General features: G+C 46.9%; 7 protein-coding genes and 1 long non-coding RNA gene across 8 annotated transcripts; 4 read left to right on the top strand and 4 right to left on the bottom strand.

Annotated features, from left to right (window-relative positions):
* Positions 1-27283: 27283 nt before the first annotated feature.
* Positions 27284-27821, bottom strand: LOC127309213 (uncharacterized). The gene is made up of 2 exons (XR_007857023.2): positions 27729-27821; positions 27284-27621 (listed from the first exon to the last, which is right to left on the bottom strand). It is a non-coding gene; the product is annotated as an uncharacterized lncRNA (long non-coding RNA).
* Positions 27822-27825: 4 nt separating this feature from the next.
* Positions 27826-28575, bottom strand: LOC127309879 (uncharacterized). The gene has a single exon (XM_051340591.2). The coding sequence runs from the start codon at positions 28573-28575 to the stop codon at positions 27826-27828; it is 750 nt and encodes a 249-aa protein (XP_051196551.2).
* A 2173-nt stretch (positions 28576-30748) lies between these two features.
* LOC127309212 (putative ripening-related protein 5) lies at positions 30749-31466 on the top strand. Its single transcript, XM_051340145.2, has one exon. It carries the CDS (start codon positions 30822-30824, stop codon positions 31386-31388), a length of 567 nt encoding a protein of 188 aa, XP_051196105.1. The 5' UTR covers positions 30749-30821; the 3' UTR covers positions 31389-31466.
* A 948-nt stretch (positions 31467-32414) lies between these two features.
* Positions 32415-34845, bottom strand: LOC127305530 (large ribosomal subunit protein bL9c). Its single transcript, XM_051336003.2, has 6 exons — positions 34638-34845; positions 33877-34007; positions 33329-33374; positions 32958-33055; positions 32823-32870; positions 32415-32735 (listed from the first exon to the last, which is right to left on the bottom strand). Exons 1-6 carry the CDS (start codon positions 34791-34793, stop codon positions 32615-32617), a joined length of 600 nt encoding a protein of 199 aa, XP_051191963.1. The 5' UTR covers positions 34794-34845; the 3' UTR covers positions 32415-32614.
* A 1758-nt stretch (positions 34846-36603) lies between these two features.
* Positions 36604-38265, top strand: LOC127309878 (putative 4-coumarate--CoA ligase-like 8). Its single transcript, XM_051340590.1, has 3 exons — positions 36604-37664; positions 37754-37808; positions 38140-38265. The coding sequence occupies exons 1-3, from the start codon at positions 36604-36606 to the stop codon at positions 38263-38265; spliced, it is 1242 nt and encodes a 413-aa protein (XP_051196550.1).
* Positions 37765-43926, bottom strand: LOC127305529 (acyl-CoA-binding domain-containing protein 4). Its single transcript, XM_051336002.2, has 14 exons — positions 43581-43926; positions 42932-43009; positions 42723-42842; positions 42573-42642; positions 42008-42069; positions 41798-41937; positions 41572-41698; positions 41011-41125; positions 40822-40910; positions 40166-40249; positions 39577-39906; positions 39415-39474; positions 39131-39309; positions 37765-38316 (listed from the first exon to the last, which is right to left on the bottom strand). Coding segments are annotated over exons 1-14 (1581 nt in total). The 5' UTR covers positions 43707-43926; the 3' UTR covers positions 37765-38315.
* Positions 43927-46741: 2815 nt separating this feature from the next.
* LOC127305528 (U-box domain-containing protein 33-like) lies at positions 46742-59218 on the top strand. The gene is made up of 8 exons (XM_051336001.2): positions 46742-47504; positions 53431-53552; positions 53704-53825; positions 54780-54884; positions 56880-57186; positions 57260-57403; positions 57521-58747; positions 58840-59218. The coding sequence occupies exons 1-8, from the start codon at positions 47267-47269 to the stop codon at positions 59050-59052; spliced, it is 2478 nt and encodes an 825-aa protein (XP_051191961.1). The 5' UTR covers positions 46742-47266; the 3' UTR covers positions 59053-59218.
* Positions 59219-63585: 4367 nt separating this feature from the next.
* LOC127309876 (U-box domain-containing protein 33-like) lies at positions 63586-67792 on the top strand. The gene is made up of 6 exons (XM_071821314.1): positions 63586-63935; positions 64432-64565; positions 64736-64857; positions 65033-65137; positions 65297-65609; positions 66471-67792. The coding sequence occupies exons 1-6, from the start codon at positions 63719-63721 to the stop codon at positions 67608-67610; spliced, it is 2031 nt and encodes a 676-aa protein (XP_071677415.1). The 5' UTR covers positions 63586-63718; the 3' UTR covers positions 67611-67792.
* Positions 67793-69671: the final 1879 nt, after the last annotated feature.

The raw sequence follows: 69671 nt of genomic DNA, 5'->3' as shown, positions 1-69671 counted from the left end.
TGCTTCAAGTTCATTTTAACATTTTAGACATCAAATTAATCTAAAACAGGACATCGGGTAGTGGTAAAATAAAATCTGGGAACAAATCTAAAACACATCGGGCCTAAAGTCGACGAGATCGAGCCTGCCCGCCGGCCCTACTTAGAGCCGCCGCTCGCCGGAGTTGCCTCGTTAGTCCCTACTTAGGGTTTAGGGTTTAGGGTTTAGGGTTTAGGGTTTAGGGTTTAGGGTTTAGGGTTTAGGGTTTAGGGTTTAGGGTTTAGGGTTTAGGGTTTAGGTCCCGAGCGCCGAAATTCTCGTAACGCCACTGCCTCGCTTGCGGCTGCCGCCCGCGGGCTGCGCGGCACCAGGCGAGTCGTGATGCCCGGGAGGCTCGCCGTCGTTCCCACAAGCCATCTTCGGAGCTTCGGGCGGCACCGGCTCGTCGGAACCAGAAGTTAGCACTCGAGTTCATTACAGAATGCATGAAAAAAACTTAGTACAAACTAAGCCTTTTGCAATCATCGCAAGAGGAAATTAGTATTCGTTGCCCATGGTAGCGAAAATTATGGTGCAGCACGCATACCTAATCATGGAAGCTTATCGTTAATCAACGAGCAAGATTAAAGGATAAAAGATCGCTTTTGGGTAATGTCGATCGCAAAGGAAGACATAAGAATATTAGATTTACCACAATCCCCGTCCCTACATGGATTAATTGATGCATTCATTAATCAGTACATACATGGTAGCTACTCCCTCCGTCCTCAAATAAGTGTATGTCAAGACATATCCTAACTCAAACTTTATTATCTTTGACCAATTTTATTAAAAAAGTACTAGCAATATTTATGACATTAAATTAATATCGCTAGATTCATCTTGACATGTAGTTTGATAATGTATTAATTTGATGTTACATATATTGGTATTTTGTGTATTATTTTAATCAGATCTGAAAATGTTTCACTTTCAGAAAAGGAAAACGTACAATTATCCGCGAACGGAGGGAGTATGCATGATGCATCGATAATCAACATTTGGAGTTGGACGATTTTGGAGCGGTTGTTCATCTGTCTCGATGACAATTTGTTTTGGTCCTTGTGTCCTATCTACCACTATGCACTAAATTAGGTATGCTTTGTACATCGGGAAAAATGATGGGGATAAAAAAGCACTCAATTTACTCAGAAATTCAATTCGGCACATGCGACATATGTTCCTATCACCGAAAAAATATTTTGAAATGTCAAAAAAATTTGAACTTTTTTTTGTGCTTACATATGGACATTCTACGTGCACACATCAAGTTTTGCGAAAAACTAGTTTTTTTGTGACTTGTCTGAAAAAAGATAAACAAAACATCACGTACACAACCTTGTTTACACCAAAATTTGTCTTTTTTACACACGACACTGAAAATGTCGGTTTTCCCTGGAACCACTTTGTGAACGTGTAGAATTTCAAAATGTACTACCATTAAATTTTGTGTCCGATTTTTTCAACATTTTAAAAGTGTATTTGAAACGAAATTTAAAAACCGGGAGATGGTGCCAAAACACCAGCCCCTTATTTACCCATGTCTTATAATGTGGGACGGAGGGAGTAGCAATGCCATCTTAAGGAGTACCTTATATTTGTGGGCAACATGGCACATTGGGTGGATATATTTTTCTGGTAGGAGTGTATATGCTTCTTGCCCTAGTATTATGTATATTACTTCAACCCAACATAATAGGGATATATCATTCTTATTTTTTTTCTGAAAAAAGGTTATTGCTTCTCATCACTAACTCTACCAACTCATCCGTCACAACGACGACATCAATTCCTCCCAATGGTTTAAATTCTCGATTGGCCAGTTTCCACTTGTTGTACATGTAGATAGTTAGTGCAAAGGATATCGTCTGTAAAAGATTGGTAATATATACAATGGCCGCATAGCTAACAACCACATATGACACCTGGTGGTTATTAAGGGATCGGTCCAATCAATTACTTGACAACATCTTGCCAAGGGAAATGATCAAGAAAAGAGGAATATGTTATGTATGTGATGCATTGGACAAAGCAACAAAATCTAAACAAGTGTACATAAACAAAACAAGTACGTACATACAGAACATACATATTCGTTTGTTATCTTGATACTACTTCTGATCCACATAACAATCAAGTTACTTAATTAAGGTTCTAATATGTTTGTTTACTTGTAGTGGTGATAGCACCTAGATTAATCAAATGCGTTGTTGGAAAGGGTGTGATGCAAAAGGCATCAATATCATCATACACCCTACGCTCAAGTTGCTCCATCCGGCCGGGAATGATGTCTAGTCTAGTATGTAAAGTTACGTAGGATACTAATTGTAAGCAAGAGGAGAATACTTTTCGTTTTCTTTTGTACTATACTGAAAGACGCTATCCGTTGGACTTGCGGAGAAAGATGGAAGATCGATATATTCTTAGGCTTGTCTCCATCGACCGTACTTTGTTCGTTTCATGGGCACTTTGCATCAATGTAGCTCCCACATGACACGTAGCTGGTGAACATATTCCAAAGCAACATATTCCAGAGCCTATGCATTGTGTGTAGTGCTATAGCTTGAACGTAATGGTTGGGTTTTGTATGCGAAGGACAACTCCCCATGGCAAGTAGTAGAGGGTAAAGAGTATATGTGTACATATATGTAGATTGTAGAGAGTGGAAACTTATTGGTGGAAGTAGGTTAGCAAGAGTAATTCCGTAGAGCTTGTGGTGGGTCGTCTCACCTTTGTCGCCGCATGTAGGGTCTCTCTTGTGGGTTCTCCTTTTTTTTGTTGCCTTTCTCTTTTCTTTTTCCTACTTTTCAAATGATCGGTAGGCTTCGCTGATTTTTCTACACAATTAAGTGCTTGTGCGTATGTGAAAGTTGCCGTCGTATGCATATAGTGAGCTAAAATCAACATTTTTTATCATAGTATTTTTTTCACTAAAGTGCGCTTATATGTTTTCGTATGTAGATAAGGTTGAGCAATTATTTTGGAACATATGAAGTATTTACGGTATGATGATCTACTCCACACCTTTCCTTTTGAAATAAAATTGCAAAGAGAATTTCTGATAAAGTCGTGCCGTGTAAGAATATCTAGCTTTTCCATTGAAAAAGATGGTCTCTAGCTAAGATAGCTAGCCAGTGCGCATGCCAGTGCAGTCACCTACACCTACACTGACTTATGTGAACATTTGTCACCGAAAACAACGGCAAAAGTAAAGCACCACTCCTGATGGTACGTGCCAAGCAATTAACCCAATGTGGATCACACGTGCCTATTTTGTCACTCTGGACTCAAAAGATAGGATCACCCATCCACTCATTTATCTTCGTTCTTTTCCGCATGGAAGGTTCTTCTGGTCGATCGTAAGAGCATCTCCAGCCGTTGGAGGCCCCGGGGTACAATCCGGATGAAAATTGTTCCGGATTGGATCTATTTTTTACATGGGGAGCAACAATTTTTCAGCCGTCTTTGGGCCAGTTTTTGGCTACTTTTCACTGTGTTATAGCCGGATTTTAGCCACATTGGGAGTTGGGCCGTGATTGAGATGGGATTAGAGGATATGCACATAAAGTGTTTCTGAATCGGCCTCCTGCGAGAGTTTGGGCTAGATTGCCCGTGTATCTGTACATTATGGTAGATTACGTTTCAGTTAGAATTAAGAGATAGAGTTTAGTTCGTACACAGTTAGGTTTATTCCAAAGATAGAAAGTACACGGACTATAAATATGTACCTAGGGTTATTGAGGAAGGAGGACGATCACGTTCACAACAAACACAATCTAGGCGCATCGCCACCCCTTGTTTCGAGGGTTTCTTCCGGGTAAGCGTCATGCTGCCCAGATCGCATCTTGCGATCTCAGCAGTATCAGTTTATTCGTTGTTTTGTGTTGCTCGTACTGAAGCCTTGTTGATGGCGAGTAACACCGTTATCATGGATGTGTTGGGGCTAACATCGATACTTTTTTTGATATGTTTGCTTAGTTAGGCTACCCCTACATATCTAGCTGCCTTTGCACCTATCTTAGGTGTAAAGGTAGCAACTTGCTTGGTCTTTATTTAGTAGATCTGATCTGTTATGGTTGTTCCTTGTTCTCCAAGGATTAGTTTGATATCCGCATGGTTAGGCCTTGCAAACGGGTTGAATGATCCAGTAGTGCGTAAGGTATGGTTTGCCGATCCTAGAGGAGTTGTTCCGAGAATCGACCCTATGTTGGTTTTTAGGCCTTTTCTAGGACTAGTTTTCTGTTATCTTTCGTATCTGCCAGGCTCAACTACGTGTAGGACGTTTCAATTACGCGGTGAAAACCCTAGACTGTCGTAGGTCGATTTAACTTGGTTTTGATAAAGCAGGACCCCCATGTTATCGTAGATCCAATACGAACCATGGGTCGATCGGCTCCTTGAGCCGATTCACAGGGTAACCTGAGAGCCGATCGAGGCTCGGATTTAATGTTTACGTGTCTGCCATGCAGAAAAATAATTGAAGCAATCCATCACCTTCCTGACCAGGTATAGGTCAGGTGGCACGCCCTCACAACAGCCAGGACGTGTGCCGGAGTTTTGCGGGCCGTTGCCCGAGGGACCAGGGCCCACCAGCAGTTCTGGGAGCCTCCCGGCTCTTCGTGTTGCTCGTCGCTGCTCGCCGGTGGGTTTTGGCAGGCAACACATTCTGGCACGCCCGGTGGGACATTCTACAGCAACTGCGTCGACATCTGCAGCTGAGATGCCGGAGGCACCAATCACGTACGAAGAACTGCCTGAGGAGCACAAGAAGAAATATGATGAGATTAAAGCTGTCTTCGAAGCCGATCTCATCGGCTCTTTCGAGAGGACCCGTAAACATGGCATTAGGTGGAAAGGGTTCTCACCTGAAGGCGTTCTCGATGAAGTGGATCTGTCTATCCCTTCAGAAGAACGCACTGCAGCTCGCGCCAGAAGTTAATTACATGGTGGCTCATTCTCTACACCGTCATTCTCGAGAGCCTCGGTAAACGCTTTCGAGCGCATTGCGGTTCGCGTGGTTCAGAAATCATGAAGCATCGCATTCTCCGTCGGGGCCTGCCCTAGGAACTCACCAGGAGAGATACCGTTCCAAACCAGACCGCAGTGCCATTCGCGCTTGTAGCTCCAGAGCCGCCGGGTTCACCGGCATACGTCGTCTACAAGATTGGAGGCGATCCCGGCGATTACCAGCCTCGCAAGAGCCACCTAAAGAGATCCCACATGGATACGTGTGCACATACGTGCGGACAATAACTTGGCGTGCACGAACCAGATTGCAACAGGAGGGATTGAGCGGACGCCGATAAACAAAGCGTGGCTAGCTAAATATGCCACCGGAACGAGTCATGAAAGCTCAGCCCCTGCAGCTAATACCGTGGAACAAATCAGTACAATCTTGAGAGACCAGTTCGGCATCCTGCCAAAGAGGAGAACAGTCAGCTATTCCAAGCCGTACCCCAACTAATACGATTTGATTCCACTGCCGCCCAAGTATCGGCTCCCTGAGTTCTCAAAGTTCAATGGATCAGAAGGGTCTAGCTCAATTGAGCATGTGAGCCGATATTTGGCACAGTTGGACATGATTTCAGCATCAGACCCGTTACGTGTAAGGTTTTTTGCGCAATCTCTCACAGGACCAGCTTTTGGGTGGTACACCTCGTTGCCACCAGATTCATCCGGACATGGAAGCAAATTGGAAGAGCAATTTCATATTCAATATCACTCGAAGCTACCGAGGCTGGCATTGCCGATCTCGGCGCAGTACGGCAGAAGCGTGGAGAAACGGTGTCGGAATATATCCGAGCGTTTCAGATTTGTCAAGAACCGATGTTATTCGGCTCGTTTAATCGAGAAAGAAGCGATCGATCCGGCAGTGTTGGGCCTCGCAGCCGCCGATCAAGGATCTGGCTTTCCAAGTGGAATACAATTCAACTGGCGCACATGGCTCAGAAATTAACATTGTATGAGCAGCGCCACCTTAATTGTACCAAGACAAGTTCAAACGCCGATAGGCCTGGTCGAGGCAGAAGAAGTTGGGGACTCGCAGAAGACCAGGAAGTAGCCGTGGCTGAATGGGCTCGGGGCAGATCCCGTGTCCTGCAAATGGGTGAAACAACAAGGGCCTGCAAAAGGGTTCGACTTCGATGTAAGCAAAGCTGAGCAAATATTTGACTTATTGCTTAAGGAAAAACAGCTGAAGTTACCCGAAGGCCATAAAATCCCTACGGCTCAAGAGATGAACGGGAGACCGTACTGCAAGTGGCATCACTCGTTCACCCATATCACCAATGACTGCAAAGAGTTGCGTCGGCAGATCCAAACGGCGATAGAACAAGGCCGTTTGATCTTTGGTCAGTTTGCCATGAAGGTGGACACGCAACCGTTTCCTGGCGTCAACATGGTGGAGCACAATCACTCCACGAGGCGTCAGCTAGATTTCTCATTCGGTGTTAACATGGCAGGGCCTGTATACCACCATAGCAGGGATAAAGAAGAAAGCGGTCACCCCCGTGGCAAGGAAAAGGAGGAGGCCGGCCCACGCGACCGGCCCCGATATGATGACAGACGGTACATCACCGAGGAACAAGTGAGAAACGTGCGGTATCAACGACCACTCTCCGAGCATCTCCTTAACAAATATGAGCGTCAGTACGATCGACGCCGGCGGTACGATATAGATGACGAAAGATATCGTCGGTCTGATGCAGACAATGGAAAATATCGTCGGTATGATAGAGACGACGAAGGGTATGAGCGTCGCGCTAAGGGGAAGTCAAGAGAGCAGGAAGACATGGACAGACACTGGGATTGTCCTTTCTTTAAGCACTGCTGGGATTCAGGTATGAGCCGATTGCCTACAATCGACAACTGCCCGAATGTAGACGGCAGAAGGAGGACACAGTGAGGTTTCGGTGTTCAAACGTCTAGGGCCTCTCCCATCTCGAAACGTACGAGCTGAGTCATCTCGAGTGGAAGATTTCGAGGAGTCGAAGATGAAGAAGAAGATAGATACCACCAGCCAAGGTGGTGCCCTGATGGACTCAGTCACTCCCAAAAGCGTAGGGTTCAGCGGCTACGTAGCTTGGAGGAAGCCGAGGCGCAATACCTGCACACGTTGAGGAAAGCGCGGCCCGATCTGGCCGTGAAAATTCAGCAAACCTTGGACACGGAGATGCGTCCACAGAAGAAAGAATGGCGCCCCAAACAAATAAAAACCGATGCGAAGGCATCGGCTGGCACAAATATGGTGTTCATTCTTCCGTCAGAGTTTTGTGCTCCAAGAATCGAAGAAGCGCCATGGCACAGCTTTGACTGCGGCCCACGGCCATTATCTTTGAAAAGCCACGAGAGAAGAGCTACAAACATTTGAAGGCCCTGTACCTAAGAGGTTATATCAACGGGCAGCTGTCAAAGAAGATGTTGGTTGACATGGGAGCGGCAGTCAATATAATGCCATACTCCATGCTACGGCGTTTGGGACGCTCTAACGCAGATCTGATCAAAACCAACGTCACACTAAGCGACTTCAACGGCCAAGCATCAGAAACGCAAGGCGTTCTGAACGTGGATCTAACCGTGGGCCGAAAAACCATCCCTACATCATTCTTCATCGTCGACAAAGAAAAGCACCTACGCTGTCCCGCTAGGGAGGGATTGGATTCACGCCAATCGCCGCATTCCATCCACAATGCACCAATGCTCGATACGCTGGGATGGAGATGAAGTGGAGGTCGTTCATGCAGATGACTCGCCGAGATCTCAATAGCTGGCATGAATATTTGGGACGCAGACGACCAAGAGCCGATCTCTGGAGTCAGTTTGGACGGCTGTGAGCGCATCGAAGCTACAAAAAACGGGGTGAGGCTGGTCTTATCCACCGGCCTGACAGAGTAGCAAGAGCAAAGTCAATGGACGTACGTGGCAAGGCCGATCCCTGCGATCGGCCCCAAAACATAAAAAGCAATGATCTCACCTCAAGCATGTCACGTAGTTGTAGTAGGGAGACTCCCTCCCGTAGTAGAGCACAAATAAGTTGTAAACCTTCATTGAGCAATACAATCAAAAGGGGGGCCGATTCCAGCAATCGGCCCAAATTATCCTCCCCATACGTTTTGTCTGTGTTCAGCATCGATCTAGCAGGCGACGGAAAGCTAGGGTATGGATTTACATCGGCTGATGAGCTAGAAGAGATTGACATTGGTCCTGGGGATAAGCCGCGACCAACATTTATCAGCAAAAAGCTAGATCCACATCTGAGGGGCCTGATGATAGCTCTGTTGAAAGAATACCCAGATTGCTTTGCCTGGGATTACACAGAGATGCCCGGGTTAGACAGGAACATCATTGAGCATCGGCTCCCTCTTAAGAAAGGATTTCGGCCGTTCCAACAGCGAGCACGACAAATGAAGGCCGAAATTTTAGAAGAAATCAAGAAAGAGATCGAGAAAATGTTGAACGCCGGGTTCATCAGGCCATGCAGGTACGCTGAGTGGATTTCTAGTATCGTGCCTGTACAGAAAAAGGACGGCCGATGGCGCGTCGCCATAGATTTTCGGGATCTCAATAGAGCCACTCCAAAGGATGAGTATCCAATGCCGGTAGCAGAGACATTGATCAATGCAGCTGCTGGTCATAAGGTTTTAAGTTTCATGGATGGCAATGCCGGTTACAACCAAATTTTTATGGCTCCAGAAGATATACACAAGACTGCATTCAGAGTACCAGGTTCAGTGGGCTTGTTTGAATATGTAGTCATGACATTTGGACTGAAAAATGCCGGCGCAACATACCAAAGAGCCGTGAATTACATCTTTCATGATCTGATCGGCAAGTTGGTGGAGATTTACATTGATGACGTGGTAGTCAAGTCTGTTTCAGTAAAAGGACACATGGAGGATCTGCGACGCATCCTGGACCGAACTAGAAAATTCGGGCTAAGAATGAATCCAAAGAAGTGTGCTTTTGGTGTAATGGCCGGTCAATTCTTGGGTTTCTTGGTTCATGAACGCGAAATTGAGATCGGCCTGAAAAGTCGGGAGGCAGTGCGAACAATGAAACCACCTACCACGAAGAAGGAACTCCAGTGTCTCATCGGCAAAATCAACTTCGTCAGAAGGTTCATCTCCAATCTGTCAGGGCGAATCGAGCCGTTCATGGGACTGGTAAAAATTAAATCTGATGAGGAGTTTCGCTGGGGGGCAGAGCAACAGCGAGCATTTGATGAGATTAAAGAGTATCTAACGAAGCCACCTGTGTTGGTTTCGCCCCAGCAAGACAGACCATTCTATATTTACTTTTCAGTAGCTGACACTTCCATCGCCTCAGTGGTGGTGCAACTTTATGATGGTCTGGAGAGAGTTGCTTTCTACCTCAGCAGAAGGATGTTGGATGCAGAAACTAGGTACCCTGAGATCGAGAAGTTGTGCCTCTGCCTATTTTTTACCTGCACCAAGCTTCGTCACATCTTGCTGTCAGCGGAAATTGTCATCATATGCAAATCAGATGTCATCAAACATATGCTGTCGGCTCCTGTGTTGAAAGGCCGACTCGGTAAGTGGATGTTTGCATTATCAGAATTTGATCTCCGGTATCAGCCTGCGAAAGCAGTCAAGGGACAAGCGTTGGCCGATGTTATTGCTGAACGAATCAACACTGATATAGCAGCACTGTCTGTGCGTGCATGGGCCATGTTTTTCGATGGATCGGCTTGTGATGATGGTTGCGGCATCGACATTCTACTCGTGTCGCCCCGGGGGGGAACATATTCCTTCTCCATCAGGCTACCTACCCCTTGCACCAACAATGTCGCTGAGTATGAGGCAATACGCAAGGGAATGGAGTTGCTTTTGGAGGCCGGGGCAGAAGCAGTGGAACTTTTTGGAGACTCAAAATTGGTGATTTCCCAGCTCACGGAAGAATACAAATGCGAGAGCGAGTCGCTCTTCCCATTATGGATGCAATGCCGTGAGCTGATGGCACAATTTAGGTACATAAACTTCAGTTGGATCCCGAGGTCGCAAAATACCGAGGCCAACGATCTCGCACAGATGGCGTCAGGCTACAAGGACGTAGCAGGTGGAGCCGATGTTCAGGTACAGTTCCTGGAACCGGATGACTGAAGAGCCGATATCTTCAATTACTTGAAAGATCCGGCTCGGGGGGCACCTAAACGGATAAGGTACAAGGCCATGAAATATGTCCTTATAGGAGATGACATGTTCTACAGGACTTTGGAAGGGTTACTTCTCAAATGTCTGGGACCAGCCGAGTCAAATCGGCTCTTACACAAGGTACACGAAGGTGCCTGTGGAACTCACCAATCGGCTCATAAGATGAAATGGTTGATCAGGCGATCGGGGTTTTATTGGCCCACCATGCTTGAGGATTGCTTTAAGTACTATAAAGGGTGTCAAGCGTGTCAGATGTTTGGGAAAATTCAGACGGTACCCGCATCAGCAATGAATCCCATCATCAAGCCTTGGCCATTTCGAGGTTGGGGTATGGATATGATCGGCAAAATCAATCCTCCATCGAGCAAAGGCCATAATTGGATTTTGGCCATTACAGATTATTTCACTAAATGGGTGGAAGCCGTCCCTATGAAGTCAGTGGCATCACAAGATGTTATCAATTTCGTGAAGGAACATGTCATTCATAGATTCGGGATTCCCCAGACGATCACGACCGATGGAGGTTCGGTCTTCATTTCTCGCGAGTTTAGAAAGTTCTGCGAGGACATGGGAATTAAGTTGATCCGATCATCTCCATACTATGCTCAAGCAAATGGGCAAGCTGAAGCGTCCAACCAGAGCCTTATCAAGCTGATTAAGAGGAAAGTCGACGAGCACCCTAGACGTTGGCACGAGGTATTGTCAGAGGCTTTGTGGGCTTATCGCATGTCATGTCATGGAGCGATAAAAACCTCGCCATACCATCTGGTCTATGGACAAGAAGCCGTATTGCCCTGGGAAATCACGGCTGGGTCGAGACGCGTTACGTTTCAGAATGATCTAACAACTGAAGAATATGCAACCCTGATGAGTGATAGTATTGAGGATCTAACGGAACTTAGACTTTGGTCGCTTGAGAAAATTAAAGAGAACAAAGCCAAGGTAACTCACGCATATAATAAGAAGGTGAGACCAAAGGAGTTCCACGTTGGTGATCTGGTATGGGAAGCTGTATTGCCATTGGGAACTAAGGATGCAGTGTATGGTAAATGGTCTCCAAATTGGCACGGGCCGTACAGGGTCGACCAAGTTTTAAAGGGTAACACATACATGCTTGAGGAGCTGAGCGGTGTGAAGTTCCCAGTGGCTGTCAATGGTCAGCATCTCAAGAAATATTTCCCAAGTATGTGGGATGACGGACAGTGAAATATGGGGGCCGATGCATGAAATCGGCCGGTAAAAAATATATATACAAAGCATAGCCGATGCACAGACGTCGACTTTAGAAAAAATATACAAAGCAACAGGACATAAAGTACAGCCGATTCACAGACATCGACTTTAGATTAAAAAAAGCCGATGCGCAGCCATCGACTCTAGAGGTACAAGCTGTTACGAGCAGTTATCAGGTTACATGGATAGGCTCTATGGAAGGAATGCCTCGAAGGCACGGAGGGCGTCAGCACGGACACGATCCACCTCGGCGATCTCGGCCTCATCATCTTCGTCCTTGCCCGTCACTAGCTGCTTGTGCAGGTCACGTATTTCTGCCAGATCAGTTTTCAGTTGAGCTTTGAGGCCTTCTGCTTCTTCTTGGGAGCGGGCAATAAGAGCGTCCTTATCAGAAATAAGCTGTTTGGTTGCCCGGACCCTCTCTTCAAGGTCCTCCAATTCCTTTCGCAAGGTCTCAAGTTCGGCGGTGCTGACAGAGGTGTCAGTTTTGGCATCTAAGGCCGCCTTTTTCTCGTTGAGCCGCTGGCATTTGTCTGCAATATCGGTTTTCAACGGAAGTTGGGTGTGGCGTAGATCGATTCTCTGACGAGCTAACTTCACCCTTGACCTGTAGGCGTACGCAGTCACAACCGCCGAGTTTCACCTGCAACATTACCGGGAGGTGGTGCTGGATTTCTTCAAGAACACTCTTCACTTCCTCGGGGTCTTCGACCAACGTCTCGATCGGGGAGGAAAGCAGGGCTTTGAGACGCTGGAATTGACGTTGGACGGCGCTGGGTCGTGGTTCATCGCATGCCGTAGAAGGAGCTGGTTCGATGGATTCAGGGTCGAACGTTAGCAAGCCCGAGAGGTCACAACCCTGACAAACATAAACAGCGTCAGTATGCAGCAAAAGGGAAGGGTAAGCCAAACGAAAGGAGTATACCTCTCCTGAGACCAGGGGACAGCCGATGATGAGGTAATCGGCTCTTGTGTTTCTGCTGGGGGCTTGGCCAAATTGGCGACCTTGTCAACAGCACCTATAGGGATTGCTAGATCCAGGTTTGCGGAGGACATCAATACTTCCTCGACTCCCCCACTAGAAGTGTCATCAGTCTGCAAAGGAGGTGATTAGCCGATGCGAGCAGCAATGGATTAGCATGAAAGATGAGCCGGGGAGAGTATGGAGGGTAATTACATTTGAGGCCTCTTGGTTTGATGAAGGGGCTTGCGGTTCCTTTCGAGCCCTCTTGATGCATCGGCTCTTTGTGCGTTGACCGCCCTGCCCCGCTCTGATTGGAGCTTGGGGGGCAACAGGTTCAGGAACTGGTCTTTTCCTGGAAGCCGATGGTGGCAAATCTGGCTGGCTCTGCGTGGTGATTTTCCCAGAGTTGCCCGAGCTCGAATCCCCTCGACTGGATTGTGTTTTCTCGCTGGAGTTGTCTTCGGTGGAGGCCTATAAAAGAAGAGTTAGTAAACAAAAGTATGCTTGCAGAAGCCCATAAGGATAGATGAAACCAGTCAGTGCATGGATCAACGTACGTGCAAGCTCTCTTGATCTGGAGAAGGGTTCCGGCGCTTCAAAGTTTTCCTGGCGGCTACTTTCCTCACTGCCGTTCTCGCCTTGATTGGGGCTCGGGGGGCAGCTGGCCCGGAAGAGACTTTGCTCTTGGAAGCCGATTCTGGTGAAATCGGCTGGCTCTGCATCACGACCTTTTTCAAGGGTGGCGAGCTTTTGCAGAAGAGGACCATCGGAGCCGGTGGGAGGAATTCAAAGGGGGAGCCGTCATCATGTGTAGGTTCTGGACCATCTTGTTGCTGCAAGGAGACAGAGCAAGGTTATAAAAATCATTGTAAGCCACTTCAAGAAAATTTGCGAGTGGTAGTACCTGTTCTGCGGGGATATCATATTCGGCATCGAGTTGTCTCAGCAACGGTCCCAGAGCTCTCCTGAAGACATGAGTTTTCCACATGGACCACCAGGTCTCAAAACCATCGGTTGATGAGGTGAAAGAGAGGTTATTGGGGATTGGGATGGCTAGAGCATCAAAGAAAGAGTAACACCTCTGACCGGTGAGGACATCGGGCAAATCAGCTCTGCTCTCTGTTAAGTGATGGAGGAAGAAGTGAGGAGACACCTGCCCAAGACCAAACTTCCGGGCTATTACGACCGGCTGATAGGACTCATAACCAGGTTTGATTATTCTGTTTGATGTGCTCATGCCAACTGGAAGGAAGCAGGGACGGATCATGGTGGAATACAACTGCCGGGTGCTGGTGTCATCGGCAAAGCTGTCTAGCCTGAAGGAGACTGGATTTTCAAAATTTTCAGATTCCGTGTAAGGGAAGAAGAGAGGATTGTCCAGGCCTTGGAAGAAAATCCTGAACCACTTTGATGCTTCCTTGGGGATCAGTTTACTACCTGGAAGGCTATACAAGGCTTGGCCGTAGCTAGTGCATCGGATCTGCTTCCCGTTAGCATCTGGAAAGGTGCAAGTGGCCAAAAGTGGGAAGTTTGGGATATGGTTCTGAAAATACAGCTGAGCCCATAGCTGAATAAACCACCAGGGACCTCCTGTTTTGACTGTCTGTTGGGAAGATAATTTGACAGACATTAGTTGGAGATATCGATAGACCTCTCCAAGGAACAGTTTGCCGATGCCAAGCTGGGTGCCTCTGGCAAGTTCATAGGCCAAGGGAAGATAATTCTTGGTCGGAGCAAGTGAAGGGCCACAGAATATAAAGTGTTCCAACCAGAAATTCAGGAAAGCCGTGTGTTCTTTCTCTGTTCTGGTGGCCTTTATTTTTCATGTGGCGTCGAAGGTAAGTACCCCAGTTTGTGCACTCTGTTTTGGAAGAGAGTTTGAAAGGAACCCTTGGCAGCATAAAAGCAGAGGGGCTGGGGGATGTGACGTCTAGGCCAGTGATCATTACCACATCTAGCAGAGTTGGTGTCATGGGGCCGTGGCCAAACATGAAGCAGTTCAGGGCGTCAGACCAGAAGTAGCCGATGGTTTTTAGAAGATTTTCATGCTTCTCAAGGGGAGACAATGATAAGGACAGAGCATCGGCTATTCCTGTGGTTTCCCATTTGGATTGGTGAGTTTTGGATACTCTAATCGTACTCAGAAACCCAATCTTCGGGAGGGTTAGGCCAGGCTCGTAAGCAAATCGGCCCAAGAAGTTAGATCTAAGTTACGGTTCACGAAGGGAATCCTATTGGCCTCGCAAGAAATCAGATGGGCGGGACTCTCGAGGTTCGGGTGCCAAGACAAAGAGAGTTTGGAAGAGAAGGATGCGGCAATGTAGAATGTCCGATACCTAAAATTAATGGTGAAATAAGGCATTAATTCAGATGTTTACTATTAATTCTAACACTATGCTCGGATGGCGAGGGCGTTAAAGATTACCTTCAAAGCCGTAGATGTTGCGTTGGCGTTGGACGATTCCGCCATCTGATTTGCTGGCGGATATGAATCTGCGCGGTTGGGGATCTAGGATTCGCGTCGCCGCGAGTTGAATCTGTTCGATGAGCAATTGGGGATCTGAGTTTGGTCCTTTAGACGAGGGTCGCAGGTTACCGTTTGAAGTCTAGCATTACTGGCGTTTTATGGTAAAAGACTGATGCGTTGCTATCGGCTCTTTGTGCGTTGACCTACTTTGACAATCGGAAAAATTAGACATAGAAGCATTCTTCATTGATGAAGAGGGTTTTTTTATATTTTTTTTACAAGAAGAGCCGATTGCTCACAAAAGGAAGATCTGCTACCTAATGTACTACTACTAGCCCTATTCTAGTAGTCCCTAGTCTAGGGGCCGACGCCGTCGTTGCCGTCGCTGCCCTCGTCGTCGCCGTCCTTGCTGCCATCGGCGCTGCTGCCGGCGATGTCCTCGTCGCTGCTGTTGAAGCCGCCGGCAGGGGCTTCTTCTTCTTCTTCTTCGTCGTCGTCGTCGTCCTCTGACCCGGCGCGGAAGCGCTTCGCCGGCGGGTACTCGTCGGAGGAGGTGTCGTCCTCCGCTTCGTCCTCTTCGTCGGAGGAGATGTCCTCGCCCCAGGAGAAGGCGTCATCGTCGCTCTCTTCCTCCAACTCCCCGTCGATGAGGAACTGGAGGTCATCTTCCTCGTCGGTCAAGGATTCGTCATCCTCTGACCAGATGGAGAAATCCCAATCCGCCTCGTCCCAATGCGGTGGGGCGAGGGCCTCGTACGCCGCTATCGGGTCGTACTCCGGCGTCGGCTCACGGGAGGAGGAAGATTGGAAGGAGAGACCCGAAGAGGCAGAGGAGGAGTCCATGGTTGCAGAGGAGGGGAGTTTCGATTGCTAATGTGGAGCAAGAGGATGAGGAGGCGAACTGCTCGGATGCGGTTAAATAAAGGGGATATAGTGGGAGATGATTCAATGCTGTGGCGGTTTCCGAGGGTGCGGTGCCAAAACTGTCAAATCGTGCAGTACGGAGAAGTTGATAAGGCAAGGCATCATGATGGAAGGGCACTGTAGCGGTTCTGCTCTGCAACGCGTAACCCGATGAAGAAAAACAGAGTGGTTTTGGAATTATTATTGCCAAAACCAGGGGGCATGTGTTATAGCCGGATTTTAGCCACATTGGGAGTTGGGCCGTGATTGAGATTGGCTTAGAGGATATGCACATAAAGTGTTTCTGAATCGGCCTCCTGCGAGAGTTTGGGCTAGATTGCCCGTGTATCTGTACATTATGGTAGATTACGTTTCAGTTAGAATTAAGAGATAGAGTTTAGTTCGTACACAGTTAGGTTTATTCCAAAGATAGAAAGTCCACGGACTATAACTATGTACCTAGGGTTATTGAGGAAGGAGGATGATCACGTTCACAACAAACACAATCTAGGCGCATCGCCACCCCTTGTTTCGAGGGTTTCTTCCGGGTAAGCGCCATGCTGCCCAGATCGCATCTTGCGATCTGAGCAGTATCAGTTTATTCGTTGTTTTGTGTTGCTCGTACTGAAGCCTTGTTGATGGCGAGTAACACCGTTATCATGGATGTGTTGGGGCTAACATCGATACTTTTTTTGATATGTTTGCTTAGTTAGGCTACCCCTACATATCTAGCTGCCTTTGCACCTATCTTAGGTGTAAAGGTAGCAACTTGCTTGGTCTTTATTTAGTAGATCTAATCTGTTATGGTTGTTCCTTGTTCTCCAAGGATTAGTTTGATATCCGCATGGTTAGGCCTTGCAAACGGGTTGAATGATCCAGTAGTGCGTAAGGTATGGTTTGCCGATCCTAGAGGAGTTGTTCCGAGAATCGACCCTATGTTGGTTTTTAGGCCTTTTCTAGGACTAGTTTTCTGTTATCTTTCGTATCTGCCAGGCTCAACTACGTGTAGGACGTTTCAATTAAGCGGTGAAAACCCTAGACTGTCGTAGGTCAATTTAACTTGGTTTTGATAAAGCAGGACCCCCATGTTATCGTAGATCCAATACGAACCATGGGTCGATCGGCTCCTTGAGCCGATTCACAGGGTAACCTGAGAGCCGATCGAGGCTCGGATTTAATGTTTACGTGTCTGCCATGCAGGAAAATAATTGAAGCAATCCATCACCTTCCTGACCAGGTATAGGTCAGGTGGCACGCCCTCGCAACAGCCAGGATGTGTGCCGGAGTTTTGCGGCCGTTGCCCGAGGGACCAGGGCCCACCAGCAGTTCTGGGAGCCTCCCGGCTCTTCGTGTTGCTCGTCGCTGCTCGCCGGTGGGTTTTGGCAGGCAACACACTGACACGTGGGCCAAAGCGCGGAATTTGCTTCATCCGGAGTCCTCGGCAGCACCCCGGGGAACCGATGATGGCCTGGGGAGTCCGGACGGATTTAGGCCTAAATCCGGACGAAAACGAGAAGCTGGAGGCCTGACTGGGCCGTTTTCGTCCATCTAGATAAAAAAACGAGATTCTGAGGCCTTTTCGGGGACATGGCTAGAGATGCTCTAACCACATCTGGCGTACGTCTGACAGCTCACATCCATGCGTTGAGCTGATGTACTGTATCACCAGCGTGACCGTCGGTAGTGGTTGATAGTGGGAGAGGGCTGTACATCGCATCAGGCTTTGTTCCACCGCGTGCCGCACGTGTGGCTAACCCTGACCCTGACAGCAGGCATGGATCCAGTAATGAGTTGACACCGTGATCGTGATAAGCTCTTGGTATGGAAATAGGAGATCCCCTATTTGCAATAGAGAGAAAAGGGGTATGTGTAAGGATTTGCACACTAAAGACGTTTTCAGCAGCGCTACTCAAACTGGTTGAACCTGCTCGTTTTAGTCTACGCAGGTAGGAGAACATAAGTTGGTCATCATCGCGTTGGATCGGGAGGCGCCATGGCGAGTGGGCTTGGCCATCCAGCTGCCGCGGCGCCGCTGACTCCACCGCAGTAACCTGCGCCTATGGCCTCACCGTCAGCGTCTCCATTGCCATGGACCCATCACCCATCCATGGCCAGCATCGTCAACCTAGCCACCGACGACTCCAGAGACATTGCCTCCTACGCCAAGGCCTCCATCGTCCGGAGATCCAACCCCACATAATGGTCCATCGATGTATCCATGGCTCACGCTTGAGTTCATTTGCCTGGTCACCGACGGCGAGGAATAGGCGGCATACCGTCACAAAACCTGGATAGGGTTTTTTTTTCCTTGCTATTTAATTCTTTTAATGCCCTTTTCACTATTCTTTGCTCTATGTAAATTAAAATTTAATATATCAAATATTATTGAAAAAAAATTGGCAGCTTGGATCATCTGACACGGCCTCATTTCTGTCAGTGAGTCGACCAAAATAGATCATGACAAACATATTATGTGTTGGAGATGGATCGGCCGCTCGAGATATATACTTAACCTTTTCTTTGGAGGTTGTTGTTAGGGCATGTACAATGGTTGATAAGACGATCTTATCTTATGCCTTTTGATATGACAATAAAACATGGTATACAATGGGTTATTTTTTAGTCTTATCTTTAGCCTCGTGTATTCCTAAAAATATGGTGAGACATATTGTGCTAAGAGATGATCTCTTAGTCAAGAGAAGGCAAAGATCTTTTTTTATTTCTCTCTCCTCCAACTTAGCAATTATCTTATGTGGCATTCCTAAAATAAGACTAAGATAAGACCATTGTACATGCCCTTACCGTGTACTCATGTAGAAAGGCTATGCTACGTGATAGCAGGGGCAACGAAATATCTGGCTTGCTTTCCGGAACAAAAAGAAGACATCGCCTACGGTTCGTCTACGGTTGGTACTCCAGCTAGTGCGCACGCCAGTGCTGTCACCTGCGCCTTGACGTGCGCGTATGCAAAAGCGGAGAGCACTTTTGCTGACGGTACGTGTCAAGCAATTGGCCCAAATGCGGCAAGGGCCTTTCTTCTGAGTCGATGGATAAGATATCGGCGGCACTTCTCCACGGTGGGTGGGGGTACGCTTGCTCTCTCTCCTCTCTGAAACATCCCCTTCTTCCACCTCCTTTTGAGAGTCGCCTGTGTAGAGCCGGGCCGATCTGATGTCCCTCTCGCCGGAGTAGCTGGCCGGAGATGGACTAGGAGAGGCGCCGGTTTTAGGCTTGTATATATTAGTTTAAATAAGAGTAGATCTTCGTGTGTTCGGCTGCTTGCCGGTCTTTGGCTACTTGCCGGTCTTCGGCTTCTTGCCGGGAGGGAGATGCTTGATCTGTCGGCCAAGATCTGGTGTCGCCTGCTGGTTCTGCTCTCCGATGCGGTGCTCCCATGGTCGGAGCCAGAAGCAACGGAGCGGGGAGCCACTAGAACCTCCACAAATAAGGTCTCTGGTGGAGTTCTTGATCTCGTTGGAAATCTTCGAGTTGCCTGTCGTGGTGGCAGGTTGAGGAGGCTTCCCACGAGATCTGGTGCTCTGGGGAAGATCGATGAAGCTGCTTCGAGGAGTTCATACACTGCGGCAAGATGCAGCCGTGGTGACCAGTGGTCGGCATGGCGACCGCTCCTCACGCCGGTGCAGTTTCTGCGCACGAGCGTCTTCAACCTCCTTCAGTGGAGGCCTACCAACCTCGACGTGACGATTCAAGCTCATCTCAGGCCAAGTGGTGTAGTCCCCGGCGCTGGAATGGGTCGCCGTGCTCGCAGGTTCATCAGCGCAGGCGGTGACGAAGAAGAAGGACCCGATGGCTTTTTGTCAGTTTTTTGTAGGGGCTTCTTCGAAAGAAGTTGGGACCTTGTTATTATTTCTTTCTTTGGGAAGGTCCTTTATGTAACTTGTAAGTCTACCGCTGATATTTAATGCAGTTTCATGGGCCTTTTGAGGCCCTTCCCCGTTCAAAAAAAAAAAAAAAGATAAGATATCGGCATGCATGGAAGGTTCTTCTTGTCGATCTGTGTACACGTCACCCGTCGGGTCTGCTTCATCGTCTGACAGCTAAAAGTCCACGTACGCCGCAGGATGATGCCATATGGCAAGGGACAGTATCGCCGGCTGACAGGCCGGATATGTATCCGGATCGCCGGCGAGCGTGACCGTCGACAGTTGCTAGTGGGAGAGGGCTGAACATCGCATCAGGTACTGTACCATCGCGTGCCGCACGTGTTGCTGGGTTGCTACTTATCGAGTGTTGATCCATAGCGTCCCTCTCACAACGAAATTGTGGAGATCGATCATCACCGATCGGCGCCTCCACGTCCACCTCTATCCGAGAAATTAGTTTGGAATAGGTGGTAGCTACATCGATGGATCGATCGATAACCACACTTTAAGAGCATCCCCACTGGCTGGCGCTCTTCACGCCCAAATCCGACGAAATTTTCGGATTGGACGAAAATTTGGCCTGGGGAGCAGTATATTTTCAATCGTGTGCTCCCCAAGCGGCGTTTCTCGGGAAAAAAGAGGATGGCCCGGAGAGTCCGGACGAAAGAGGAGACACGTGGGCGTGGGCGGTTGGTTTTGCTCCATCTGGAGTCCCCGGAAGACCCCGGGAAACCGAGGATGGCATGGGGAGTCCGGACGAAAATAGGCTCAAATCCGGACCAAAACGAGGAACCGGGGCCTAACTGGGACGTTTTTCGTCGTCCGGATGAAAAAAAGTGGTCGTGGGGGGCTTCTGTGGGAGACGAGTGGAGATGCTCTAACACCAAGTTATTATGATAGAACACTTGTTCTACAAATATTAGAGCTACCGAAAGAAAAACGGAAAATAAAATGACTGAAATAATGTTCGATCGATCGCCTGGACTGACCCTGCCAGACCTTGGGTTGGGACAAACCACCCTTGCGACGATGCGGACATGGCTCTTTTTCGCGCCTCGACGGTGATCACGCTTGGGGACGGGGCTAGGTGCCTTTTTTGGCACGACCAGTGGAGCCCGGGCGGTGCACTGCGCCACCATTTCCCTGATCTCTTCGCCATCTCTACTAGAAAGAGGAGAACGGTGCAAAAGGAGATCCACCAGCAAAATTGAATCAGGTCTCTTACACGCATTGTGACCATGGCGCAGTTGCATCAGTTCATTGCGCTTTGGACAATCATGCAAGGGGTGGTACTGCAGCCACACCCGGACTTGATTCGCTGGAGATGGACGGAATCAGGCGTTTACACGACGGCTTCTGCTTACCGCTACCAGTTCACGGGATCTTGTGCTCCTTTCCGCTCGGCCAAGTTCTGGAAGGGCCATGCCGAGGCCAAGTGCAGATTCTTCGCGTGGCTAGCTCTACATGGCAAGGTGCTCACGGCCGATAATCTGGCGCTTCGAGGTTGGCCACATGACCCGATCTGCAAGTTGTGCCATATCCACCAAGAGACGGTGTAGCACCTCACCCTTGACTGTCATTTCTCGACCACCGTGAGGGAACAAATCTTCGCTTGGAATGGGACCTTCGGCGTCCCACCGCCTTCAGGCGGGAGGTCGCTTAACGACTGGTGGGATGAGACGATCTCCCACCTCCCAAAGGAAAAGAAGCGAGAGGCGAGCGGTGCGATCATCTATTCCATGTGGGGAGTGTGGAAGGAGAGGAATAGGCGGGTGTTTCAAAACACAGCATTGCAACCGATGGCCGTGGCGGCTCTTGTCAAGGAGGACATTGCCCAGAGGGCGTATGCGCACACCCAGGATCCCGGGGACGGGAATTCTGCCTAGTGCTTTTGGTTTCCTTTTTGATCCTTTGTTTTCGGTCCGCAAGCGGATCTTTTGTAATTAAAACTCTTTTTTATCTAATCGGATGGCAGTTCGACTGCTCGTTCCTCAAAAAATAAAATAATAAAAATGTTATTCATGCGTGTTCGTTCAGATCTGGTTCACATCAGGTTTCGTTGATGTTATCAAAACAAGACCAGCCAGAACTAGCCTTTGGCGACATATCTTTATAGAAGAGTCAGGAAACTCAATTAACATTCACACCCGGCGGATGTTAGTACGAGCTGAGTTGAGCCTAGTCTAATTTGCAAGAACTCAACTCGTTCGCAGCCTAGACAAACCCTCCCGAATTATTCTAGTACGTGCTGTTGTCGATGCGCACCAACTGACCAAAAATTAGCATACCTAGCTTAACTATGGTATTCCGTCCAATCCATAATTAATTTTAGAGGTTAAATTCAAATTTGAGCTAATTAAAATTAAAATTTCGATACTTGTTATACATTCGAGGGAGTAATTGAACTCGTTTAATTATGCCGCATTTGCCGCTGCGAAGCACATATGCCACCTTTTTTTTTGCGAAGCACATATGCCACCTAACTGGCCGGCAGTCTTGATCAGTTGACCTCTTTGTCTACCCAAATGGAGTAAGAGAGTGGATTTGGTGTTCAGAGGGGTACGTGAGCACGGTCTAAACATCGTTGGATCAGCTTTGAGATTCGATTTCTGTCTCACTGAGACTACACGGCGTGAATAGCTTTTCTGCCTAAAAAGCCGGCCCGTCCTTGTGGTTCTCTAATCATGACCACTCTGTGACCACTCCGAACAGCTCCTCCGCTAGAGGAGATGGAGAAAAGGCGCCGGCCAATTCCTCTGCCGCCACTCCGACGAGCTCCTCCGCGTAGTAGCGATGCTCCTGGCTACATCCCTGCTACGTACATCTCACATCTCTCAAATCCTGGCTACATCCATCTCCCAAATCGAGTCAACCCAGGGGCATGAGTGTGACCATTGCAGCCAAAATCAGTCCGTGGAGGCTCGAGGGGGCAGCCAAAATCAGCGCAGCACTTCTCCCTCCTCGCTACTCTAGCGCGCGCGGCGCGCGCTCCACGACGGCGGAAGCGACCGACACGAATCAATTCAGCCAAGAATCACTGCAAACGGATCCTCTACCTCCTGCCAACAAATCCACTTCCGCTCCCGCTGCTACCGAGGTCGCCCGGGGCCGGCGATGGGGATGAGGGCAACCCTGGTGGCCCTCCATGCCTCGAGATCCTCCGCGCCGCCCTTCGTCGAGCCGGCAGCTGCTCGCGGCCCGGCCGCGCGACGCCCTCAACAACGGCGGCTGCGAGATGCAGCTCGCACCCCGACCGCCCGACGACCTCCGCGCCGTCGGCTGCTCGCATCCCAGCCGCCGGCCTGCGCGACGACCGCGACGCCGGCAGTTGCTCGCGACCCGGCGGCTGCGAGATGCAGCTCGCGTCCTGGCCGCCCGACGACCTCCGCGCCGCCGGCTGCTCGCGTCTTGGACGCGCGTCGACCTCAACGCCGGCTGCGAGCTGTAGCTGTGTCCCGGTCGCGCGACGTCCTCAACGCTGGCCGCTGCTCGCATCCCGGCTGTGCGACGACCTCGATGTCGGTGGCTGCGAGATGTAGGTCATGTCCCGGTTGCGCGTTCTCCAGATGGCGTGGACCACGACGACCTCAACGCCGGTGGCCGGCCTGCTTCTCGCCTCCGACGTCAAAAACCACGACCTGCTGCGCCGGTGCGTAGGACAGTGGGGATGATGGCGCGCGTGGATGTTCCTGTGTGCGTCCGTGGAAGAGGAAAGGGGATAAAAGCAGACCGCTTTATTTTAGATCATAGTCTCGTTCCCATCTAATGATTACGCACTAACGGCAAGACAAACAGCGTTAGACACGTGTCGGATAGAAACCGCGTGCTCACGTACCCATGTGATCACCGGCGTTCATCCGAATGGAGTAACATCACCATGTCATTTCAGATCAGGGTGTTGGATCCAGCAGGATCAACTAGCTCTAGTTTGAGCCACAAAAGAATAAGATCAGAAATACCTTGGTCTGAAGATGATGCCATGCCTCCTCTTGTTTAATTGCTCACACCAAAATGGAGCAACTTGTGCTTGATTCTTCCCAGTGCTTTAGTGCTAGCCTGATCGGTGGCTTAATTTGTGTGAGAGAGAGAGTGAGAGAGAGAACTGAGAGCAGCCGTGTATTCTCCACTCTTCTAGGGTCATTTGACCCCTTTATATATGTTTAGCACTATGCACTAGGGGAACCAGCACCGTTGGATCAAAATCGATGTCTCCGATCAAGACAACACATAAGGATAGGTGGCCGATGCCATCGTAGCACCGCCCTACTGTAGCACCGTCCTACTGTAGCAACCCAAAAAGATCTGACCTAGGAGAGCAGCCTAGATCACCAAAATATCCAACATTCTCCCCCTTGATCGTAAGGCTGATCATTATAAGCTCATTTTTTCAACAAAATAATGCACTAAGACGAAAAGATTATAATGGTCTGTTAGGTACCATTTAATCTAGTGACTATAGCACATTACTTCATATCAAAATGAACCTCTTTAATTTATGAGCTCCATAAACTTTATTCACATCATATATTAACTTAATTTACATAATTCTTTACATAAACATCATAAACATTACAGACTCATCTTTTGATAAAATGGTACACCAAGACAATAGGTTACAACAGTCAATTAAGTACTGCTAAACCAAGTGACTATGGTTCCCATCCGATCTCAAAATGAGCCCCTTTTTGGGAGATGGTGCCATAATAGTTCCAACTTCTCCAGGATTAAAAGCTTTCAACCAAACCCATGCCGGCAACATGCTCTCTAAATACGCTGGGTGGTAAGCCTTTCGTGAGCGGATCCGCTAACATAAATTTAGTACTAATGTACTTGATATCTATTGTTTGATCCTGGATTCTATCTTTCACAACAAGATACTTAAGGTCAATAAATTTGCCAGCTGCACTTGACTTGTTGTTACTCGCATATATCACTGCGGGTTGATTATCGCAAAGATAGAGTGAGAGGCCTGGAAATGCTGTCAATCACTCTTAGTGCCGGGATAAAATTCTTCAACCATACCGCCTGCCCGGTTGCCTCATAACATGCTACAAATTCTGCCTGCATTGTCGACGATGCAGTAACAGTTTGCTTTGAGCTTTTCCATGATATAGCTCCTTTTGCAAGGGTGAAGATATAACCTGATGTGGATTTCTTAGTATCAACACACCCCGCAAAATCAGCATCTGAATAACCCACTATTTCGAGGTTATCAGATTTCTCATAAGTAAGCATGAGGCCTTTAGTACCTTGCAAATAACGCAAGACCTTTTTAGCAGCCTTCCAGTGATCCAGACCTGGATTGGACTGATATCTGCCAAGCATCCCGGTCACAAAAGCTAAATCAGGGCGAGTGCACACTTGTGCATACATAATACTCCCAACAATTGAGGCATAAGGAATTGACTTCATCTGCGCAGATTCATAATTATTTCTTGGGCATTGGAAAGTCCCAAATTTATCGCCCTTAACACTAGGAGCAAAGTAGGCCGAGCACTTATACATATTGTACTTTTTCAGTACCTTTTCAATATATGCTCTCTGAGATAGCCCCAAGATCCCTCTGGATCTATCCCGGTGAATTTCAATTCCTAAAACATAAGTTGCTTCACCGAGATCTTTCATATCGAACTTTGAAGACAGGAATCTCTTGGTCTCCATCAACATATTTTTATCACTGCTGGCCAAGAGTATGTCATCAACATATAATATCAGGAAGATATAATTACTCCCCTTGAACTTAACATAAACACAATTGTCCTTCTTATTTTCCTTAAAACCAAATTTCTTTATGACTTGATCAAATTTGAGATACCACTCTCTTGATGCTTGTTTCAAACCATAGATGGATTTCTTCAGATGACATCCTAAATGTTTATTTTCTTCCATAACAAAACCTTCCGGTTGTGCCATGTATACATCTTCATGTAAGTCACCATTTAGAAATGCCGTTTTGACATCCATCTGATGTAGCTCTAAATCATAATGAGCCACGAGTGCCATAATTATTCTGAATGAATCCTTCGAAGAGACGGGTGAAAAAGTTTCATTATAATCAATCCCTTCTCTTTGAGTGAATCCTTTTGCCACAAGCCTTGCTTTAAACCTTTCGATATCACCCTTGGAGTCACGTTTGGTCTTATAGACCCATTTGCATCCAACTGTTTTGGCTCCTTCAGGGATTTCTACTAAGTCCCATACATCATTAGTGCTCATGGACTTCATTTCATCTTTCATAGCATCGAGCCATTTAGACGAATATTCACTTTCCATAGCCTCCTTAAATGAGGTGGGATCATTATCCAACACTGGCTCATTTGTATCCTCACTCATGTAGGTGAGATAATCATCAGGAATAGCAGGCTTTCTAGTCCGCTGTGACCTTCTAAGAGGCTCATTATTCGGCACATTAATAACAGTTTGAGACTGCTGATTATTTTCAATAAGAGCATCATTAGTTGTGACATCTGGAACAGTCGCCGGTGTATCAGCAGGTGTTGCATTAGCAGCACGTTGCCTTCTTGAATACACTCGTAATTGCTGTTCTTGGTCCTTTTGTTGTCCAGTTATGTGAGCACCATCAGCTACAGGAGCTGAAACTTGAGGTGCAATTTCAGTATGTACTGGAAACACTGGCTCTTGGATTACAGGCATCGGGACATATTCCTGTTTTTCTTCCAAGACTATTTCTCTGGGAGTCATGCTCCCCCTCATCATATCACTTTCCAAGAACACAGCGTGTCTTGTTTCAACAAATTTCGTTGTCTGATTTGGACAATAAAATCGATATGCTTTAGATTTGTCAGGATAACCAATAAAATGGCAACGACTGTCTTGGGGTCTAATTTTCCCATAACCGGATTAAAAATCCTTGCTTCAGCAGACAGCCCCATACATGAAAATAATTCAGGGTTGGCTTTTTCCCGATCCATAATTCATACGGTGTTTTGGGCACCGATTTATCGGGAACCCCGTTAAGAATATGTGTCTTGTTTTAAGGGCTTCCATCCATAAATTCACTGGTAAAGTGGAGTGGCTTAACATACTCCGCACCATATCCATAAGTGTGCGGTTTCTCCTTTCAGCCACCCCGTTTTGCTGAGGTTCACCCGGTGCTGAGTATTGGGCGGCAATGCCATTTTCCTGTAAGAATTTTGCAAATGGTCCAGGAATTTGACCATAAGTTGCATGTCTGCGTAGTATTCACCACCACGATCTGATCTTACAACTTTAATTCTTTTATTACATTGATTTTCAACCTCAGCTTTGAAAATCTTGAACTTGTCTAATGCCTACTGATTTTTCTTTGATTTGATAAATATATCCATAACGGGAGAAATCATCAGTGAACGTTATGAATGAATTATAACCGTCCACCGATCTCACATTAAACGGACCACATATATCCGTATGAATTAATTCCAAAACTCCCGTGCTTCGGTTTGCACCTTTCTTAATTTTCTTGGCATATTTTCCTTTGATGCAGTCGATACAATGATCAACATCCGCATTCGAAAAATCAAGAGAAGGAAGAACTTGATCTTTAATGAGACGCTCAATCCTCCCCCTCGAAATATGGCCTAAACGATAGTGCCATAATTTCGAAGAAGTCTCATTATTATTACGTTTGCGTTTGGTACCGACATTTATATTTGAGGTAGAACCCACATTATTTATATCATCACAAAGGGAAATTACATAAAGTTTGTCGTGTCGACAGGCAAGGCCAACATTATTATTGTCATACATAATTATACACTGCTTATTCCCAAAGTGACACTCATAACTATCATCATCTAAACATGAGACGGAAACTAAATTCCGTTTCATCGAGGGTACATAAAGAACATTATTTAGCTGAAGCTTAAAACCGCCATGAAGTGTAAGAGTGAAGTCTCCAATCGCCTCGGCATAAGCTTCAACACCATTAGCAACTCTAATTGTTCTTTCCCCTCTTTTTAGGGTCTTCCTCATATTGAATCCCTGCAACGAATTTACAACATGAATTGTTGCACCTGAATCAATCCACCAAGTATTGGTGGCATAATTAACATAAAGGGATTCTTCAACAACAGTAATAGTGTCGGTACCTCTTTCTTTGAGCCATCTCTTGAAGCCAAAACAATCCTTTCGCCTATGCCCACCTTTTCCACAAAAGTGGCAAGCATTGGAATTATTTCCTTGACATTAGGCGCTTTTTCTCGGCTTCTTTCTTTGTGAACCTTTTGAGGATTGGCCTTTTTCCTTGAACTTATAAGGCTTGGGCTTCACATATTCATTCACAAATTTTCTATACTTCTTCTTTTGTGAATGACCAAACTGATTAACATGATCAATTCTGTCAGCCTTAAGCCTTTCTTCTTCTTGCACACATCGCGCCATCATTTCATCAATCTCCCATTTAACATCCATCGCATTATAGTTGATCATAAATGGATCAAATTGTGGGGGCAAAGATGACATAATAAAATGGACGAGGAAACCATTAGAGATTTCCATCTCCATTGACTTTAGTTTGGCGGCCATGTTGCACTTTTTCATAATATGCTCTCGAAGACTTCCAGTGGGATCATATTTTTCATCAATTAGCCTTCTGATAAGACTTGTTGCATAAACTTTAGAAGACCCTTTAAATTGATGCTCAATTTTTGCAAAGTACCCTTTTGCTGTCTCACAATCAGGAAGGGCTCCCCTCATACTCTGTGTAATGGAGCCCTTTATCATCATAAGGCACTTGCGATTAGAGTCATCCCACTTAGCCTTAATAATGTCATATTCCTTCTTGAGGGCTTCATAATTTTCATTATTTTCTTTAGGCACCTCAGGAGGATCATTAAGGAGAGCATAATCAATATTGAGTAAGGCCATAGTGATCTCAAGCTTCTCCTTCCACGTGACATAATTGCTGCCATTTAGCTGTTCGATGCCATTTAGCATTCCAGCAATATTAGAGACATTAGTTGCTGCAAAAGAAAAATTTAAAATGCTTTAGTAAGCATCATCATAATCATCATTAAATTTTATTGATCAAATTCAAATCAGCTTTGGCCAGAGATGAAAATGAACAACAAAATTTTGTGGACAAATATTCATCAATTAGCTTTGGCCAAATTGATAAATAGAAGCCACACATTAATGATCCTCATTCATTATTTTCTTTTACCGACCGGTTCACATCAGCTTTGGCCAGAAGTGAAACAGACCAATAAAAGAATTTTGCAGTTAAAATGCCCGTCAAACAACTTTGGTCAGAATGACAAGGCATAAAACCACACTTTATTTGAGGATCCATAAACTTTATTTTGCAGCGGAAGCATTATCACATAATAATTATAGTGATAAATATCACCATAATTCATTAATCATAAATAAACTAAATAATAAAAGTAATATCAACATGTAAATTAACTAAGCATGACAATTAAAATTGTGGCCTAAAATAAACATAATAAGCATAATCAATTCATCCAGAAAAATAGCCCTGAAAAGATATTTATTTCAGCCCTAATAAATTTTTTTTTTATTATTAGCATAATAATCCTGCTGAACTGGGCCAAAATTGGCCCAGCCCAGTATTAGCTCCCCCTGATCCCCTCTTGGGCCACAGCCCATTTGCAACGCCAGGACCACCCGAGCCGTCGGATGCAATCCGATGGCCAGGAACGACCCCGGCTGGATCAAAACCAGCGCGTCGTTGCCGCCCGGCTCCCCACGAAACCCTAGCCCATTTACCTTTCTTTCCTGCTCTCCTCTCCCGACAGCAGTGGCGACGCCGCTGCAATAGCAAAAACGGCGAGCACCGCGCGACGGGGAAAAGGCTTCGGCGTCAACCAGGCCCTCTCGCCGGAGTTGCGTGCAGCTTTGGCCAGCGCGCAGCTCCGTCGAGCGGCTCTGGGCGGCGCCCCTGTGCGAGGCAAGCGTGCGCGTGTGGGCGTCCCCGCGACGGCGACAGCTTCCTTCGCCAGGAACCGGCACAGCAGCTGGTCTCCAACGGCGTCGAGCGCGCGGGGAGAGCAGCAGCCACCGGCCAGTTCAGCGGACAGCAAGGCTGCTCGGGTTCGAGTCCGAGCACACCTTCCAACACAGGGCAGCATTTTTATAGAGCTACAGACATCCAGAAAATCCACAAGTCAGTCAAACGATGTGGATTCGGTCCATCGGACGGCACCGGCCGCTCCCTGGAAACAAAATACCCAGCCAGCAACCACCGCAGCAGCACCGGGGAAAGAAAACGACGGCCACCCACATTATAACCACTCTTTCTGTGACGGCCGATCACAAGTCTAAATTACCCATAGATAACCACCACACGATCGAATTAATAAACCATCTACAATCTAGAGCACACTAGAGCAAGCTGGGCATCCATGAAAAATAATCTTGTCAAGATAGTAGACATTCAGAGCTCGCTTTACAGGTAAAATGTAACAACAGTTTTCCTAACGTATGCAGGACCATATCAACATTGCGAACTCCACCTCCATCGCAGTTATGCTGAAAATGCTCCAACCCACCAAAGGAACAGTTTACAAATTACAACCCAGAGGTTTCTTACACGGACCAGTCTTTTGCGGGGCATTTGATGATAACCCCCCCCCCCCCCCCCCAAGTTGGCGCGCCTTTGATCATAACCCCCCCCCTTGTGTGACTGACATGTGGGCCCGGACCCCACATGTCAGCGACACAAAGGGGGGTTATGATCAAAGGCGCGCCAACTGGGGGTTATCATCAAATGCCCCGTCTTTTGCAACGTTTTCTGCTGTGATCGACGTCAACTGGACTGAAGTTGTGAACTCGCCTTTCAGTGTGCTGCACTGGTGCTACGTATTGTCTGATATGAACTCGCTTAACCTGGTCAGCTGAATAGTTTAATTATAGTACGCTTCTATGTGTGTGAGAGGGAAACTATTTGAATTATACTTTAGCTCAATACCACTTTTTTTGACTTCCTTTTTTCCGTGTTCTCTAATGAAAAAAGCAGATCACCTGCTGTTACCGTAGGAAAAAAAGTGTCATGGACTGCATCCAGTGGCGTTTCGAGCCTGTATGCCTGAATTATCATATGAGCTCGTCTGAGGCGCCATTTGGGGCTTGCGTGTGAAGTGTCATTTCTGGTCATTTCCCGTTCTGGGAAGACAACTGCATAAAGCTCAGTAGTCAGGTCAGGGCGCTTGGTTCTTCAGATGGCGACTGCGAGTGCTCGAGCCACCATGGCGATCCTCCTCCTCCTCGCCGCGCTCACCGCATCCCACATTGCGTCCTCTCTCGCCGACTGCCAGTACAGCGGCTACCTCCCGGGAAGGTCCGGCGCCTGCGACCAAACCAACAGCCCGGACTGCTGCGTGGACGGCCAGCAGTACCAGCGCTTCCTCTGCTCGCCGCCGGTAACCGCCCCCGCTACGTGGGCCGCCCTCACCGTCAACAGCTTCAGGGAGGGCGGGGACGGCGGGTTCCCGTCGGAGTGCGACATGGCGTACCACGACGACTCGGAGATGGTCGTCGCGCTCTCCACCGGCTGGTACAGCGGCATGTCCCGCTGCGGCCGGAGCATCAGGATCACGGCCAAAGGCGGCGCCGTCGTGTACGCCACGGTGGTGGACGAGTGCGACTCCGTGAACGGCTGCGACGCCGAGCACAACTTCGAGCAGCCGTGTGGCAATAACGTGGTCGACGCCTCGCCGGCGGTGTGGGTCGCCCTGGGTCTCGACCAGGATGTTGGTCTAGAGGCCGTTACCTGGTCTGACGCGTAAACAGCTTGACAATACATGATGAATGTTTAACAACTTGGTGTATACAGATTCTTTCATTCCTTCTGAGATTGAATACAATAATGCCAGTATGTTGACCAAGGGTTTCTGCTTCTAAATAAATAAAATTTCACAAATAGAATGGCTTGGAAGATTTGGGCACGTGAAAGGGAACGGCCGTGAGTAAGACAACAGCAGGAGTATCAGGGGTAGAAAGATGATTAGTAAAGGAAGAACACACAAGAAATGACTGAAGTTAAAAAGGACGGGACAACTAGTTAGTAGACAACCCCCACCAAATTAATCTACTCTCTCCGTCTATAAAAATATATTTCAACTTGTTAAAATTTAGATGTATCTAGACCTATTTTAATATCTAGATATATCTAAATTTGTTCACTGTTAAGACATCCTTTTATGGAAGAGTGAATGCTCATTAACTAACCTAGCTTACCTCAAGTAGTTAAACTATCCATGCCCCTGTCGCTACTGCGTATGCATGCCAATCAACTCTGATGGCCGGCAGCTGACCTCTGCCTACCCAAATGGAGTGCCATCAGCTTGTCAATTTCAAATCAGGGCAGCATTTTTACACAGTAGTACTCCAGAACAACGGACAGACAGACAGAGAGAACCACACGTGTGAATGAAATAAAATGCTGTGGATTCGATCCATCGGACGGCACCGCCGCTCCCTGAAAAGTGAAAACAAAATAAGCTAAGCAACCACCGCTCTGCCGGCGAAAACGACGGCCACCCACATAGCCAGTGCTGCTGTGACGGCCAAAAATCACGATTCTAAATTAACCACAGAGACAACAACAACCACTCAAATGAACTAATAAACAGATGCTCTGGAGCTCAAGCCAGCTGCAGACAGTTTACAGCATCCACACAATGACACAAAGAATCTTGTCAAGATAGTACACACTCTGAGCTGGATTTACAGTACAGGTAGGATCATGATACCGACAGTGCCAATCAGTGGATGAAAATCTTGCAAATCCAGCGAAATCTCTGGAACAAAAGTGACACAAAGAAGGATTCCACATATTCACTTGGTAAGAATCAAGAGCTCTTTCAACAGTTTTCCTAAGAGTATACAACGACATTTCAAAACTCATCTTCGGTCGCATAACAATTACAAGATTTTCAGAACATATGCCATGTCTGATAAGACCAGACTTCACCATCCAATGTTGCTTCTGTCTGCACCAGGCAGGCCGGGCTCACTTGGCATACACAGTCAGCCTCACCTTTGCGGTGACATCAGGGTGGAGCTTGATCTCCGCGACGTACTCCCCGACCTCCCGGATCTCAGGAACCTCCACCAGGCGCTTGTCGACATCCCTGCGTGAAAATAGATGGTTTGCCGGTAAGCAATCCAATAATGATGCGAGTGTTGTTTTGTTTTACCAGCTCGAAAGGATTTACTACCTGTTAAGCTGGGACTTTATGATCTCAACGAGATCTTGCGACGTGACGCTGAAGAGAGTACATGGAACTTTGTCAGAAGATGTGAATAGGGGAAAAGAAAGACATATAGAGAATTGTTCGACTAGGACGACTTGCCTTCCAAAGATCTGCTTTCCTTTTCCACCTTTACGTGGCACCTTGAATGCCCCGATAGTCTCGAATACTCGTGCAAGTTGCTGTGCCTCTTCTTTTACCTAGTTAAGCATGGAAATTGAAGAGCTTAAATAAACAATCAGTACAGGATTCAGAGGAATGCAGCATGCCCAAGACTTGGTGCTTTAAGTCTGTCAAGGATATATGAGGTTAAACTGCTAGTCTGCAACTATTCACATTAAATAATGATGCTAGGATCAATATGCGATGCATAGATTTTAAGACATAGAAACTACAAAGTGTAAACTAGAATATTATTATTTTTGTTAGGGAAACTTTATTTTACATCGAGCATTAAAAAGCTCTTTTCTTACCCGCTTCTTTTCAGCCTCTATCCTAACCTGCTCCAGCTCCATTTCCCTGAAAAGCGGAGCAGCGGAAAGTGACACATTAACATTACTTGTGCTTATAATACAAAATGAACATTGCCCAGTGAGGTTGAACACTTTCGTGTGTGTTAGTTATAGAATGCATCAAAATGTTTATTTGAAAATATGGGAAAATGTACATGTCAATCCAAGCTACAGACAACCCAACTCAGCCTTCAGAAAATAATCTGCAAGACAAACTACATAACATCTCATGCGCAAATAGGAGCCATCGTCCCTAAAAAAAAGCATGAGACGAAGAACCTCGCAAGGATCCTACACGCTAAGAATCATAAAGGACAACTAAATTATTCAATGCATACTCTGGAATTACCAGGAAAAGTAAGATGCTGTGAGACCCAACAAAGAACAGACATAAGCAAACAACAATCAGATCTTGACGTGCCTGCCTATATGTAAGAACTAGACTAACCTATACAGTTACCGAGGAATGCAAGATACGGCACGCAAACGGTTGCAAGGCAGGAAGTTACTTGAGGACGTCCGGAGTGAGCAGAGTGGCTTTCCCCTTGGGGAGGAGGAAGTTGCGGTAGAAGCCGGCCCGCACCTTCATCGTGTCCCCCTTTTTACCACCCACCTCCTCAATGTCATCCATCAATATGACCTACACAGAACCAACAAACTGAGGAAAAAAGCATCCAGACAAAACACATGATGCTACAATGTGCAGAAAGCCGTAGTCAGTCAGGCCAAGATGATGGCACAGTCGTTGCGCATCGTCAGTCATTTGGTTTTAATTGGCAGATGCAAACGTATTCTATCCTAATACCATTGTGCAATCATCCAATTTCTAGACCATCTAATAAACCCCGTTTGCATCTTCCAATGGCTAAAATGTGCAGACTTACTTTCCATTTCGTTGTACAAGTATGAAAAATGGCTAGAATTTCAATGCCAAGAGGTGGCTAAAATGTGCAGATTTACTTCCCATTTCGTTGTACAAGTATGAAAATGGTTAGAACTTCAATTTCTCGTGACCACTTGAACCGTTTCCAGATGAGCTGGAGCATGGACAGTGCACTACATTGCTACTGTTTTTTTTCAGTGTCAAACATCACCGTGAACATTTCCTAACGCAAACAGTATCACCTGGAAGGAAAAACTAATTCGAGCGTGTGTGGAGTATCGCCACTACAGTTCACAGTCCAATGTCCAATCAGTCGTCCAATTCTTTCAGCCTATACAGGCGAATGTCTGTAGAAAAGAATGCGGAGAGCAAGCCTGACAGACTGACCTGGCGATACTTCTTGACCTTGCCCTGGGCGACGATGACCAGCGACGGGGCTCGGCGCGTCTGGATTCCGCGCGGCGAGGCGGCGGAGGCGGAGGAGGAGGATGGAGCGAAGGCGGCGGTCCAGGGCAGCGTGGATGCACACGACGGCGACGCCATTGCGCAGGCGGTGTGTTTTTCCTGCTCTTTCTGAGCTCGCCTCGCAGGCACACAGTGTCTCTTATCCAATCTCCAACCCGAACAAAGGTGAACGGATTTGGTACTGTTTGGGCCTGAGCAGCGGGCTCTGTATGGGCTACAAGTTCTGATGGCCTGCGAGATTCTTATGGGCTGTCAGCTTTGCCTCTCTTCCTATTTTTTAAAAACTTTTTTTACATGAATAGTTCCTCTGTTTCAATGAATAAGGCTTTTTTAAAAAAAGTCAAGCTAAATAAACTTTGATCAAACTTTTAGAAAAACTATTGGAAAATATAATATTATATGGATATTATCTAATGATAGTAAATTTTATATTATGCATGTTAATAATTTATTATAAAAACTTGGTTAAACTTTACATAGTTTGATTTTTCACAAAAAAGATAAGCCTTATTCATTGAAACGGAGGTAATATTTTTATATTTTTCTCAGAAAAGATGAATATTATTTTCTTGCCATCATAAGATCAAACTGGTTTTACTCATACCATATTTCCTGCTCTTTCTTATGGGCCGTCAGCTTTGGCTCTCTTCCGCTTTTTAAAAAAACTTTTTTAATGAATACTTCCTCCATTCAATGAATGAAGCTTTTTAAAAAGTCAAGCTTAATAAATTTTGATAAGAAAAAAGTTGTTAAAAAGTTAATATTATATATTATCTAAAGATATTAATTTTATATTATTATACATGTTAACAATTTATTCTAAAAACTTGATCAAACCTTACGTAATTTGACTTTTCAAAAAAATATAAGCGTTATTAATTGGAACGGAGGTAGCATTTTCTTTTTTCTCAATAACTACTAAAGGCTTGATTTTAACTAAAAATCAGATTATCCAGTTTAAAATATTCGGATTGTCCTAATTATTTTTCCTATAATCTATTTGTGCATCCTATCTACCATACTGTATCCCTACTCCCACATCCGATGCGATACTTTGAAATTGGATATCCTTATCCATCCAGAATTTTTTGACCCGGTATAAATACTTTAAAATGGATTCTGAGGTAGATTCGCTGCGAAAATTATCTTACCCCTAATCATGATGGTTTTTTTTATCTTCTTATAGAACTTTTTCATGAATATGTGGTTCATCTGCCACATGTACTCTCTCCTTCTTTTCCTCTTCACGAGTCAGGGCCACTAGGCTCAAAACCTCAAAGATGGTGCAACACGATGACCGTTTTTGTGGTACGGTGTACCCCATTCTTCGGTAGTGTATGATACTTCCCACTGTGACTAGTTTTATAAAACTTTTTCATCAACCCGTGGTTCATCTGCCATATGTGCTTAGTCCTTCTTTTCCTCTTCACGAGGCGGCGCTAGTAAGCCATTATCGGCTAGCTCATCTTTTACATCATCAACATGCTGATTGTCACCTTCTTCAATGTCATCATCAGCTTATTGTCCACTTATAATTCTTGTTCTTGTTTCTCTAGCCACAATTACCTTGCTATACTTGTACTGCCTTTTCTAAGAGTAGTTCCAGAAGATATTATCCTCTCAACAGAAGAATGTCACTGACTGTCATTCATAAAACCATTGTGTGGGAGAAACCAAGGTTTATTTTAACAAGAAAGTACAAGAATGTACATGCCAAAATGGAGTCGGACCTGCCGGATAGTAGCAACCGCTGCCGTCCGTGGCGGATGCCACCGGACAAAACCTCCCCGCGGACTCCACGAGGCTTCCCCGACCCAACCGCCTTTTAAAACTCCCCAAAACCCTTCCCGCGTCACGCCCAGACAGACACACACACACAGAGCGCGACATGGAGGCCGAGACCTTCGAGTGCGCCGGCGACGCGGCGGCGTTCCTGCTGTCCCGCCTCCCGCACTCGGACAGCGCGGCGGACGCCGGCCGCGCGGCCTTCGTCGACGCCGCCACGGGCCGCGCGCTCTCCTTCGCCGCCCTCCGCCGCGCCGCGCTCTCGCTCGCCTCCGCGCTGCGCCTCGGGCTCGGGCTCCGCCGCGGCGACGCCGTGCTCCTGCTCCTCTCGCCCGAAGACGACCCGCTCCTCCTCCCGCCGATACTCCTCGGCGTCCTCGCGGCCGGCTGCGTGGTGGTCGCCGCCCACCCGGACGCCGCGGCCCACGCGTCCGGCGCGGCGATCGTGGTCGCCGGGCCGGAGGCGGCGAAGAAGGTGGCCGGCGTCATCGCAGCGCCGCTGCTGCTCACGTCTCGGTCGCTGGACCCGCGGAGGCTTTCGGCGGAGGAGCTCATGGACGGCGGCGACCCGGCATCGGCGCTCGACGCCCTTGCCGCGGACCAGCCTGGCCCGTGGGACGCGGCGATCGTGGTGTACTCGTCGGCGGGCGGGAAGCCAGTGATGACGACGCACGCCGACCTCGTAGCTGCCGTGGCTGCCGCCGGTGCGAGTTCACAGGACGAGGGCCGGGTCTGCCTGGCATCTCTCCCGGCTTGGGGCGCCGGCGTCCACGGTGGCTTGCCGCTGCTCGCCCTCGGGCTCCCTGCTGCGGGAGTGACCACGGTGCTTCTGCCGCCGTCTGCCGACCTGCGAGACGCGGTGGCCACCCACGGCGCCACTGACCTTGTCGTGACGCCCGAGGCAGCAGCAGTGCTCGCAGCTTCCATGGCGCCACAGGGGAAGCTCGCCGGACTGAGGAGGGTGACGGTGGTGGCACCGGCACCGCTCGCGGATGACGCCAGGCAGGAGTTCCGCCGGAGGCTGCCGTGGGTGGAGCTGACGGTGTTGTCCGACGCGCCAGAGACGGAGACGGCTGCCGAGCAGGTGCAGGTTGCTCCGGCAGAGCTGGGAGCTCTCCTGCTCGGGCAGCCTGAAACTGCAAGCCCACTAGCCATTCAGATTCAGTAAGAACCCGCTTTACATTGCCACAGAATTTGACGATCACAGAGAAATTGCAACACATGACCAATTTTCCACGTTCAAATCTTTCCAGGCACAAGGGCAAAATGGCAGATCAAATGTCAGCCACAAACGAGGCTACATCTCTGGTAAGACTACACTCATTCATACACTCAACAAACCAAATTAAACGAGAGGAAAATGGGACCTGCTCATCACATAGCATGTTTTAACACCTCAATAAAGGACTGTAAATTTACTCTATAAACAAATGTATTTCATCCAGTCGACGCAACCAGTGAATGAACATCTTTTTACCACAACCAATGAACATATTTGTATTGCTGTATGGCTAAAAACAAAGCTAATAACCCCAATTATATTTCCAATGCGGTACAGCCTTCGGTATACTTGTATGTGTATAATGCCATGCTTTCACTGTGCAATTGTCTAAACTGGCCTATGCAAAATTTCTACCAGGTGGCGCCACTCCAGAAGAAGATCCAAAAGACTGTTATGGCAGACATTTTGGCAAAATCCATCGCGGGCAAGTTCTTGAGGAAGCACCCAGTAGCCAGTGACAAGCAGGCCGTCTCAAAACTGTAGCAGCTTCGCTTGCTGTCATTCGCTGTAGGGTTGCTGCTTGTCTTGATGGACCTGGCATAGAGTGCTTAAACAGTTACAGATACTCTCAGAAGTTCTACCGTAAAAAGTTGAGCTATGTGACAAATTCAACAGGTAGCCAAAAAAAATTGAGAACTGAAAGCTTGTATGGACTACTTTTGGGAAATCAAGCTTGTCTTGGTGGACCTGACATCGAATGCTTGAAGATTTACAGACACTCTCAAATGTTGAAGTATGAAATATTTAGTTAAACATATGGCAAGTTGAGCAGGTGCTGTCTCTACTGTGCAGCATAAATACCAGTTTAGTACATCAAACAGACTTCAGCTTTATCATACATTCAATTTCTCGACCTCCAGGACTTCTAGTGACAGTTTTTGCTGTTCTTGGTTCTGTAAGCATACAAGAAATTGTTTCGAAAAATATGTGGAAATAAATGTCCTTATCAAATTAGGCCGCGAGATTTTCATCCAACATGAGTTTCATATATATGCAGTAATGTTTTACTGACAAATGATATTTTTAGATTATCTTCTCATAAAGCAACGTAGATGCGATTTTTAAAGATATCTGAACTTCAATATTCATTTGACAGATCATTCTACATTACATAGATGCAAATTTTCCTCAATATTCCCACACAAAATTGCTTCAATATTCCTACCATAAAAAATCTTTCAACACTACAATATGGTCTAGAACCATCGACACACAATCTCTTAAACCCAGGGTCACATCAACCTCCATACAAAAAGCTGTGCAAAATGATAATCACAAAGCTTTTGGTAATAACATAACACAAGGACATCAGACTTGTTCCATTCAAGCATATTGCACATAGACTTACTATTCATTATCGGAGACCTCTGCACTTCCTGCCACCCACTTCCATACACCCCCAGATTTCCGTCTTTGAGAAGATGTCATGGTTTGTTCCACCTGAGATATTTGTTGCTGCAATACTTCCAGTTCATTTTCCAAAGAACCAGCAGATTCCAACCTTTTGTGTGCAGCAGCAATTTGGGACTGGATTGAGCAAAGAGGAGAGGTAAGCAATCAGAAGCATAAAACAGAGTGCTCAAAATATGCATGTTCGTGCTCAGAAGTTATTGCAGTGTGCAAGTTCAGAACCTCCAGTTTCTGGCATCTTGAACCCTCAGCGGCTAGCTGATTTTCAACAGATTGAAGTTCCTACAAAAGAAAAGGAGAAAAAGGTGGGAATTTATTATGGTGAATCAAGAATTTTCTTTGCACTTTTCTCCTTCAAAGAAACAAATGGAAAGATAGTTTTACCTTTGTTAATTCACCGTAGGACAACTTCACCATATCTAGTTTATCCTTTAGCTTTGTGTTTTCAGCACGAACTTCTGTCAGCCGAGACTCTAGTTCTACTTTCTCCCCGTTAAGTGCATCAATTTCAGCAACAATTTGTTTGGAAGAACTTCCAGGTTCAGCTCTCTTCACATCTAAATCATCAGTAGCAACAATATCTTTAGTTTTCTCATCAGCAGCAGTTATAACAGCATAGGCAGCTGTCACAGAAGCAGCAGCGGCGGCAGCAGCTGGAGATTGGAGAAGCCGAGGTTGCACAAAATTTCTTGGCTTGGGTTTCATCACAAAGACCTGCACATTGCCATCATTTTCCTCAGACATTGAAGAAAATTGTTAATCGAAACAAAGAACACTAAGAAACTGCTAAGGGAAACAGAGAGCACTAAAAAGGGAAAACAGAGGATATGCAACTTCACCATGACAATGTCAAGCACTAGAGGCACCACACATAAAGACAAGCTGAGACACCACACCAGTTTTTGCATGTCAAGCACAGGATTATTTTGAACAAAATCCTATGCATAGTAGTTACTTTTATCAAAGTGAATACCTCATTGTTATATTTCCCATTATAACCGCCAAAGGCAATTAGAACCTTTTCACCATCAACTGTGGTCGAGCAAAGAGTTAGACCCTGGAAAAAGAAAGAAAAAGTTGGACAGAAAGTCAATATTCACCAGATTATAAAAACTTGAGCTCTCGGTGTCTTGTTTGACAGGAAAACTGATTAAGCGTATTGATAACATCTTTTTGTGTTGGCCTTGGCATTGGGAGGTGGGATTTTAAGTCACTATTAACATTTAACAGTATTGCATCTGAAAGTAACACAAGTTGCATGTATGTTTTGCCTCTGAGTTCATATGGAACTTCCTTTCACCTAGAATTTAAGTACCCTAACATTTATTAGAAATCAATGTAAACAAATGAAGCCAACTGGTATATGTAGAAATGCTCCATGAATAATCATTCTATTTCACAACTTCTGGAGCATTATTAGAAATCAATGTAACCAAATGAAGTCAACTGGTATATGTAGAAATGCTCCATGAATAATCATCTTATTTCACAACTTCTGGAGCATTATTTTTTTCAAAAAAACATGCAAGGATTCTATCTGATATGATTAAGATTCTGGAATAATAATTTGTGTGAAAAATCTTTGTGATTGAAGACAGCACAGTTGTGCAAATACTGCTTAGTGCATACCTCACAAGCGAGTGGATCTCGGACTGTCACACTGGTGACCACAGACCAGACAAACTTGGCAGCATTCATTACAATCGTATCAGTGGAACCTGCAACATGTGCATTTCCGTAGATACTTGAGCTCAAAGAAAAGCGCAAAACAAATTTAATAAAAAAAGGTAAATATAGCATCCGGCGTTCAGGCATTACCACTTGCATTATCTCCACCACCAACTATGTACCAGTTTTCATCAATCATTGTACCAGCATGGCCACTCCTAGGAGTTATATTTGCACCTTGAGTGTCAGGTTGAGACCACTCCAGCTGTTAAAGATAAACATTTTTACACAAGCTTCAGTTGAGTCCTAAAGTAAAGTGTTAAACCTGGCTCAAGAGGAAAATCCCTCAAGACCCATCTGTGTAGAGTACAATATTATTTGATAAACATATCTGTATGCGCTTATGATGTGTACTAGTTATTGCTAGTGATAGTGGAATAGAGTTGGATCCTAGTCATTTGATGGGAACAAATTCAACCCTGAAGTTACTATTAGCTTGATATAGTTTTGAAGTTACAAGTCCTACTACAAAGTAGAACTATGAATGCATGTGGAGACTTCGACAATCTTCAATAAGCTTTCAAGGAACGACTAAATATAGATGAATTTATCAAGTAAACTTTGGCTTAGCAGACTTATGGAATGTGACATTGTGACTTAATGCACAAGTGTACTTGTATAGCGTGGTACATAAGAACATTCAGTGCTTACACTTTGCAAGTCAAGCAAGTACAGATCACTGAAGCATGTGGAGTGAGAGGAACCGCCAAAGATTAGAAGATAATTATCCGCATAAACAGCAGCCGAATGATCATACCTAGGAGCTGGGCCCCCTTTCCTGTTTCACAATAACAAAGAGAACGATAAATTTGAAATCCTGAAAAAAACTAGAAATACATAAAGCAATATTTAGCATAACTAATAAGTAAACCCTTACTCTGTTGTAACCTCTTCCCACATCATTGTCTCCAAGTCAAGTACATGAAGATCACTCAGAAGTCTCCTCTTGTTATCCTCTCCACCAAACATTACTAATCTAGAACCAACTAGTGATACAGATTGCCCGACTCGGGCTATCTGATGGAAGGAGGGTTCAGCATGATCTCCAGTAAATTAATGTACAATTGCAGGAGAAAAAAAATCTTACTGGAACTTTTCCATGTGTATCAACAGCAGACCAGCTATTTGTTTCCACATCGATAAGCCAAACTGCATGCAGAAATTCAGCGCAATCATTTACATTCAGTTCTAGTACTTGTAAAGTTTGGGAGATCGCTCCAGAAAATGAAGAAATCAGGGAAGCTGTAACTTGTCAAGTTGAAATGAAGCATATTGATTCACCACAAGTTCAGAACGTGATAAATCTGTGTAGGCAGCATAAGTGAAACATGTGTACACATAAGTTCATCTACAGCACCTCTATGATAATGGAACTTATAATATTTAGGGGCATAAACAAGTATGTCATGGTCTTTGGTGGTGGTACAGAACCATAAGGCGGTAGTATAGTTATTCTCATTTTCATTTTTTTTAACCGGCAGGAGCGCTTCCTTTTGATTAAGAAAGTAAAAAAGGTATTTACAAACAGGTGGTCATGTTTTAGGCAGAACATGACGAAAACTACTATGTATGTCTAATCATACCCATAGCCCAACATGTTGCTGCTAGATGTTCTAGTATGAACTGAAGAAAAAGGAAATCCATAGAAGCACCTGAAACCTTATTCGATGCTGTTGCTCTCGAGCTCCCAGCTACAACTAGAAGATTATTCTTCCACTTGACCTGAGTGAGAACACTAGTCAGCATAGAAAATAAGGCTCTTCTGATCGAAAGGTTTACCGAGGTTAAGATGATAGCATTACCAAACTGTGTCCTACTAATGGTGGAAATGGCTGGTTCCCAGCATTATTTTCAATATTGAATTGACTTGAATCTCGACTGGGATTCAACACTGACCACTTGGATGTCTTAAAATCAAAAACCTGCCAAAAAAATACCGATGTTAGGACATAGGCATAGAAGGAGCAGAGGCATGCGAGACACGACCGGTTAGCATGCATGAGTGGCGAACCTGAACATCGGACAGAGAACGGCCATTTCGACTTCCCCCAACCACATAAAGCCTGTCTTGAACCACTTCCGCAGCATGCTACAGAATAAACAAAAACACAGTCTAAGGCAATTGCGCGGTATATGGTGGAGCAGCATATTCCGCGTGTTATCTTTAGATTGTGTATTGTCCGTTAAAGTTTGCTAAACATGATTCGTGGCGCTAGATTTAGAGCAATGCAACAGCAACTCCACTAGAGTAATTTCTTATCCAGTACCAACCCTGCAGTTTCGCTCGGCAAACCCGTGGCAGCAGGGCAGGATGCAAATTTCAAAATCCGCAGCACGCTGCCATGAATTAGCACCTAAGCAGTCATCATAGAAACCGTTGTCTGTTAACGTTTGCTAAACAGGTTTCTGCGCGTTGAAAGAGCGCAATGCAGCAGCAGCAGCAATAACAGTAACAAGTTGGGTACAGCTAATTCCTAACCATGTCTGCAGGTTGGATCAGCTATCTGTGGCAACAGGGCGGGATGGAAATGACCAACCGGCTACAGTATGACATCCCTGTGATCAAACCACTACCTCTACCGGTCTACGGATGAGAACAGATCAGAATTCGGACACGGCAGCCCAACCCGAGCGGGAAATCGCTGGCGTGGCGTGCGCACCTTGTAGCGGGCGGAGGGGCGGGAGGAGCCCTCGGCGGGGCGGAGCAGGACCCAGCGGTCGTACGGCGCGTCGGCGAGGCCGGCCCGCTCCTCGCCGCCGTTGATGGCGCCCTCCTCCTGCCCCATTCCCCCGCGCCCCTGATCCGAGATCGCCGCGCGGACCGGGCGGCGGGGAAGGGGGAAATCTGCTGGGGTCCGGTGGAAGCTTGGCCGCCTCGGCGTCGGTGGGCGGCGCGTTGCTGGATCTGACCGACGACGACGAGGCTTCTTCGCTCGCGGTTTAAACCCGGAAAGTGATCTGATGAGCGGCGAGTGCAGTGGTGGTGGTGGACTCGTCGTCGCTGCCTCGTTGTCGTTGCTTTGGTTACCTTTGCGTAAACACATCCCGTACGTGAACGGGCTTTTGGACGCGTATTCCAGTAGTTGTGAGGTTTTGTGGGTGTTATTCCCACCAAACACTAAGTCCTTACTTATTACTAATAACATGTTCAGTTCTAGTATACTGGACTAATATTAATCATCACTTTTTTCCCTTTTTCAAATACTAGTGTATTTTTATCAATCCCACTAAACTAGCTCTACTAGTCACCTGAGACTTAGCAAAACCGATTAAGGATTGGGTGAGGTAGGGGTTTCACCTAATCCCTATCAAAATTATTCCCACTAATCCACATAAAAACTCTATTACCAAGCAATATTTAAATGGGACACGCTCTACAATTACTATTGACTGGTTTCTCGCGCAATCGTAGCAATGTTTGCTTAGAAGCCATAACAAAAGTGTTCTGCTATCTCCATGGCAAAACTTTTTGAATTTTGCGATCTCCATGAGAAAAATTCTGCTATCTCCATGTCAAAACTTTTTCCTCTAATATTTTTTTGTATATCCATGAGAAAAATTTCGACTACCTAACCCAGCGCCATGCTCGTTGAGTGTTCATGCATCGACGTTAGGATTGTGTGCTCTCTAATTTGATCCAACGGTTGAATTTGTATGCGTATCTTTGCCTTAGGTAGCCAGCTATTTTTGTGGTTTCTACAACCTTAGATTTTCAAAAAGAGAAAGCAAAGAAAGCTAAAGGCGTAGAAGTTCGTTCAAGTCATGCCTCCTCTTTCATAATGGATAGCAAGGGATATAAACGCTCTTAAGCGGCCTCGTGGGTGTAGTGAAGACCATATCATCGTGCCTTATGTATTATTATTTTTTCCAAATAAGGTATCCTCCAATGCATAATAAGTATTTATGGTTTAGTACAACTTTAGTACGAAGTTCTACTAAACCACCAACAATTATTATGGATCGAAGAGAGTAAACGCATGTGTAATAAAATCGTTATAAACCAGCTTAGATTAGGAGCGTGATGGATCATGGATGAAATAATTCAGTTAATTAAGTCTTAAGAGACAACACATCATCGCTTACATCATCTCCCAAGTTTTGTATTCGGTTCTCCGTGCAATGTATGTGGGAACCAATCTCTGCTGCCAACTGGACATTTGTCGTCTTAGCTTAATGTGAATTGATTTTCATATAAAAAATAAACATGCATGAAAATGGTTTTCTAAACAAATAGCATGGTATATACCAAAAATTCACTTACGATCGCGAGCTACATGGAACTCTTATTTGTCAAAATTCGAGAACAGCATTTTAAAGTTTTAAAGAATCAAAAAATGCCTAGATGTATATAATGATTTACTCTACCATCATACGAAATCGCAACCTGAAACACTTTATATTTTCGGATTAACAGACAAAATCTAACAAAATTTGGACGACTGACTTTTTTTATTTACCATCAACTACTTTAGATGTCATATATTATGTCATTTCTATGCAGCACAATATACATGATATTTCAAATAGAGATTTTTTCACGTTGGTAGAATAAATTATTTTCTAGCTATAGAATTTATTTTCAGATTTTTTAAAACTTGAATTTTTTTAAAATTGTTCACAGGACGCTCTGTATAGCTGGTGATCCAAAACGCTGCACTCGGTATATATACTTCCCCTTCCCTCGATCACTCTATTGTTACTTAATTTTTAAATGCTAAGTTCCACATTCCACATTTCTACGATGACATATCTTAGTTTCTAAAGGGGGATGTATTTAAGTTGGTCAATTTGATGTAATCGATCATTGAGCTCCATAATGTACGGCTCATTTGAAACTACATGGTCAGCATTCCTTTTTAGTTATTAAATTGTACTCAACTTCATCAGTACAGTAGTATATACCAAAGCTTAGTATATATCTCACTCTTAGTATATCACAATCATGCAGGGAGACATGTCATTAAGAAAACGTCCTACTGGCTGGAAGCTTTAATTGCTATAGTATTGTATCCATTGAGTCCAAGCATATTCACACGGGTCCGTAGGATATTCCTAGTACGGCTTGAAGCATCGAGATGGTCAACGGGGAGCTTGCATCTCCATGAAAGCGGCATGTAAGCTTAACATCGTGCACTTGTTTGATTCTCATTGAGCTGGTATTTAGGTATGTAGGTTGACAGCAATCTGCATCTTGCTTGGGAACGTGAGAATGTTTATATGTTCGTGTGAAATGTAGCAGTATGTTTGAAATGAAATTCCAAATAGACCTTAAATTTAGTTAACGAGTATTATTTTGCGTTAGAGCGGATTTTCGAAAATTGTTCTAAAAATCTCAGCCGATCGAGAAAGTTCTTTTTTCGGGTGCTCAGGCGGTCGTCAAGTTCACGGTTCGGGTGAGCAGATTCTAGAAATCTAAGTACTAGTTCGACTTCGAAACTTAGATTGCTACATGGTATACATGGATAAGTTTTAACTCGATAGGCATGTGTGTGATGTTATTTTCAAGAGTTTGCAGTATGTCGTTTGCTAATATATTTCGAAGAGTATGACATGGATATCCAAAGAGGATTGGACTAACACGGTTCCAAAGAGTACTATTTTTTTTCTTCCTTTTTGGCCTGATTCATTTCTTGGTGATAGAATGGCCGAATGATGCTGGAGAGACTAGGTGTAATTGATAATTGATTGATATTAACAATAAACAGTCCAACTTTGTTTCACATTAAATTAACAAAAATAATCCAGGCATTTGTAACAAACAAATCAAACACTGTGATTTAGTAGTATTACAATATGCGATGGTTAGAGAAAATTCACATATCACCGGTGTCCTGTGTACAGTTTTTGAACCCAATATCAGGTCAAACCTACTTGGGACGCTGACGTGGCCGGAGCAGGTCAACAGAACCATGATCCAGCTGCCCCAAAGCCTCCGAGCAAAAAGGTGCCAGGAATATCCCTGCCCATGGGCCCACCGCCCAGCTTCCCAATTGCCCAGTTCACAAACCTCGTGTGTATGTGTCTCCTCCCGCGACCCGCAGCTGCAGCTACTCCTACCAGTCGCGCTCGCGGAAGAAGAAGAAGGAGGCAAGAAAAGCCTCACCTCCCCCGTGGCCTGGCCTCCTTCGCGAGCTGAACTTCTACCTCCCTAATCGCTCGGCCATTCTCGCCGCATCGATCACATCCCACCGGAGACCAATAAGCAAGAGATCGATCGCCAGTGCTGCTATCCATCCTAATCAGCCGCAGATCAAGGAGTGATCGATTGGAGCAAGCTAAGTAAGCAGACAGGAGGGATCGAGAAGCTACTGATCCGTCGAAGGCGATAGGCGCGCGTATACAGTGCATGGAGGAAGGAGGCGGCGCTGGTCGCCGCGGCGGCGAGGAGGAGGATGAAGACGACTGCAGAGACCAAGACCAAGAGACGGCGGCGGCGGCGGAGGTGGAGGTGTACTGCGCGGTGGGGAAGGATGCGGGGAAGGAATGGAGGGCGAACCTGCGGTGGGTGCTGGGCAACTTCCCCTGGAGCCGCCACCGGCTCGTTCTCGTCCACGTCCACCGCCCGCCGCGCCTCATCAACATGAGTACGTTTGTTTAACTGCTCCACCACCTCTATCTAGCTACCCCGATTATTGATTGAAATAAGAATGTTATCTTCGTTGGTTGCTCCGTCCAAGTTAGCTAGCGTAGCAATGTGCAATGCCAAGCTACAGTATCAGAACATCGATTCCTCATCAAATAAAGGAGCATAGTATACATTGCATCTGGTCCAAATTAGTTATTGCCGGTTAATGGAACCTAGACTGATTCAGGCGGCATTTTAGCTGAACCTAAACCTGCCGATTGATTTAGATTGAGGAGTAGCAGTTCAGAATTTATGTTGTTGAAATGTTGATTTTAGCGGTGTCTTGGTCGATACTCGATAGTCTTTGTTACCTTTTTTTTTTTTTGCTTAGAATCTCAGGGCTTTATTAACCTTCATCAACAGCACTTACAATGTCTGCCTGAAGGCTGGCAACAATAAAACTAGGGGGATGATCCATCCAAGCATCCGTCGACACCAAAGTGCAAGCGTGCTTGGCACAGAGGTGAGCGACAGTATTGGACGATCTTATTACATGACGAATAACAAACGAAACAAAAGAACTAGAGTGCCCTTCGATATCCTGTAGAATCGGCGCAACAACTGCGCGAGAACCAGCGCGCGAGTTCCAGAGATTCACAATCTCTAAGCAATCAACTTCAATAATCACTCGCGGAAAACCCCTGAGCTTGGCGAAGAAAACCCCCTCCCGAAGGGCCATAGCCTCAGCAATCAGCGGATTTGTAATCCCTGGGAGTGGCTTACTCCAAGCTGCCACGAAGCCGGATGGGTTACGAACAATGCCCCCCGCTCCACTCTTCCTATCTTCAACAGATACTCCTGCATCCGTATTTATTTTCACCCAGGTGTCATCTGGTGGTCGCCACCCATAACCTGGTAGTATAAGAGCCTGGTGCCTCAGAATCTCTAGCAAAGCCAAATCATCCCTCATCCTCTTCATCGACTGAACAGGATTCAAACCAGCCCGATCATGTGTGATATTATTCCTGGACGTCCATATCGCCCACATTATAGTAATCACCTTTGATCTATCCTCCTCTGGAACAATCGGATCAATCAGAACATCCTTTGCCCAAGTAACAGGATGCAAGTCTGGAATTTTGACATCGAGTAAAACTCTCGCCTCGCTCCAGAACCTCATCGCATGTGTACATCTTAATAAAGCATGTCTCATATCTTCGTCTGCAGCTAAGCAAACTTTGCATCTTGCAAGTGTGGTTATGTGACGGTACTGCAGCGTTTGTTCCACTGGCAAGATACCACGTAAAACTCGCCACCAAAAAACCCTCACTTTAGGCACCACCTTCAACTTCCAAAGTCGATCCCACAACTGTTTTTCACATACTGAAGATCCCGTAATCATCCCTTCCGCTAGAGCTGACTGCTCGTTCCGCGTCATCAGAGCACGATACGAAGTTTTAACAGTGTAGTTTCCCGACTTTTCTAAATTCCACGCCCAGAAATCTTCTCCACCACCTAAGCGCAAAGGGATATTCATTATAGCATCCGCTTCAGGGGCAATAAAATTATTTCTGATCACCGTATCCTTCCATGTCCAGTTTTCAGAGTCAATCAGCTCTGAGACAGTATTCAACGGTGTATTGCCAATGTGCACCGACGGTGTCATCGAACGCACTCCCGGTATCCACTTATCGGTCCATATCGACACTGATGTGCCATCCCCGATACGCTTAATCAAGCCCAAAGATAAAGCCTCGCGCCCAGCCACAATAGCACGCCAGGTAGCAGACGCACTCCGAGGGACTGACGCTTGCATAAAATCAGAATCTGGAATATATTTTGTTTTCAAAATCCGGCCACACAGAGACTCCGGATCAGTCATAAGCCTCCATCCATGCTTTCCAAGTAAAGCCAAATTAAAGAGCTCCAAATCTCTAAAGCCCATGCCCCCCTGGCTCTTTGTTTTGACCAATTGATCCCATGCAATCCAGTGTATAGATCGCCGATCAATCGAGCTGCTCCACCAATACCTTGCCATATAAGAAATAATAGTTTTGCACACTTTTTTGGTCAGCTTAAAACAACCCATGCTAAAAGTAGGAATCGCCTGAATCACAGCTTTTAGAAAGATCTCCCGGCCGGCGCAGGACACCATGCGCTCAGACCCGCCATTTAGCTTGCTCCGTATACGCTCACCAATATGATCGAACGTACCACTCGTGATGCGACCAACAGCACTAGGAAGGCCCAAATATCTTTCAGTAAAAGCTTCCACTGCAATGCCCAATAAGTTCTTCACATGTTGCCGATCAGTGAGAGGGGTATTAGGAGAGAAATAAACTGAACTCTTCTCCCTATTCACTCGCTGGCCAGAACCATCCTCATAGATTCTTAAAATATCATTGAGTCTCCGAACACTTCCTTCCTTTGCTTTCAAGAAGATTAGACTGTCGTCCGCAAAAAGAAGATGATTCACCCATGGTGATCGAGTACTCACTCTAATGCCTCTATCAATATTTGCACCACCAAAAAAATTCAAGAGAGAGGTGAAACCTTCCCCACATAGTAGGAACAAGTACGGGGACATGGGGTCGCCTTGACGAAGTCCCCTGGTTGGTACAAAGAATGGCAACAGTTCACCGTTCACCCTCACTGAAAATCTGACCGAAGTTACACATTTCATCACCAATCTCACAAAGTTGGTACTAAACCCAAGTTTAATCATGATTGCCTGAAGATAATGCCATTCCACTCGGTCATAGGCCTTCATCATGTCTAATTTTACTGCACAAACACAATTCTTCCCTTTCTTCCTTTTCTTCATCGCATGTACACTCTCATAAGCAATTAGTACATTGTCAGTTATCAAGCGACCTGGAACAAAAGCACTTTGCTCCTCTCCAATAATCTCACCCATTAAACCTCGTGCTCGGTTAGCAATACATTTAGCAGCAATTTTGTATAGAACTGAACAGAGAGAAATAGGTCGATATTGAGAAATCTTTTGTGGATGTTGTACCTTAGGGATCAGAGTGATGCACGTGTCATTCAACCTTGGAGGCAGCTCACCACCATTTAGAAAACCCAGAATAGCCGGAACAATATCATCCTTCACAACCAACCAATGCCTTTGGAAAAAACCTGCAGTAAATCCATCAATCCCGGGAGCTTTTGATGGCGCCATTTGGAAAAGAGCACATCTCACTTCCTCCTCTGTATAGGTCTTATCCAGCCCCTCATTCATGGCATCAGATACCCTTACAGGGACTAAATCAATTAGATCATTCATCTGCCTGTAACCTTGAGACATGTACAGATTTTGGTAGAAACCTTGAACCTCCATACAATTATCTTCCCAAGTTACACAACTCGAACCATCATCACGCTGTAGGTTCTCAATCTTGTTAATACGTTTACGATGAGCAGCTTGAGCGTGAAAATAAGCAGTGTTACGGTCACCGTCCCGTAGCCATTGCACTCTAGATCTCTGTCGGATCCAAATTTCCTCCTGCCTAAGAGCCTCACGGAGCTGTTTAACAATTGCTTTCTCCTCCTCATTCGGCCCACGTCCCACTGAGCGACGACGTAAATTGTTCAATCGCTCTCGAAGTTTTCTCACTTTACGTGACAAATCTCCAAACTCCTTGGATCCCCAAACACTAAGTTTTTCTTGGACAGATTTTAGCGCTTGTACCACACCCTCCAACCCTTGCATCCCTGCTCCTTTTTGCCAGGAATCAAGAATCAACCGATCATACTCGACATGAGTTTGCCAAACATCTTCATATCTGAATTGTTTTCTCCCTCTTGCTCTCTCCTCAACCCCATCCTCTCTGAACTGAACAAGAACAAAGCAATGATCGGATTCCGTCGAGACAATGTGTCGAACTCTATAATGGGGAAATTTGTTTACAAACGCCTCATCACCAAAGGCTCTGTCCAACCGGGCTTTAACATTCGCCTCACCCGCTTGACCATTATCCCATGTATACTCTACACCTGACCATCCCAGGTCATTGAAAGAGCAATCCTCTACTACCTCCCTAAATGCTCTCATTTGCCACTCCGGTCTTGCTGCCCTGGAGAAGTGCTCAGTCGCATACAATGTTTCATTGAAATCGCCAACACACAACCATGCCGGGTGCTCAACAGCATTCAGATTCCGCAAGGCTCTCCAACTATGATGCCGATCGCCAGCCTTCGGAGCTCCATAGAAGCAAGTTAATCTCCATATAAGATCACTTCTATTATTCCTCTTCACCATAGCATCAATATGGCAAGGACTAAAGTTTTTAACGTCAACATCCATCTCTGCTGACCAATAGAGAGCTATCCCTCCACTCAAACCATCACTATCAACCGCGAAGCAACCTCCAAACCCCAAAGAGACTTGCAGATCCTCCATTCTCTTCGCCGAAATTTTTGTCTCCATAATAAATAGGAGACAGGGCCCTTCCTGCTTCAGCACATTGCGAAGCTCACGAACGGACATGGGGTTCCCAAGCCCCCTGCCGTTCCAAGATAAGCAACTCATTGTCCCGGGCAGGGCTGCATTGCAGCCGCTGCCGAGTTATCAGAATTAGGTGGGGTAGGCTTATTCTTTTTTGCACTCCTCTCCCCCTCTTTACCATCCTCCTCAGCTGTGGGAACACCCTCAGCAGGATCTGAGAAAAGAACCAGTGCTCTATTGTTCTCTTCCTCCCTTACAGCCTCTAAGCATGGCCCTTCCACTCTCCTATAAACCAGCTTCGCATTTGCAGCTTTTCTCTTATTTACACTATTTTTCAGAGGTGAAGTCGCCTCTGGACCCTTCTCTGCTGCATTACTCGAGCTTCGTGTTTCAGCTTTGTAATTCTTGAAAGATCCCTGACCAGAGGAACCTTCACTATAAGTCGTTTTCTTCCACACATCTGGTGCCCTCAAATCCTTCCCAAAGGGAAGATCACCATTCTGATCACGAGTGCCAGGTGTCGGACATACCAAGTCCGAATGTCCAAATCTGCCACAGGAGAAGCAAAAATGCGGGGCATGTTCATACTGGATCTCATACAAATCCATGCCTTTCCTCCTTGCAGATTCAATCAGGACCCAACGTCTCAAGGGATTAGCAATAGCAACAGTCACTCTCGCCCTTAAGAAACCACCAGTATGATCAAACTGAACCTCTTTAACTTGCTTATCAATCTGTTGCGCGATCGGCAACCACCACTTCTTCTCCCGCAGGTTAAACGGCAGATTCAAAACTCTAACCCAAATTGACAGCCTATCAAACTTCAGTTCGGAGGGCTTCATACATTCTTCATATTCCGATAGAATCACCGCATTATTGCTGACATGCCATGGCGATCCCTCCCAAACTCTCTCCCTATCTCTTGCAGTGGCAAATTCAGCCACAAACATGTTGGCCCCCACTGATCGGAAGGCCAAACCCTTAGGGTTTCCCCAAGCAGGACGTAGAGCACTAGCAATGGTTTGTATGTGAAAAACATTGCGATGCAGCACCTTACCCGCCAGCATCCACTTCTGCACCTCATCCTCCTCACGATCATCCAAAACCAGGGGAGTCGCCTCTTCATCTGTAATATCAAGTTTCCCCAGTTGTTCCTCTAGCTTTGCCCGCGCCGCCCTTGGCGACATGGTCTCCGCTACCTTCTCCTTCCCGCGCTCCGACGACATGTGGAGCCGGTCTACTCTTGCCTTCCCGCCGGTGAGATCGACAGGCGCCGCCACGAACTCCACAAACCCTAGTCGCCCCGTAGAGAGGTTCCGAGAGTTACGGGAACTTTTTTTCGCCGTATTCTTCTGCAACTAATATGGCTGCTCATAGTCTTTGTTACCTACGCATGCACTTTTGTGTTCCGACGAGGAATCTGGACGCATCAGTACGTACTTCTCATGCTTGTTACATTTGCTGGGTGCACGTACGGGCTGACGATGACTTGCAGTGGGGGCGTGGGTCCCGGTGAGCCAGCTGGAGGAGCACGAGGTGGCCGCGTACAGGAAGCTGGAGGAGGAGAGGGCCGGCAGGGCCCTCGACCATCTCCTCCACATCTGCACAAGTCAACGGGTTCGTTCCTTAATTTCCTAGCCTTCTTCTCGCGTTCGATCATGTCAACATCCTTGCACGCACGACGACTATCTTCATCTTGATCCCCACCCTGTAGATGCTGAGAACTAGGTACATGCTGAATTAAACTCGTGCCTTGGTTGTCGATCAGGTCCACGCGCGCAAGGTCGTCGTCGCCGGGGACGACGCGGCGAGGGCCCTGGTCCAGCTCGTCGAGGACCATGGCGTCGCCGAGCTCGTCATGGGCGCCGCCGCCGACAGGGCCTACACCAGGTAACCACACCAACCAGCTCCTCGATCGTGTCCTTCAACGAGTTCACATGTACACATTCAGTTGGATCGTGCTTGGTAGGTACCATCGATCACTAGTGTTAGCGTCACTGTGCGTCTAAATTCAGAGATGATATTTCCTGGCTAGATCGATGCAATGTTACAAGGTTTTTTTTTTTAATCTGTCGGCGAGCATACCCGTGGGCGCCGGTCCGGTGCGCATTCGGTTAATTTGGTTATCGGTTTCGATAATAACCAAACTAATCAAAGTTGACGCGAATTTTTGAATAGCACATAAATTTTATGAATATATAAATCATATTTTTCTATTTTTATGATTGAATAGAATATTTTACAAGAGAAAGCCACAAAAATACAAAAAAAGTGCAGCCAAAATAAAAATGTAGCTTAGGCTGGTAGTTGAACTCAGGACCTGTGCACAAAGTGGCACAAACATACAAGCCTATAACATCACGATGGGACGTGTGTAAACCTAAATTCAAAGCTTATATAAATGCAGACTGTGAAGTTTCGCTAGATAGGAGATAAAAAAGTGTTCGAACCGAATTATTTCGGTTTTTAACTGAATTAACCATTCACATATGGTTAGCTATTTTGCTAACTGTAACCTAACTTAAAACTGAAAAAACCATAATTTGGTTACGGTTTGGTTTTTTACGGTTCGGTTTTCAGTTTCGGTTCGGGTATGCCCAGCCGAAGGCGCCGCTAATTAAGGTTTTCAAAAATACAGGAAATACCATTCAAGCTTTGTCAAACAAATTTATAAATGTTTCAAAATAAATTGAATTTAAGATCATTAGGTAGATATTGGTGAATTTCCCGGTAGAAAGATTTCTCCATCGGTGCTAACAGGAATCAGTGAGATTTCGAAAATATCGGCCTAAGAGAAAACCCTAAGTCTGACTAGTGATAGCTGTGGTGGTTGTTTCTTGTCAGGAAGATGCGTGCGCCAAGATCTAAGAAGGCGGTGATGGTGCAGCGGAAGGCCAACACCAATTGTAGGATCTGGTTCATCTGCAAAGGAAACCTCGTCTGCACCAGGTATGTATTAACAAAAATTCACTTTGAACCTCGCTTGCCGTGAAGCTATATATTTTTCAAAATTTGTGATCCCAAAATTTCAAAAAAAAAAGTATAAAGGAAGATAATGGTGTACACTACCAACGTGCAAAATCTCAACCTAAAATAAAATTATATTCTAAGCTTAACAAAAATGAAAAAATCTGAAAATTTTGGGAGGTTTGAAAATTTATCATTATTGTCACTACTTTAGATGTCAAATACTAGGTATTTTGAGGTGACATTTTTTTTGTGTTAGACGGAAGGCTCGGTAGAAGCCTAGTTTTAAATTACTAAAGCCAACAAGGTTCAACACACGAACCACACAACAAAGTCTGAACCAGTTTTACAACACAAAGCAGTGAAGAAACACCCCAACATCAACACTACTAGAAACTAAGAAGGAAGGATAACGGCAAGATGAAAGACCCCTAAAACGGTAGATCTTGCACAGTAGTTTGGAGCGCACGGATCCTGACAATTGTCGGCTCCACTGCCACTCTGTCCTGCCTCCTAGCCACCGGTCTCCACACCTTCAAGTATAAAGAAATTTTAGAAAGGGCATCAGTAGGCTGAGCCAAGAAAGATCTATTGATCGTAAACTTGTTCCTAACATTCCACATCGTCAGAGCCATGCAACACGTCCAAAGGACCTGTTTGGTTTGCCCAACGCATCTGTGCAGGAGCCTATAGATATCCACAAAACATAAGGGGTTCTAGGAGCATCCCAACAGTTGACTAACTGCATTCCATAGGAATTTGGCGAGAAGGCACAAGAACATATGATTTGCGTCCTCAAACTCGTTAGATAGAGCACAGCGGCCCGTAGACCGGTCGTGCGTTAGGTGGATGTTGCCATTAGACGACTACCGCTTTCGAACCGGCTACCAAAAAATACAAACTTTAAAACGAACTGCAATCTTCCACGGCTCGCTATAGCTAGTGCTTCCTCTCCATCCCTTGGCAGAGCTAGCGATACAGGGAGTGCACCTACAATTTGCCCGAAGGATCTAAGGGTCACACAAAGCCATCGGGACCTGGCGACGGGGTCATGCCCTCCATCAACCGACGCAAATTTGCTAGCTCAATGCGCCTCCATGGCCTAGCTCGCGACGGAAGGGGAGGCACCATCCCTCCCCATCCCAGGATTGGGCCACCATCATCTCCGGCTCCACCGCAATAGGAAAGAGGGCCGGGAAGCTCTCCCTTAGTGTCCTAGCCCCTAGCGACCAATCTAACCATAGTCGTGTGTATTAGCCGTTGTTCACCAGGTGCTTGACCCCCAAGCCAAACACCCACTTGATCTTCTAGATCGAGTTTCTAAATTGCGAACCCAGACGATGGGAGTCAACCAAGAGGTCCTTCACAAGAAGGTATTTCCTTCTAATTATATCGGCCCACAAGCCCTGACCTCCTGTACAGATTTTCCAAATCCATTTGACCATTAGGCAGATGTTCATGATTTTCGTGTCATAATCCGCAATCCCACCAAAAAGTCTCGAGTTCACACGTCGCATCCCACCTGATCCAGTGGAGCTTACGCTTTTTTTTGTGTGTGTGTGTTTGTAGGTTACATTATTTTCTACATCTACAATTTTGTATCTTTTTTTTTTTTGAAACTTCAAATCGTCGTTGAACAATTCTGAAAACGAGCTCCCTGTCGCCCATGACCCAAAAGTACGCACTCTATGTATGTATCTTTAGTTCTTTACGTGGCTATGTAGCATGTGAGTGTCGTCCTCTGTCTGAAAATTTGAGTGAGACATTTTGGGGCTTTTACATCAGCAGTGATTTTTTTTTTCGATGAAGACATAAGTTGTGGATAACTTGTGAACAGTTTAAATATGTCAAAATGGTTCTTCTTAGCACCGAATAAAATAGGCAATTAGCGAGCTTCAGAAATCAAGTGGCACATTTTCATCATTTTGTTACATTACAGTTTAGTCTTTTATTTCGATGTAACTGGTCATGGAACAGGGAGGCCAGTGAGGAGCAGAGCAGGGCGGAGCCATCCACGGCGAGCACGAGCCCGCGGTCGAGCATTTCCGACTACTCGAGATCCAAGGCCTCACTGCACGGCGACGGCGACGGCGAGCCGTCAGGTAGTATGCACGACCCGGCCACGGCAACGGTGGCTCTGCGCCGGACCCCGAGCAGGGACGGCAGTGACAGCGCGGAGGATTCCGGCCACGAAGAAGCGGCGGCGGAAGCGGGGCCGTCGGCCGCCACGCGGAGGGTTCAGGATGTCAACGAAGACCCGCCCACTCCTTCCCACGATGGTTCAGTATGTGCAACGCTGGCATTTCTTATTCGCATCTTTTCGTGCACGATCGTGTCTGAGTGATCGTGTTTGCCAGGACGATGCGAACGAGATGGACGACGCGTTGCGCGAGAAGCTCAGGGACGCGATCATGGAGGCCAGGAACCTGAAGCAGGAGGCGTATGAGGAGACCCGCCGGCGGCAGAAGGCCGACCGCGACCTGGCCGAAGCATCCAGGATGGTAATTACTTTCCAAATAAAAGAGATGAACTCGATTTGCTTCAAATGCACGATCTTCGTAATCTATTTCTTGAGCATTCTGCTAACCACAACCATGGTACGATTCTGATGGGTGCAGGCCAGGGACGCGGAGCGCTCGTGGCAGGCGGAGGCGAGGCGCCGGAAGGAGGCGGAGGAGCGGCTGGCCAGGGAGCGCGCGGCCATGGAGCAGGACAGGCGGGAGCTGGACGCCATACTCGAGAAGATACGGGCGGTGGACGGCCGAAGCGCCGAGCTCGAGCTCGAGATCGCCGGCTCCGAACGCGCGATGGGTGAGCTCGGCGCCAGGATGTCCGAGTCGTGCACCGTGCTCGACGCGCTCCGGCTGGAACGCAGCTCGGCGCCGGTTGAAGTTGAAGTTGAAGTGGGTGCTGATCAAGGCTTGGGCTTTTTGCGGCTTGGTTTTTCGGAGCTGGAGGAGGCGACAGACGGTTTCGATGAGTCTGCCAGAATCGGCGGTGGCGTGTACAGAGGGACCCTGCGCGGCATGGGCGTGGCGGTGAAGGTCATCTCGCCCGACATCGCTGTCGACGAGGCGCGGTTTGTCCGTGCGGTGGACGCCATGGCCAGGGCGAGGCACCCTGGCCTCGTCACGCTCGTCGGCGCGTGTCCAGAGGCGCGCGCCGTGGTGCACGAGCTCGTGCCGGGCAGCAGCCTGGAGGACCGCTTCTCCGGTAAGGCGCCACCGCTGCCGTGGCACGCGCGGTGCAGCGTCGCGTACCGCACCTGCGTCACACTGGCGTTCCTCCACTCGACGGGCACGGTGCACGGCGACGTCCGGCCGGCGAACATCCTGCTCGAGGACGAGCGGTGCTCCTCCAGCAAGCTAGCCGGCCTCGGCATGCGCAGTCTCGCGGCGCCGAAGGGCGTCGGGGACATGGCGCTGGCGTACGTGGACCCGCGGTGGCTGGCGACGGGGGAGGAGCCGACGCCGCAGTGCGACGTGCACGCGCTGGGCGTGGTGCTGCTCCAGCTGGTCACTGGCATGCCGGCGTTCGCGGCGAAGAAGGCGGCGCGGGAGGCCGCCGACGGGAACGCGCCCTGGCACGAGGTGGTGGACACGAGTGCGGGAGGGTGGCCGATGGAGCGCGCCACGGAGGTGGCGCTCCTCGGGCTGAGATGCTGCGACGACGACGGAGCACCGGCGCGTGGCCGGAGCCCGGGAGAGATGCTGGAGGAGGCGCGGGGCGTGCTGGAAGCAGCGACGAGTGCCGCGCCGGGAAGGACGTGGTCGTCGCTGTCGTCGTCGTCGGCAGCGGCGTCCGACGGCGGCGCCCCGTCCTACTTCCTCTGCCCGATCCTCAAGGTTTGCCACGCATTCGATCACTGGCGCGTCGCTTGGTGGTATCCATTCCATGGTGGTGACGCGCGTAACGATGGATGTTTTGCATTTTGCAGGAGGTGATGAGGGACCCGCAGATCGCCGGCGACGGGTTCACGTACGAGGCGGAGGCGATGAGGGAGTGGCTGGGGAGCGGCCACGACACGTCGCCGATGACCAACCTGAAGCTCCCCTCCGACGAGCTCGTGCCCAACCACGCGCTCCGCGCCGCCATCCAAGAATGGCGCCACACCAGGCCGCGTAGCTCCTCCTGTGGCCGGTTTTTGTGAGATTTGAATTCCGTGCGTGAGGAATGTATAGCAGGAGGCATTTTTTTTTCTTCATGTTCGTTCGTTTCCACGCTAGCCATGGTAGTTTTCAGAATTGTAGAGAGTATGCATGCATGCACTTGATGTTTTTCAACAAAAAAAAGCTAAGCATGGCCCTCCACGCAAATAGGGGCGCGGCTCGTCTGCAGTAGAGTAACTACTGTATCAGTACAGTAACTAGGCTCATCTGCCGTTCAATTGCATCCAACGGTAATCTAAAGTACATTGTCTCTTCTTCCCTGATTCCTTCAGCAAAAGGCCATCACGGTGGGCGCGGCAATCTGAAGTACATTTTCTCTTCTTTCCTGGTTCGTTCAGCAAAGGCCATCACGGTGGGGGCGGCTCGCCGGCACAGGAGGGGCATGGCAAGGCAGACACCGACGAAGACCGGGCGCCCTAATTTGTTTCCCAGCCAGAAGTGGATCAGCAGAAACATAGACGTGCACGTTCCGCTCCGGCCGGCCGGCTGGCCACATTGCCGAAACTTGTAGCTCCCGGTGCTGGCTAGCTAGCAGCTAGCCGCAGCCGCAACATTCTTGATTCCTTAATTGAATTTGGGTGCATGATTGATTGCAGTGAGGAAGATCGTATCAGTGTCAGTCCACACGCGCGCACGGATCCAATACGTACAGCAGGTCTCCGCCGCCAGCGCCGCGACTGGAAGCTTCGGCCGGATGTCTTGCAGAACCGGGAGGGCCGAAGTGGCCGGCACGGTTGCGCCCACGGTGCTGCAGCAGAAGAGGAGCAGCTTCGCCAGCTCCGGCCACCCGCCAACGACGCGTCCTGGCCCCAGCTTGGAGGAAGGCGGAGGCCCTGTCGTCCTGAGGGCGGGACATCATCCGCGGCGCTCGCGCGACATAGAGCTCGCGCCAGAGCACCCGCTCCACCATGGCGTGCACGCGGTGGCTGACCTGCGCCACTGCGCCGAGCGCCTTGAGCGCTGGGAACAGCAGCAGCACCTGCTTGCCCAGGATTCCCAAGTTCACGCTGCGGATCAGGGTGCCGATGCAGCGCCCTCCGTTGTTCCAGTCGTCGGTGACGAGGCCAATAATGGTGCCGCTGCCGAAGCGCAGCTGCCTCATCTCCCGTGTGGCTACCCTCATGATCCCCTCCGTCACCGGACGCCGCCGGAAACCAACCCCTCGTCGGAGCAACGGATGCTCGGCGGTTTACCGTATTGGCGTTTTGCTGAACGGACAGGGGAAGAAGAAAGAATCAAAGAGTGTTTTAGATTACCGTTAATTGCAATTGAACGGCAGATCAACCTAATTACTGTATCGATACAGTAGCTACTACTGCAGACGAGCCGCGCCCCGCAAAAAGCATACTTCTAATTGTCAAACAAAATTAATAAAAAAAAATTGTATGCACATCTCGACAATCTGTGTTCATTCGTACAATTTCACCAAAAAACGATTTTTCAGCCGATGTAAAAAGACAAAACATGTCTCGCAAAAAGCCTTATTTTTAACATCAAATTTTGTCTATTTTACTCAGCTCGGACGACAAGTAGATTTTTCGTGGAAAAACATTGTGCGGACATACCAAGTGAAGATATAAACGTGAATTTTTTGTTTGGAGTATTTTGACAATTGAAATTATATCAATAATGCATTTTAAAATAAAATGAGCATATGTACCCAAGAGCCAAAACATCACTGCCATAAGTGTATATATATTCTGGATTTTTATGTATTAGGTACATTTGACCCAAAGAATGATTGGTATGGCAATGATTCGGTGAAAATATCCTATTGTATATAAATATCCTATTATATACTATATATTTTTTTTTGAGGAGTGCTCCTGTGCTTTCCAATACTTTTTTTTGCACGTTTCCCAAAGCAGACGGATGGCTGTGATCACCGCAGCGTATAACTGCCCACTTCCCAAGACCCACTCCTCCTAACCACAGCCTTTGATCTTGCTTTGAAAGTTGTGCAAATAAAATTTTCAGAAAGCACCGGAGCACAAGTCTTTTTTGTTTTTTCTACCTGTAATAATGAACTAGAAATATCTATCGATATTTTCTTACAATATGGAGGATGCACATATAGAGATATAAGCACATCATTCATGCAAGTGAAACAAAATATTATGAGAAAACATGTTATAGCTAAATTTTTTTTTGACAAATACAGTGGGGAAGATCCCCACTGTGTCATTTTCATATATAGTGCCCAAAACATGGCATGGTTATGTACAAAGGGAGGGCAAGAGGTAAAGAAAGAGAAAGAAAAAACTAATCTATTCACAAAGTATCTATCCAATCTTGCAATTTTATTATTTTCTCACAATTAATATGATTAGGATTAAATATTTTTCTAAGGCTTCTTAATATATTGAAAGCAATATTTATTAGATAACATTAGCTATGTTTGTGAGTTAAAAAAGAGAGTTATAAAGAACTATAAAACATTAGTATAAGTAATTATATTTATTTTGACTCGACTCTATGTCCACAAATTGCATGGATTAGCTCTGGAATGGAAGCTGGGGTTATATATTTGTCTTAACTTGCGTGAAGAAAGAAGTCCAAATAACCCTCCTAAGTATCCGGTTCTGAACGGAGAACCCCCTCAAGTTGAAACAGGGTATTTAACTCCCTAACTATGTAATATCAGGTAATTACCTCCTTAATCTTGTTATTAACAATATTCAGATCAGGAAACCATGATCATCTATTAATCAACAAGCTAGTTTAACAAGAGGGTTATTAGGGACTCTTTTATGTTTACATAAGACACAAGTATTAATATTTCCGGTTAATATAATTATAGCATGGGATGCAAACATTTATCATAAATACAAAGATATAATAATAACCACTTTATTATTGCCTCTTGGGCATATCTCCAACAGCGTGCACGCTCGATCCCGCGCTAGCCCATGTTTACGCCCAGCTCCGCTCGCCTGGCTCACTCCGGCACACGCCCGCGTTCCATCCCTCATTGGTTCCCATTTGCCGCGCCTAGGTGCACATTTGTGGTCTACCAAGGACGCTGGCCCTTGTTTCGTTGCTCCTGCCCGACCTGGTCACTTGTTTGACATTCCGGTGGACTTGAGATGTTGAGGTGATGCTTGTCCACGGTTTCCCAATCAAGGTCGCTTGTTGCTGTTGTTGATGTTTTGTTGCTCAATTGTTGAATTTTAAGGACGGGTCAACCTCAATTTGCCGCCCGCTGTAGGTGTAAAAAACCCCCAAAGAAAAAGTCGGTGTTCTCACTGCCGGCGAAGGACATGGGAATGGAGATGAACCTCTACATGGACCTGGAGCCGAAGGACCTCTTCCTCCTCCTCCTCATGGATGGCGACGACATGAGCGCGCGACCCGCCGTGGTGTTGGCGAGACGCGCACTCGAGTTCCACCATGGTGTCCTAGGAGGGTGCTGCGGAAACCTCTCCACAACAGCTATACCGCCAAGGCAAATTGCTCTCGTCCAGGGGGGGGGGGGGGTCAATTACCCGGTATTACATAGTTAGGGGGGTTAAGTGCCCTGGTTCGAACTTGACGGGGTTCTGCATCCGAAACCCCATACTTAGGAGAGTTATTTGGACTTCTTTCGTTGTGTGGAAGATTGTGTGATGGTCTTAAGTTGAGGCAGTTAATCTTTATCGTGCGTAAAGTTAATACGAGCTTGTACTGAACATCATGGCGCACTACACGGCGAAACTGCAAGCTCAACACTACGCCGACAAAGCCATTATGTTCATCCGCATGATCCCCTCTGAATTTGTAAAGAAAAAAGATAGGTTGATTGTACTACTGGATTTATCTGTTATGAAATAAACGAGAAGCAGCGCAAATTTGTTGAAACCCCGGTTCGTGGAAAAGGCAGGAAACGAAGAGGGGTAGGGTCACGTAGGAAAAAAAATCAATTGAGACACATCGTCAGCTAGTCGCTATATATTGCCCCATGTTCGATATCCAACATTTTTCTATCGTTGGCGTGTCAACCAGGTTTAGTTTGGTTTGCCCGCTAAAATAATTCAAGTATTATAATTCTCCTATCTCAATCAGTACGGCTTGATCTCGTCCGATGTGTGTCAATCATTAAGCGGTGCGATTTGAAAAACTGGATACCAATCATGCAGGAAAAAATGCCATTAAGAAACGTCTGATTGTCCTTAATGTTAGTATATCACGCAAGTCCAAAGCATATTCACATAGGTTCGTAGGATATCCCATTGTACGGCCTGAAGCAGCCGAAATTCGGAATAGTCAACCATGAGGCATCATGATAGTCAAATATAAGCAGGTGCTGACGAGTGACGACCGGGAAATTTGCAAGGAGAGGGGTCAGTCGGACGCGTCAACAAACAAAGAGATGGAGAAGCCAGGCCGTCATAGATAACTATCATGTTCAGTCAGCTAGGTAGAACGTGAAAAAGGTGCCAGGAATATCCATCGGGAGGGCCCACCGGCCAGAGAGAGTGAGGCTGGCCCTCGCGTCACGCCCAATCTTCTTCCCATCGATCATGTCCCTGTCTCTCGGACGTGTTCCAACTTCCAAGCCTGCTTAGCTGCCAGTTGCCCTCCTGAAAGACAGGAAAAACAGCCAACCTTGATCTTCCATCTCCCTTCTATCCAACCTCCGATCAAGGGTAGCACAAAGGAAGGAAGGGTATGGAAGAAGCAGAAGGCGGCGTTGATCGCGGTGGCAGCGGCGAGGACGACGCCGAAGAGAGAGCGGATGTGTACTGCGCGGTGGGGAAGGACGCCGGTAGGGAGTGGAGGGCGAACCTTCGATGGGTGCTGGCAGACTTCCCCCGGAGCCAGAGCCACCGCCGGCTGGTGCTCGTGCTCGCCCATGTACACCGCCCCCCGCAGCGCATCAACATGAGTATGTTTGCTTCATCTTTATCTGCCCCCGGTCTGCATTAGCTACCTTGATTATCTTCCGTTATCCGTCCAGTTAGATAGCCAAGTGTGATGCCTAGGTCCATCCCTTGTCTGATACTGTACTTTCTTCATGTAATTCTTCGGTCAAATGTGATAAGAGTTAGCTTAATTTTAAGTCAACTAGGAATTAGCTTAATTATGAGACGATCTTTAGACCACTGGATTGCTTCGTTTATTCGTGCTAGTATAAGTTATGGACCATTAAATTACTTTGGGATTCATGCTAATCAGAGTTGCAACATAAGTTGCAAATGAAAAAATACCCTAGGCTGTTAGATTGCTTTGTGCATGATTCGTGTTAATCATGGGTTGCCAATGATTTAACGATATTTGACGATATCACCTAACTGTAATCGCGGTAAATCAACCGATAACCAAATGCCCGCTCCTCATGTGTGTGACATTTATGTTTGCAAGTTCGGTACAAACTGACTCAGGTTATGTCGCAGTGGGGGCGTGGGTCCCGGTGAGCCAAGTTGCGGAGCACGAGGTGGCTGCGTACAGGAAGTTGGAGGAGGACAAGGCTAGCAAGGCCCTCGACGATCTCGTCTGCTTCTGCAAAACTCAAGGGGTTTGTTCACTCCAAATCCCTTCGTTGTTCATCCATGTCGGCATCTTCGCACACACACATGATCATCGTCGTTTTATCCCCACCATGTAGACATTTAGCAGCAGTTGCCAATGTCATCAACAATTCGGTAGCTGGGATGCTGAATTAGACTCGTCTTGATTATTAATTAGGTTCACGCGCGCAAGCTGGTCGTCGCGGTGGATGACATGACGAAAGGTCTGATCCAGCTCGTCGACGACCATGAAGTCGCCGAGCTTGTCATGGGGGCCGCTTCTGACCGAGCCTACACCAGGTACCCGCCTACCTACCTACTCTCTTAGCTACGTGTAATTTTGACCATATCGGTGTTGGTGTGGGCGGTGTGTGAATTCAGAATTTCAGAGTTATCAGATTTATTCCTAGATTTAAAGTTGCAGTGTGAATTTCTGATATAATGAACCATGTTTGCAATGGTTGTTTGTTTTCAGGAAGATTCGGACCCCAAAGTCCAAGAAAGCATTGGCGTTGCAACAGAAGGCAAACCCCAACTGCAGGATCTGGTTCGTCTGCAAAGGAAACCTCATCTGCACAAGGTATGTATGTGCACAAGGTATCTGCGAAGGAAACCTCACGATCGAGCAATTGCATAGCACTAGCAAAAAATCATCAAACGTTTTTTGGTGTCAGATAATCACTATACGAAGTGGGACATCTTTAATGCTTTTTTGCTCTATTTAAGATGATGATGTTAGTTCAGGGAGGTCACCGAGAAGCAGAGCAGGGCGGCGCCATCCACGGCTAGCACGAGCCCAAGGTCAAGCGCCTCCGACCACTCGAGGTCCAAATCGTCACCGCCGCGACTGCCGCTGCACGCCGATGACGACGACACCGACCACATCGTCGACGACATCGCTCACCAAGCAGTTGTTGAAACTGCAGAGGCCGAAGGGGGCTCACCCACCGGCTTGCAGCCAATACAGGAGGGTGGAGAGGAACTGTCGTCGCCTTCGAGCTACAGTCCGGTACGTGTGCAGGCAACAGTCCGTAAATCAAGTTTCCAAGACGGTAATTATTATTACACCTAACCTTTTCTGGGGAAAAAAAGAAAGTAATTTGATTCTGAATATGATTTGGTGCATAGGGGTGTATGCGTAACATCTTTTAAAAATCGAAAGATGCTATTTCAAAGTTCTGGAAACTTCAAATAATCCACACATGTACATATTACCTTTGATACAATACTCATATAAAAGGGTGTGCTTATGTCTCAATTGACTGCAGTCAACTTAGAAAAGTGCAACTACAGTTTAAAGAAAAGTGCAACTCGGTTCAGTTGCACCTTTCTGTAAGAAAAGTGCAATTGCACTTTTTTAATAGAAAATTGCAACTGAAAGCACATTTTTGTAAGTGACTTAGACTTAAGAAAATCTTAGTTAAGAAAATCTTAGTTGAGTGAGACATAGCAGAGCCCATATAAAAAGGAAAAATACGACTATATGTGGTCTACACACACAAAAAAAAACCTTAAAACTTGCACAGTAATTAAGTCAAGAGTGGATTTTGTACACCCACGCATGGGTGTGGGTGTTTCCATCACCGTCCATTGTGCTTTGAGATTCGGATAAAAATAGGAGAGAGAAAAGAATCTTTCCATCTACCTGGTGGGCACGAATCTCGAGGAATAAATGGACGGTGACGGAAACATCCACACCCATGCGTGGGTGTACAAAAGTATTTCCGATAATATTTATTTTCTTTGAAACTTTAAAGTACTGGAACTTTTTGATTTTTGAAGAATCGGATCCACCTAGATCTGGGTCTCACTAGCTATTTCCGCGAAATCTATTTGCTTCAAACTCGATCTCCATATATAATCACAATAAGCAAGTATGACATTATTCTGATTTTTCTGATGGATTTGTACAGGCGAGGGACGCGGAGAGCACGCCGAAGGGCGAGGCGAGGTGCCGGAGGAAGGCGGAAGAGCGGCTAAGGATGGAGCCGGACAGGTGGGAGCTCGATGCCATATTCAACAAGATACGGAAGGTGGACCGCCGCAGCGCCAAGCTCGAGCTCCATGTCGCCGGCTCCGAGCGCGCTATGGGCAAGCTCAATGTCAGGAGGCCCGTGTCGCGTTCCTTGCTCGACATGCTCAGGTTGGGGCGCCGGCGTGAAGAACCTGTGGCCGTGGAAGAATCCATTGTTGCGGTCGGCGGTGGGAGTTTCTTGCGGCTCGGTTTGTTGGAGGTGGAGAAGGCCACGGGGTCCTTCAACGAGTCTGCCAGACTCAGCGGTGGCGTGTACAGAGGCACCCTGCACCGCATGAGCGTCGCCGTGAAGGTCATCTTCCCCGACATCGCCGTCAACGAGGCGCGGTTCGCGCGTGCGGCGGACGCTATGGCCAGGGCGAGGCACCCCGGCCTTGTCAAGCTCATCGGTGCGTGCCCGGAGGCGCGCATCGTGGTGCACGAGCTCGTACCGGGCGGTAGCTTGGAAGACCGCCTAAACGGCAAGGCACCGCCGCTGCCATGGCACGTGCGGTTTGGCATCGCGTACCAGACCTGCTCTGCGCTGTCCTACCTCCACTCGACGGACACGGTGCACGGCGATGTCCGGCCAACAAACATCCTCCTCGGGGACGAGCGGTGCTCCTCGATCAAGCTCGCCGGCCTCGGCATGAGCAGGCTCGTGGCGCCGAAGCTCGGCGGCACGGTAGCGCTGGCGTACGTGGACCCGCGGTACCTAGCGACGGGTGAGCTTACCCCGCAGTGCGACGTGCACGCGCTAGGCGTGCTCCTGCTCCGGCTAGTCACCGGCAAGCCGGCATCCGCGGCGAAGAAGGCGGCGCGGGAGGCCGCAACCGGCGGGGGCAGGGCCTGGCACGAGGTGGTGGACGCGAGCGCGGGAGGGTGGCCGATGGAGCGCGCCATGGAGGTGGCGATCCTCGGGCTGAAATGCTGCCACGTGAGCGACGGCCGAGCACCGCCTCGCCCGGCCGCCGAGCTGCTAGAGGAGGCGCGGGGCGTGCTGGAGGCCGCGACGAGCGCCGCGCCTGGGCGGACGTGATCGTCCCTGTCTTCCTACATCCGCGGCGGACGTCATCGTAGATTGTAGCGAGCAGTAAAAGTTGCGACCGCTTGAAGAGCAGATTTAATTTGTTCTTTTTCGATTTCGAAATTGTGTTGGAATTGCTGATCGATGGTATAGAATAGGAGACTAGCAATTGATCTGGTCAACTGTTTTGAAAATTTGCAGTGCACGGTACACTGAACCAAAATTTGGCGTTTCAAGAAAAAGAAGAGAAAAACTTAACACACGATTTTAACTTCTACACCAATCAAACACATATTATGCATATTTGAAAATCTCACTTCCATTTCAAAAATACCTCACCAACATCATCCATCGTCCCGAAGCGTCGTCTTTCCATGTTCATTCTTGTGTGGCCAACGCCGCCGGATGTCCATCTAAGCCAGGCAAGGCTTGACTGACTTTGCAATCTCCAAAGTCAGGTGACGGTGAGCAAGTGACATGTTGAACCATCATATGTGGGGTACTGGGGTCCACATGCCAGAGACTCAAAGGCATCACACAGAGTCAGTAGCCCAAAGTTAGTGAATCTGAGTCAATCAAGGCCATTGGAGGTGATACTTAACCGTCAGTTAACCAGAGTTTGGAGCCAAAGATTGGCAGTGGGGAACGCAGAGTCTACCCTCTAAATAAGCCCGTCATTGGTGTTGCTGCTCAGCTTCGATCTAGTGGAGGTGTTCTTGTTCTTCTTCTTGGCCGGCATGGTGACGTAAGGAAGATGGAGGGAACAATTGCTGCTGCAAGATCTGGGTGGCGCGGGAGCTGTTCGCGAGCGAAACACACGGTGGCCGACGTTGCTGCCGTGATCTTTGGTCGGCATGGCGGCCCTTCTACAACCTCTATTGGGGAGGCAGTTTCTTCGATCCCTCGCCGGAGCTCATTGCCTCTAGGAAGCCAAGTGATTCGTCCCGGATTCTCAGAAGTGGCCGGCAGCGGGATCTCGCTGTCGGGAGAAGGCTCTCGAGTATCCAGCCCTCTAATTTAGGCGGCAACACCTGGAGATCGCTGGCGACCGGTGGCAGACACACATGAATCCTTGATTGCTTTTTTTTATCCTTTTTAGACAGGGCGACTGGTGGCAGACACACATGAATCTTCTATAGGCGAGTGTTATAATGAACCTTCATGTAAATTGTACCTGCCACGTGTTCATTTAATGGAGCTCCTCTAGGGTCTTCCAGACCCCTTCTTGTTAAAAAAAATATGGTATTGATAGCATAGTGCTAATGTCAGCACAAAAAATTCAGAAACGTACGTAGAAAATATATAGAACTAAAAATAATGTACTATGTGAACTAAAAAAATAGTCGTGATGAACCAAATTAAATTATTAAAAAAAATAACCAAAAATAATGTACTACATGACAAAAATTGTTGTATTGAACCTAAATTTAATTCTTTTAAACATAGGGCTAAATTCTTAAGAAATAAATGAATCAAAAATCATGTACTATATGAACCAAATAAATAATAGTATATGAACCAAAATTTTCACTACTACAATAAACCTAAATTTGAAACAGGAAAAAAAATCAAAAAACGATGCTACAGAAATGAATAGCCGAAAGGAAGAAAGAAATCGATGCGGCCAAAGACGAAATCATTAGAAAAATGCCGACCTTCACGAGGGAAGACAACTCGCTCCGCACGCGACAAGTGGCGCAGTGTGCTCGAGAAAATCTTGAAGGTGATCTCCCTGCTCGCCACGTGCGTGTCGCAAGGAGAAGTAAGGTGGGAATGAGGGAAGAGAGAGAAGACACCTGCCTTGTATCAGATCTTTATTTTCTAGATTCATTTTTTTAATGAAATACCTTGAGAACCGTAAGTCCAAATTGTGATGCGTCTTCACTTTTGAGATTCTTGTGTTCAGATCTTCAAAACTAGATTACATGTTGATATATTTCAGAATACTTTTTTTTCTATACTTCTAATACTAGTTTGATAGTACTCGTGTTGTGTATCTAACTGTACTTGTGATTCCACTCATAAGTACTTCTGCTTTTAGTGTATTTGATGCAGTTTTCTCTTTACTCAGTA

Source organism: Lolium perenne, chromosome 6 (genome assembly GCF_019359855.2).
Source record: "Lolium perenne isolate Kyuss_39 chromosome 6, Kyuss_2.0, whole genome shotgun sequence".
In the NCBI taxonomy this organism is placed as follows: Eukaryota; Viridiplantae; Streptophyta; class Magnoliopsida; order Poales; family Poaceae; genus Lolium; species Lolium perenne.
Note: the sequence above shows the minus strand (reverse complement) of the source record. Positions and strands in the feature narration are given on the sequence as shown.

Bases quoted from the DNA above. Each gene is read 5' to 3' on its own strand.
- LOC127309879 (XM_051340591.2), bottom strand. From the start codon at position 28,575: ATGCTAAATGGCATCGAACAGCTAAATGGCAGCAATTATGTCACGTGG.
- LOC127305528 (XM_051336001.2), top strand. From the start codon at position 47,267: ATGGAGGAAGGAGGCGGCGCTGGTCGCCGCGGCGGCGAGGAGGAGGAT. The intron at 54,885-56,879 runs GTATGTATTAAC...GTCATGGAACAG, and splicing joins GGAAACCTCGTCTGCACCAG to GGAGGCCAGTGAGGAGCAGA. The intron at 58,748-58,839 runs GTTTGCCACGCA...TGCATTTTGCAG, and splicing joins TCCTCTGCCCGATCCTCAAG to GAGGTGATGAGGGACCCGCA.
- LOC127305530 (XM_051336003.2), bottom strand. From the start codon at position 34,793: ATGGCGTCGCCGTCGTGTGCATCCACGCTGCCCTGGACCGCCGCCTTC. The intron at 33,375-33,876 runs GTAACTTCCTGC...TCCGCTTTTCAG, and splicing joins CTCACTCCGGACGTCCTCAA to GGAAATGGAGCTGGAGCAGG. The intron at 32,736-32,822 runs GTAGTAAATCCT...ATTTTCACGCAG, and splicing joins ATAAAGTCCCAGCTTAACAG to GGATGTCGACAAGCGCCTGG.
- LOC127309876 (XM_071821314.1), top strand. From the start codon at position 63,719: ATGGAAGAAGCAGAAGGCGGCGTTGATCGCGGTGGCAGCGGCGAGGAC. The intron at 63,936-64,431 runs GTATGTTTGCTT...AAACTGACTCAG, and splicing joins CCCGCAGCGCATCAACATGA to GTTATGTCGCAGTGGGGGCG. The intron at 64,566-64,735 runs GTTTGTTCACTC...ATTATTAATTAG, and splicing joins GCTTCTGCAAAACTCAAGGG to GTTCACGCGCGCAAGCTGGT.
- LOC127305529 (XM_051336002.2), bottom strand. From the start codon at position 43,706: ATGGGGCAGGAGGAGGGCGCCATCAACGGCGGCGAGGAGCGGGCCGGC. The intron at 43,010-43,580 runs GTGCGCACGCCA...TTTATTCTGTAG, and splicing joins GCCCCTCCGCCCGCTACAAG to CATGCTGCGGAAGTGGTTCA. The intron at 39,310-39,414 runs GTTCTGAACTTG...TGCTCAATCCAG, and splicing joins CAAGATGCCAGAAACTGGAG to TCCCAAATTGCTGCTGCACA.
- LOC127309212 (XM_051340145.2), top strand. From the start codon at position 30,822: ATGGCGACTGCGAGTGCTCGAGCCACCATGGCGATCCTCCTCCTCCTC.
- LOC127309878 (XM_051340590.1), top strand. From the start codon at position 36,604: ATGGAGGCCGAGACCTTCGAGTGCGCCGGCGACGCGGCGGCGTTCCTG. The intron at 37,665-37,753 runs GTAAGAACCCGC...AAATCTTTCCAG, and splicing joins CCACTAGCCATTCAGATTCA to GCACAAGGGCAAAATGGCAG. The intron at 37,809-38,139 runs GTAAGACTACAC...AATTTCTACCAG, and splicing joins CAAACGAGGCTACATCTCTG to GTGGCGCCACTCCAGAAGAA.